The sequence below is a fragment of the Elephas maximus genome, chromosome 7 (genome assembly GCF_024166365.1).
Source record: "Elephas maximus indicus isolate mEleMax1 chromosome 7, mEleMax1 primary haplotype, whole genome shotgun sequence".
In the NCBI taxonomy this organism is placed as follows: Eukaryota; Metazoa; Chordata; class Mammalia; order Proboscidea; family Elephantidae; genus Elephas; species Elephas maximus.
The window spans coordinates 107,936,875-108,008,963 of record NC_064825.1 but is presented as its reverse complement, the minus strand read 5'-3'; the positions used below and the strand labels follow the sequence as shown (position 1 = coordinate 108,008,963).

The window sequence follows — 72,089 nt, the reverse complement described above, 5'->3', positions numbered from 1 at the left end:
GCAACAAAAAACGGCAACATCATGGAGATATAGGGAAGAGTGAAGAAGACTGATTAGTTAAAACTTACTTTTTGGTGATAATTTTTGAACATTTATTATGTCCTGAACACCACATTAATGACTTTATTGGCTCACTTAATGCATTCTGAATAAACTAGGTATTATTATAGTTCACATTTTACATGTGGAGCCAGGGGCATGAAAAAGTAAAATAACATGAACAATGTTGAGAAACTAGTACATAACCTAACTTACTTCAACTCAGCAGTATAATGTCAGTCCTATTCTTAACCAAAACTCAACAGGTTTTACAGATAATTCAATAGAAAATATTATTTTGTATTTGCTGCTCTAATAATAGTAATAAAACTTTAAGAAATATAAAACTCTTTATAACAATAAAGTGATTGCATGTCCCTTTTATATATCATTTACTATTATAAAAATTAAGACACTATCATTGGTACTGTTCGTACATTGCAAGTTCAAAAGACTCATTTCATAAATGAATCCAATTCCAGGAAACTAGTTTCCTTGAAGGCTTTTGATTTTTGAGATTAAAAAAACAAAACACTACAATAAAAGAAGCCAGAAAAAAAAAAAAAAAAATTACTGCTCACCTTTTCATATTGGGGAGGAATCGCCTTATCCTTTTTTTTTTTCCTCTAAAGAAAAGAGGCTTAAATAGTATAGCTCTTTGTGTTTAGATTATTCAAGTAAAAAAATTCATTTTCATTTTCCCCTGAAGCATATCCTTCACTTTTAAATCAGTCAGTGCCCTTTAGGTGGGAAAGAGCCCATTATTCATTGCGAGGCAGCTGTTTCCTATGCTATGTTGCACTTTTAAACTCAATGATCTGTCAGGTTATTTGCAAAAGAACCCATGCTGTCTCTGACCGGGTTATTGCAGCAGTGAAGTTTCTCTGTGGAATACAGTCTGAGGAGTACTAACCTCGGGGCCACGCTTCTCATTTTTTCACACCTGTTCCATCTTTAGAGAGTAAAATAATTAATGGAAAAAACTGCATAAGACATTCCCAATCTTAGAGTGAATTTATGAAATAGAGTCAAGTGGTAGTCAAACGGTATTTATGTGAATACTAAATCTGAGGATGCTAAATTTGAAATGATCAGAAAGCCTTCTTATACCCTGTAGTTTAGTCACAATGTCTGCCTGGAAAGCTCTTGTTCATCTTTTAGAATCATCTAGAATGTCACCTCCTATGAAAAATCAAACAAAAAACCCATTGCCACCAAAGCGATTCTGACTTGTAGTGACCCTATAGGACAGAGTAGAACTGTCCCATAGAGCTTCCAAGGAGCACATGGTGTATTTGAACTGCTGACCTTTTGGTTAGCACTGGTAGCTCTTAACCACTATACCACCAGGGTTTCCCTCCTGTGAAAAGTAACCCTTTATTCTCCCCAAATCAAAAGCCAAGTCAATGCCATAGTGTCCATTCCAACTCATTGCTGCCCTATAGGACAAACTAGAACTACCCTACAGGATTTCCAAAGCTGTAATCTTTATGGAAGAAGACTGATACATCTTTTTACGGCTTTATTCTCCCCAAACCAAAACAAACAAACAAACAAACCCACTGGTTCGAGTTGATTCTGACTCATAGCAACCCTACAGGACAGAGTAGAACTGCCCCATAGAGTTTACAAGGAGCACCTGCTGGATCCAAATGGTGACCTTTTGGTTAGCAGCCATGGCTCTCAACCACTATGCCACCAGGGTTTTCTTTATTCTCCCAGGCAGACACAAATATTTCTATAACCCTCCAATGTAGCTTCTCTTTTGACCCTTAATTCTATTTATTGTAGCTTGTCATTAAGAGACTTGCCGAATGGTCATGTGACATCGATCTTGTCAGTGAGATAGGAGAGAGAGTGATGTGTGAAGGTTTAACCTCACTTGCTTGAGAGGACATCTTCTCCTGGACTTCCACTTCTTCCCAGTTGGGATGGCTGACACAGTGATGACCAACAATCATGGAAATTAAGAGGGAAATGGCAAAGTGACCTCTCCCTGAATAATTCCTTAAAGTGGAGCTTCACACTAAAACTGGAATTCATGTCCGTGATTATTCGCCTTTAAAATTTCCAAACCTTGGAATATTATGACTTTCCTGTTCCTCAGTTTGGCTTAATATAATCACTAGGGATACATTACTTTTTCTACTTAACTGCTACATGCACTATCTAAGAATTTTTCTTTACTCACTTCTACTTTGCAGATAACCCATTACATTCAAGTCCATTCCAACTCATAGCAACCCTATAGAACAGAGAACAGCTGCTCCATAGGGTTTCCAAGGAGCAGCTGGTAGGTTTGAACTGCTGGCCTTTTGGTTAGCAGCCATAGTTCTTAACCACTTACCCACTAGGTCTCCATTTTGCACATAGTCCCTATATAATACGTGTCTGCTTACACCTGGCCAGAGGTGATTAGTATGGCAATACCCAACATGGTCCAGTCAGAGCACTTCCCTGTGGCTGTTTGAATAAGTACTAAGATTGTAGTTATAATTTTTTAGGCTTGGGAATTATTGGCCGTGTCTCCCCCTGTATTACCTATGGTAGAACTTTAGGGGCATAGAGGATAATTAAAAAGATGTACATTAAATAGCAGAGATGAGACAAGGAGATAGAATCCTATGTTGTATATGAGTCCTTGCTTCAAGTTGTTCCCTGAATCCAGCTACTGGGTTAGACCCTGTTATTCATGCAGTGTATCCCAGTATCTTGATTAGTTGGGTTTAATTAAGGATTCTGAGTTTGTCATGAGAAATCTAGCTATCGTAATGTCTCTCCAATGCCTACCCTCCCTGAAGACAGACATAAAACTAGACACTGAGCATTTGAAATGATTCATCTCTGGTCTCTGAAGTGCAGCAAAAATTTGAAGATGTAGCCATTCTCCTGCACAGAAAGGTGATACCTTTGACAATGACATTGATATTTGTATTCAGGGAAGATATCACAAAATAGTAGCAGAGAAATGGTATGAGGAGGCTGGAGGAGAAAGAATGCATATGGGATAGTTCATGGATATGTATGACTTCGACCACCTGCCCAGTTCCTCTTTTGCTCTTTATCTTGTGCATCGCCTCCTTTTGGAACACTTAAAAGCCTAAGTAGGTGCCATTTCTCATCCTCAACTGAATCAAGTATCATCGCCTTATTGTAGTTGCATGGGATAAAATAAAATGTATAATTTTAAAAACCTTATCATATATCTGATTTTCTCCTATGATTTTTTTTTTCTTTCTGCTTTTCATATAGTTTCTTGTTCTTAACTTCTTAATTATGTAAGGCAAATTTGGATGATATTTATTCCAATGTCTGTTAATATTAAAAGCATATAAACTTCTTTCAAGGCTTAGTAATAGACTGGGGTAGAGTATGGTGTATCTCAGGAGAAATCTCTTTAAATCATTTCAAAAAGACATTTTGGAGGAGTGCTATCAATTCCATACAGTTGCGAGCTTGAGATTCAATATCTGTAGTCAAAGCTGTTGCCTTATAAGCTCATGCTAATTTTCCTGAAGAACCAGCTCTATCAACTACATTGATCCATGGTATGAGCTGATCAGCAACATTGCTCAAAACTCCAAAGTACAAATCAGATCTCCACGTACACTGCTTGGCCTGGGAAGGAGATCACCTACTCGCGAAGAGGTGCAGGAGTCTGTGAACTTGCATGAGAATTTTAGAGTGTTAGAAAAAGTAACACACTTCTAAGTAGGGTCATGCACAGTAGAGATCTTGTTCCTGATCTTTGTGGACATGTCTATAGGTTTCCCTCTATTCAGTAAGACACCGGTTTTAAATCTACAAAAATAAATAAAGATGATGATGATGATAGATGACAGATAGTGACTTAGTTTTCTAGTGCTGCTATAACAAAAATACCACAAAGGGATGGCTTTAACAAAGAAAAATTTATTCTCTCACAGTGTAGTAGGCTAGATGTCTGAATTCAGGGTGTCAGCTCTGGGGGAAGACTTTCTCTCTATTGACTATGGGGAATGGTCCTTGTCATCAATCTTCCCTTGGTCTAGGAGCTTCTCTGCACTGGAACCCCAGTGCTGTTTTCTTGGTTGTATGAGATTGGCTGTCTCTCTGCTTGCTTCTTTCTTTTATATCTCAGAAGGGATTGACTTAAGACACAATCTAGTCTTGTAGATTGAGTTCTACCTCATGAACATAACTGCCGCTCATCCCACCTTATTAACGTTATTGAGTTAGGATTTACAACATATAGGAAAATCACATCAGATGACAAAATGGTGGACAATCACACAATACTGGGAATCATGGCCTAGCCAAATTGATACACATTTTGGGGGGACATAATTCAATCCATAACAGATAGATAGGTAGGTAGGTAATTAGGTAGAGACATACACAAAGAGATAGAAAAAAGATTTTAGATAGATGAAATCATGCCACAATATCCATCAAATTCTATTTTTAGGTAAACCTGTATTATAAGGTAAACTTGTTAAATTATGTAAAAATGTTATTCACGATCTACAGAACTATGTTTTGCACCGTTGCTACAATGTGTGCAATTCAAAGGGAAAAGAATAGTCACTATGGGTGTTTACTTGCAAATCAAATTTAAATTTAAATCTTGAATTTATAATCCTATAACTGGATTACATATCTAGTTTTTTTTTTTCTGCAACTTTTTGAGGTATAAATCATATAGAATAAAATTTACTCATTAAAACAGGTTTATGAAACCTTCACTATGGTCTAATTTAAAATATCTCATCACCCTGAAAAGGAACCTCAAACTCATTTGGAGCTACAACTCATCCTTTCTACCACCATCCCCTTCTCAGCTCTAGGTAATCTACTTTCTGTCTTTTTAGATTAGCCTACTCCAGACAGTTCATAAAAATGGAATCACAAATGTTTTGTGTGTGTGTACGTGTGTGTGAATGGTTTCTTTGACTTAGTATTTTTTTTTAGGTTCATCCATTTTGTAGCATTTTTCAGTATTTCATCCCTTTTTATTGCTGGTGGAAGGACACAACCCTGACTCACACCTTTCCTGACTTTAAACCCCTTGTTCTGTCTGAACAACTGCCTCTTGATCTATGTACGTGTTCCTCATGAGCACAATGAAGTGTTCTGGAATTCCCATTCTTCACAGTGTTATCCATAATTTGTTATGATCCACACAGTCGAATGCCTTTGCACAGTCAATAGAATACAGGTAAACATCTTTCTGGTATTCTCTGTGTTCAGCCAGGTTCCATCTGACATCAGCAATGATATCCCTGGTTCCACATCCTCTTCTGAATCCGGCTTGAATTTCTGGCAGTTCCCTGTAGATATACTACTACAGCCGCTTTTGAATGATCTTCAGCAAAATTTTACGTGTGTGTGATATTAATGAACTTCGGTGATTTTCACATTTGATTGGATCACTTTTTTTTAGGGAATAGGTGTAAATATGAATCTCTTCCAGTCAGTTGGCCAGGTAGCTGTCTTCCAAATTTCTCGACATAGAGAAGTGAGCATTCCAGTGCTGTATCCGTTTATTGAAACATCTCATTTGGTGTTCTGTCAACTCCTGAAGCCTTGTTTTTCTCCAATGCCTTCAATTTAGCTTCAGCTTCTTCCTTCAGTACCATCGGTTTGTGATTACAAGCTACCTCCTGAAATGTTTGAACGTGGACCAATTCTTTTAGGTACAGTGACTCTGTGTATTCCTTGCATCTTCTTTTGATGCTTTCTGCATCATTTGATATTTTCCCCATAGAACTCTTCGGTATTACAACTGAAGGCTTGAGTTTTTTCTTCAGTTCTTTCAGCTTGAGAAATGCTAAGTGCATTCTTCCATTTTGGTTTTCTATCTCCAGGTCTTTGCACATACTTTACTTTGTCTTCTCAAGTGTATTAATGTCTTTAAAATTCTGTGGTTTCTTTTTTTTTTTCACATCAAATGTATTACGTTGGTCTAGGCAAATCGACATTAAATAGACACTGCATATGAGTGTTACACGAAGCTATCAGCCTATGCCCAAGGGAAAAATATACATTATTACTGTAGGAAAAAAAAATCAAAACTATGAAATAGAAAATCACTGGCTATGGTCTATTTAAAAAGAGAACTTGTTTGTTGCTCTGTTTCTGATCTTTGACGACCTCATTTTAATAGTCCAAGGTTAGCTGGAAAACTACTATCAGGGAATGAAGCTATGCCATTACAATTAGCCATAGGTATATCTGTATCATTTGATCTTTAAATGTGTTGTTTGTTCCTTCTGACTAATGCTCACATTATCTAGATCTCAAATGATTTTGATACAGAATCATCTCCTGAAACACCTGATTTGGGCATGATGATTACATGATTTGTGAAATGAAGCTTCAATTTTTCTTTTATCTTTTTCACCCTACTTATGTAAGCATTGTGTTTCCCAGGAAAATAAGAATTCTATTTCAATACTCCCTCCGAATTGGCACTTTTTTTTCTACCTTGCTTCTTCTCTTATATTAACAAAATCTTACATTCCTCAACACAAACTCAAGTAATAAATTGCATTCTATTTATTTTCTTTTATTTGTTTGTTTTATAACACACACAGTTAAAATGTTCGTACAAGTTCTAGGGGTTGAGAGCTTCTAACTTTGTAAGAAGCTCAGAGAAGTTTTTGACAAAAATCTTAATTATGTTGATGGTTTTCTAGAAAAATTTTGAAATTCTGTGGTCAGTATTCATCGCTTTATATGTTAGTAACAAAACTGGGTGTAGTAGTTCTTGCCAACATGCCCAGCTCTTCTAACATGATGAATATATGTATAGTTTTCACAAAAGCAGCAAAATATAATCATTTAAAGATAATCTTGAAGGTAGTATGTACAAACTTCCCAGACAGAGCAGTAAATCATGTCTAAATTAAGCAACAAGTGACCGTACTTCTGCTTCTAGATGCCAAACATTCTATTTGATATGCATTCTATATTTACCCAAAAACCAAACCCAGTGCCGTCGAGCCGATTCTGACTCATAGCGACCCTATAGGACAAAGTAGAACTGCCCCATAGAGTTTCCAAGGAGCACCTGGTGGATTCAAGCTGCCGACCCTTTGGTTAGCAGCGGTAGCACTTAACCACTACGCCACCAGGGTTTCCCATTCTATATTTACATTACAGCTATTAAGTCCTTTGTGTATTCCTCTTTTATAGGTTATGTATTTTCACAACAGCTCAACTATACTACATTTGATTTCTTGTTCCAAACATGTGGCCATTTTGGGGACTATCTCTTTGATTTAGTAGTGTGTACTTCTGCCCCCTAAATATGCTGACTATAAATGAATGCACTATCTTTGGTTTTATTTGAGCAGCGTGAATTTAAATGGGATTATTACTTCACTTAACGGGGACACTGGCCTTATCTTACAACTGTTAATGGAAAACATGACTTCTCATATTTATTAGAGCCAGATAAAGTATGTTATGCATGTTAGTTGACATCTCACAAACCAAATGCAAAATTATTTTTATGCATTAACATGCATTTTAAAAAATTAATAATTTATTTCCTGCCTAAACATGGAGCTCTATCTCTTAATATCATTGTTTTTGGTTTATTATTTGGGTTCATGTGATTCTCGAATCTTGATTCCTTTATTTCTTCAATTTGTTTGCTTATTTTTTCCAGATTTGCTACGTTTACGTGCTTTGTAAATAAGTCTTTATTTGGTCTTATCTAATCAGTGAGGAATATGTTGCTCAGAACAAAACCTAGTGGCAAGTATTTTAAACTTTCTTCATTCATTTTAATGTATGAGTTACTCAAAAAACATTGAGCAAAGGCAAAATTATTTGACAACTGGACATATTTTAGGAATTGGGTAACATCAAACATCCAAACTAAAGGAAAGACTGGGAAAATTAAAAAAATAAAAATAAAAACAGGAAACAATAGAGATACCATAGCAAAGAGACAAAAGGAACATTACATATCATAAAGGAGGGTTTAACAATATTAAATACTAAGCAAAGAAAGCGGTAAGAAAATAACATTTGCTATAATAATTAGCAGTGTCTCATTACTTCTAATAGCTAAATTTCTTTGGAACTAGAGTAAATTTAAAAAAGCCCAGGATTTGGAGTTTTTTCTTTTTTCCCCCACATAAATGCATTAAACAATAACCAAGAAAGTGGGAGAATAAAAAAAAAAAAAATACTGTACTACTCGTAATTATGAGCCCTTTCGGCCCAACATTTTAGCACGTAGCTGCAAACTGAAAGGTTGGTGATAAGAATCAACCCAGCAGCTCTGCAAGATAAAGACCCGGCAATCTGCTCCCGGAAAGATTACAGTCAAGAAAACCCTATGGGGCAGTTCTGCTCTGTCCAAGGTGGTTGCTGTTTCAAAAATCAACTCAATGACACCTGACACCAACTATGTGGACTTAGAGAAAGAATCAAAACTTACATAAAAGGCATACATTCAATGAATTAAAAATGAACCAACATCATTAAGTGGTAATAGCTCCTAAAGTTTGAAATATTTGTAGATTTTGTAAATGAGATAAAGTAGATTGAGGAAAGCTGAATTAGCGAGCAGAAGACATAGATCAAAAGAGGACGTGTCTAAAATTCCAAATATCAGAAAATTAGATTTTATCTCCAAATTGTTTCAATTCCTAAGTTTTATATTAGAAGGAAGATAATTAGCATTTGATTTTGCGATGTTTTGAACACATATTTGATTCCCTTAAAACACACATTACAAATGCACCTTTTATGTTACTTCTATACTAATAGTGCTTAGTGTTTATATCGAGATGAATTTCAGTTTTACTGATAATTGAGGGAAAAATTCTATGAAAAGAAAATCATGGAAGCCTTTTCTCAAGCCTGATGACTAGTGTAGGTCAACTGGTGGTTTACATAATTTTTGTGACAGTGTATTCACTAACAAAATGGGAAGTAATAAAAAACCAAAACAGATGAGCTTTTCCTGAGGAATGATGGGGGTAGGGGAGTAATGGTTTACATACCAAGGCAGATTCCTTATAGGCTACCCTATTGAAAACCCACAGGGGAAGTAGCTACAGCTTAGTGCTAAGGCAGTCTATACTGGTAATCAATGTTGCAATGATGACTCAAGTCACAAGCTCTGACATGCCATAAAGCACTGCATCAGCTGCCATCTGACCTCTGATAAAGATGAAGAAGAAGACGGTGTTGCCTTAACCATGAAGGCTGAGGGGGAAGATCATGTCCCTGCTCTGATTAATCATATATTTGCATCTGTAAGTCTTGGACCAGAGGTTCTTAATCTTGCTCAGGCCACAGAACAAGCTGTTATTTCCCAAGTGATAAATGTTGAGGAGACAAAATTGTGATTTAGATAAGCTTCTGCCACATCATACTTCTACTGTATTCCATTCCAGTTTCCAGTAGGATAGGTACTTGTGCCTCTACCATCATGTGACATAAAAACCCACAACCAAAGGACCAAGGTCCTTCTCTTGGATAATAACGTCCAGCTATGCCAAGTTACTGATCATATCACAGGGAATCAAAACCTGTTGTCTTAAAATCCAACAGTAATATAATAATGGTAATATATATATGTGTATATATATATACATATACACACACTGGAAACCCTGGTGGCGTAGTGGTTAAGTGCTACGGCTGCCAACCAAAGGTCAGCAGTTCGAATCCCCTTAGCGCTCCTTGGAAACTCCATGGGGTAGTTCTACTCTGTCCTCTAGGGTCGCAATGAGTTGGAATCGACTCTATGGCACTGGGTTTGGATGGGTATATATATATATTGTGTGCCAGGCACTGTTCTGAGAGCTTTACAAATATTCCAGGAAAATGTATATGTATTAGCTCATTTAATCCTCAAATCATACATATATTAGTAGCTTTCCATATAGTAATTTATTTCTCAAAATGATATTATCCTGTATGTCGTATCTTATTGTCTCCACTTACAGAATAGGACACTGAGACACTCAAAAAAGACATAATATTTCAATTTCATTCCAAATTCATTTGGTTAAATTTTTATGTTAAATTGGCAATAGAATACATTCAGTATAACTAATGCAGTTATCTAAAGTGCTGCAAAATACAGTATTATACATTCATATGTATAAAATTTATGGTTTTAACTCTTTCAATATAAAACTAGAAGTAAACAGAGACTGAAGAATCAAAAGTAACTACAGAAAATATCTGATAACATAATGATCACAAATGATCCAAGAAAAAAGGTTGTTTACACTTCAATTAGTTTTCATTGCCAATTTCCACAAGAAAATTATCACAGCAACTATTCACCTGCTCTTGAAGATATTACCTCAAAGGCCATTTCAGCAATATATGTAGAAATAATAAGCAATTTATGGAATTTATAATCTTGATGATCTTCAAAACCTTGTTTGATTTTCACAAATATCTACAGTCAGTGGAAGATTCCACAATCTCTTGCAGGAATAAATCTCACCCAAAGAGTGCAAAACATCATTATGATCTAATATTGAAGAGGCTATTGCTATATGCCTTCTGTTTGATTTCCTGAGAACCAATGAACCCCACCTTCCAGACACAACTACCATCTATCATTGGCAACACCATTTCTCCCTGATGATAAATGCTATGTAACTGTAGGATATACACTCCCTCTCCCAAAAACAAACTGAGAGATTTATCCATCTACTTACCCATCCTATCAGCCATCTATCATTCACCCACCGAGCCATAAACACACATGTAATGAAGATATGCAATGCACTAGGCTCTAGATAGATGTTAGAAAAATAAACCCATAATACATGTTCCCTGCAACCAACGACCTTCTAGTGTGGATAGGTTAACAGATATGTCAACATATACCTTCAATACAGCAAGATAAAGAATTTAGTGAATCAACATATAAAGTATTTTGGGAACTGTCATTGGAGAGCTGTTTAGCTTTCTTTTTAGAATTCAGAAATATTTCACACAGTAGAAGCATTAGAGACAGAAAATTTCTGGAAGAAAGGCGGAGTATTAGAAGACATTGAGGTTGAAAAGGTCTTTTTATTTTTAGCAAATGGTGATACATTTAAAATGGTTGAATCATAAGCTGTGCATGGGGTAATTGAAGATGGTAAGATTGGGAGGGGATATTGGTCCTCAAATATTCTTAAATGAAATAAGAATATTTTTATTTCTTATTTGTTTGAAAGCCCAGTATCTTTCTAATAGTTTTTTTGAGAGCATTTTTCACATCTTTGTTTCTGAAGCTATAGATTATTGGGTTAAACATAGGCAATACAACTGAATAAAAAACTGCAACAACCTTATCAGTGTCTATAGAATAGCTGGTGGTAGGATGTAAGTACATACACAAGAGTGTCCCATAGAGTAAGGTGACTGCTATGAGATGGGAAGCACAGGTAGAAAACGTCTTGCTTCTGCCTCCTGAGGACTTGATGCTCAAAACAGTAATAAGGATACAGAATTAAGAGAAAAATATGACCACAAAAGTGCTGGTCTGGATGAAGCCACACAAGGCAAAGAGCAGAAGCTCATTGATATGGGTATCTGCACATGATAAAGCCAGGAGAGGGGGGATATCACAAAAAAAATGGTTGACAACATTGGAGACACAAAATGGCAGCCTGAATGTGAGGCACACATGCACCAGTGAAGTCATGCTTCCACTGAAGTAGGCCAACATAATGAAACAGATGCAGACTCTCTTAGACATAAGTGTAGAATAGAGCAGCGGGTTACAGATGGCTGCGTAGCAGTCGTATGCCATTGCTGCCAGGATGAGGCACTCAGCATCAGCAAAACAAGCAAAGAAAAACATTTGTAGTGCACAGCCATAGGTAGAGATGCTCTTCCTAGATGCTAAGAAATTTACCAGCATTTTAGGAGCAACTGCTGTAGAATAACTGATGTCTAAGAAAGACAAGTTGCTCAGAAAATAATACATGGGGGTTTGAAGGCTTGAATTGACATTAACTAAGATTATTAAGCCCATATTTCCTACCACAGTTAATGCGTATACTATGAAAAATACCAGGAATAGCGTGACTCTAAGAGGTAGATAATCTGTGAATCCAACAAAAATGAACTCACTTGGCCTGGTATAATTATTCTCCAACATCTTCTTGATTTTTGTGTTTTTCTCATTCGAGATAGATGGTATCAACAGATGTGAGTTGACTTGAGTGATGAATGAAGCACAGATGTCTTGTTTCTCTCTTCTAAGGAAGACAAATAGAAGATTAATAAAATAATGGTGTGGCATTTTCTCTCACAAATTATTTTTGTTTTCTATTAAAGGATATAATTAGAAGTCATTCTTAATAGCAGAAGATATTACTCAGAAGGTGACATTTCTTGATGCAATAACTCATTTAAGGCTATGTACATTATAATAGATTTATGAAAGTTGGCAAATTATAGAGGCAAAGATCAATGTTTTCCACCCTAAAATCACTTTTTTTCTTTGTAAATAAAAGTAGAGTTGAGAAAAATTCTGGGGAAAAGAAATGCTCACAGATAGACTAGATAGTTCCACAGAAGAAAACTTGTGATCCGGGGAGGTAGCCTAACACAATAGTGAAGAGCACAACCGCTAGGCAAGAGGTGATGGAGTTCAAACCTTACTTCTGAACTTTAATGATTGTGTAGTCTAGGTTTTGTGTCTAAACCCGTGTGACGATTAGATAATTAATTAAATATTTGTAAATCATTTATGTGACTGTCACATAAGCTCTCTGAGTATTTATCAAATACAATATATTAAACATAGATAAATTGACCTTTGTTTTCTATTTTTCTTGCTTTAATGGCTTCACATATCCAGATGATCGTCTTGAAGCTGATCTTGTCCTTGACATAGTGGATAAGTCCTTGACCATGACCTGGGCTCTCTTACAAAGGTAAGCCTTCTCCTGTGTGTATGTGTGTGTATGTGTTCTATACAAATGCAATGTCCGGGCAGCACCACATCTTTTACCCATGCCCTGTAAGGTTTGCGTTCCTCTCCCAAGGTTCATGTCTTTCTTTTTCCTGGGATTTGGCAATGTTTGGTGTAAACTCACATAACCAGTAATGAATTTTCAAGAACAGCTGTATCTCTGCACTTACGGAGTTCTAAACGAAAGCAACATGTGAAAAATTAGATGGTCAGAAGGCAAGATAATAATAATAACAATAATAAGAGGATGGGTGCAAATAAGCTAGAATGGGAATGGAGTATTCAGCAGGAGCTTAGAGAACTGAAATTCTGCAGGTGGCTAAAGTAAAAGCTTGGCTGCTTATGAAAAAGTTAGCTGTTCGAATCCACCAGCTGGTCCTTGGAAACCCTACGGGGGAGTTTTACTCCATTCTATAGATACGATAGTTATTTAATTATAGAATATTAGTGCTGGAAGGAACCTCAGCAATGACCTAATAGATGCCTTTAAGCTATGTTCACAAAATCATCCAGTGAGTAACATGTCCACTAATCTTTTTAACACGTGTAAATCTGATATCCATAAACAGGTGACAAATTTCTTGAGATCAAAGTCCAGTTTTCCTTCCTTGAGTTCCCATGGCACCTAGAAGACTGAGTAGTTCAATTGATTGAATCTCCCAGAACATCTTCACCTTTCTTGAAGGATTCATCTCACACTACTTTCAACTCAGATTAACTTCCTAAAACAAGTTTGGCCCCACTGGTTCTCATGGAAATCTTGCCTGACAAGACTGCTATTTCTAAAAGGTTCCCATGTATTATTTTTTGTTTGCGATTCTGTTTGAAGGATTTATGCAGAGGAGAAAACAAAATTAGAAATTACCACAATAAATTCACTTATCTCCCTTTCAAATGATATTGTGTTGTGGTGATCAAAAACACAGGAGTTAGGCAGACTGAGTTTAAATTTAGGCCTGACTCTTAATCCACAAGCCACTGAACTTCTCTATATTTCAATTTCTGTTTAATAAGCATATTAATATATCATAAGGTTAAAATCAAGATTAAAATGAATAACTTTTTATAGCACTTTTTACAGGCGCATTGTCTTATAGATACAGAGAATGTATCCAATATTTACTATAAAACCAGAAAAACTAAACCTGTTGCCGTTGAGTCAATCCCTACTCATAGTGACCCTATAGGACAGAGTAGAACTGCCCCATAGAGTTTCCAAGGACTGCCTGGTGGATTCGAACTGCCGACCTTTTGGTTAGTAGCCGTAGCACTTAACCACTATGCCACCAGGATTTCCAGTATTTACTATACATGACTATTATCATTGCTATTACTATTACACTGTTATTGTTACAGTGCCAGGTCCAGTAGATATCAACTAAGAGCAGCCCTAACGGACAAAGTAGAACTGCTCCATAGGGTTTCCAAAGGCTGAAATCTTTAAGGGAGCAGATTGCCAGGTCTTTCCTCCCACAGAGCCTCTGGTGGTTCCAACTGTCAGTTTTTCAGTTAGCAACCCAATGCTTAAGCATTGCACAGCCATTACATATTGAATTATTAAATGATAATAATGGTTATTGCACTAATGTCATTATTACTATTTAATAATTCAATATCTGACTTTAAAACTGTAAGCCTCTTAATTGATATAAGAACAAACACAAAATAATCAATCATATTGTGAGTGTGTCTGTATTACGTGCTCATAAAATCTGAGGCTAGGTTTTCTGATGCAGAGAATTATTAGACCACTCCATTCCCCCAGATTCAAAAATTAACCCAGTCGTCTTCCCTTTTATGGCAATAAGGTACACAAGAAATTGGACAGAGATATTCTGAAAATGCCATGGACATGTTGGAGCTCAGAGCTATGTCACCATTACTCTGACCCCCTCAGACTCAGAAACACACACAAATACACTGAGACTCAGAAAAACCCACAGAGAGTCAACAGAGATACTTTTTTTTCTTTGGTTGGTCCATTATCATTGCTACACTCACAACAGATAATTTGCTGATGCTTTAGAATGTCAACTACCTTATCACCATCTAGAATTTTGAAATGTAGAATTTATTTTGTGTAAGATGTTGGCAGCATTTCTCTCCAGGTTTTAGAGATAGTCTTGTAAGGAATCAGTATTTATCTTCCTGTCTGTGACAAAGGAGACATTATCCCAGGATACTCCCCAATCCCAGGAGGACTTTGGGTAGACAATTATTCTCTTTCCAGTGGTGTGGCTGCTTTATTTTAAATGAAAAAGATGAAGAAAGGTAACACATTTTGCTATGATGAAACCACTTAGAACATATGTCGGCATTATTGGAAGATCTTTGATTAAATAATAATAATAATAACTATAGTTACACCAATCAATAGAAAAAAAGAAAAAGATTTCTCTTTCAAATTCCGTAATTTCTTTCAGCATCCACTATCAATTCAGGTACTTAAAGACACTGTAGTATTTAACGTTGTGAGGAAATGCCAAGGTACAGGCTCAATACTTGAGAAGAATGTCAAGCGCCACATTTTCATTTCTCAGTTGTAAGAGTTGCTGGAAGGAAATATGGCTTAAATGATAAGAGCTTAATACTCAGCCAACATAGGCTTGCCTCTTTTTTTCCACTTCACAACAGTGAGCCTTGACCTACTTATTTAGTCATTTTTTAAATTTACAAATTATGAATAGCTTTCCACTTTATCAGATTCTTGAGGATTAAGGAAGATAACACAAGTAAGGACTTAGTATCCTGTTCAGTAGATTGTTTTCCTTTAATGACTGTTAGCTTTCCATCACAATTACAACAGTGTTTACAGCAGTATTTCTTAATAGTTTCAAACACAGTTCTAGATTTTAACTTTCTTTAGGTTACTGGCCCTGGAGTCTTCTCATACCTTAAGACACTTAAGGTACACAGAATGGAGAATGGATAAATGCACGGTGCTAGGCTTAATGCAAACAATTGGCTCTGTTCCTGGTAAGAAATTTAAATTTTTTTTTTTTTTTTTTAGCTATGAAGGGGGGTTCTTTTCTAGTAGGTTAAAAATCAGTATATTTAGAAAGAAAAAAAAATTCCCTTAACCAAAACAGCAATGCGTATGAAGAATTAAAAGGTGAAAAATATTGCAGAGTTAAAGGAAGTGCCACAATTATTTCTTTCTTCCTTACTTCCTTTTTCTTCCTTCCTTTTATCCTTCCTTCCTTTCATCCTTCCTTCCTTTCTTCTTTTTTTCCTTACCCTGTCCTCCCGTCCTCCAATTCTTCCCTTTCATCCTTTCTTTCTTCTTCCCTTTTTCACTCACTCCTTTCTTTCCTTCCTTCCTTCTTTTTTCCAGTCCTTCCATTCTTCCTTCCATACTTTGTCTTTTTTTCAATCCATTTTCCTTTCTTCCTTCTCCTTTAATAAATCTACAAATCTGGCAAATAATAGTAAACATTTTCCTAGTTTTACTTTTTTTAATTTAATTGTAAAGGAATTTTTTTCTTTGTGCATGTAGAGTGGAAATTATTGAAATACAATGATTACCCTTAACTATAGGGTAATAAAGTGTTTCAAAAATAGGGATGCTGCCTGCAGATAGCCAAAAGTCATCTAAACAGCTTTCTTCACTTTAAAAACAACAGAAATTTGCTGAAAGGATATTGGATAAGTCACAGAACTCACAAAGAAGTTGAGGAAACTGGCAAGACCCAAAGGAAACACAACAGAGTGAATATCTCCCCATAGGAAGAGCCTACTTCATATATGGCAATGCCAACGCCACTACTGGCATAGTGGTTAAGTGTTACGGCTGCTACCCAAAGGGTCAGCAGTTTGAATCCCCTAGGCGCTCCTTGGAAATTCTATGGGGCAGTTCTACTCTGTCCTAGAGGGTCGCCATGAGTTGGAATCGACTCGACGGCACTGGGTTTGGTTTTTGGAACATTACTACTAGATTTGCTGCCTGAGCATCATCGTCCCTAGTAACTTATGGACGTGATGCTGGGCCATGTTTTCCCGGAATAGCCTCCAGTGTACTGCTGGATTGACTCTGATGCAGTGGCTATGAATAATCTCTCATTTTTTATCACTTTCTAAAGACTCAAAATTCAGGGCTGGAAAACCAAGCCTAATTTGCTAAGGAGCCAGAAGAGGGAACATCTGTCTCTTTCGACTGTCCTTGTGGGAAACTGAAAAGGCTCTGTGGCATTCTCAGGTTCCAATTCAGTGAAAAGGCTATCTACTGCTGTGTTCCTTAGAGGAAACAGTCCCTCCTGAATATAAAAGCCTCTCCAGCAGCTGGCCGTCACATCAGTAGGGTAAACATTTTTCTTAGTTGAACTCTCAGTCCATATTGGGCAGTCCATCCACATAGACCTTCCTTGAACCTCCTGTTTGCTATCAATAGTATTCCTTCAGATTCCTGATTGCCTGGGCCAACCAAAACAGATCTCTCCTACCAAGGAATGTAGACAAAAATGTTTATATTTGGAAATCCACTTCTTGGGTACAGTCTCTAATATCGCTCAATATTGTTTAGGATTTCCTAGATCTGGGTTTATAATACAACAGAAATCCACTCCTTGCAGAAACTATCTTCTCTTGGAGAGCCAGCTACCAGTCGGGCTCAGGTTTTCATTAACTCCTATTTTAACTCGTCATAAAGAGCTCCCCCTAAAACCTTAGGTTAGATTAAAGGAGGTGCCACACTGTGAAAGGAAAATAAATGAGGTTCTCCTAAAATTACTTGGGCCTTAGGCCCAGCTGCTCACCTACAAATTCCATGAGATAATAAAATTCTTAGGGAAGTCTTGCCTTTGTCGCTAATGGAATATTTAGGACAAATAATAACTGATTGAGCCTTGGTCAGGTACTCAGTTTCAGCCACCACCCATTAGTAAGTCTATGCTTATTTCTCAATATGAGGAAGGTAAATTTGCTGAAGGAAATATTCATTATATTTAAAATCTCTGAAGGTTTCTGCTACTCCATATAACACCTCAGTATGCTACCATCAACTTAGAGACAACTGTATCAAAAGGACTGAAGTATAGAACTCTTTGTATTACAGTCTGGGGAGCCCTTTCTTGCTGTGGATCCTCCACAAACTTGCTTACTTTTAAGAGAATTCACTCAATGGGACAAAAGTGAACTCACTTATATGGGCTACGTAGTCTCCAAAAGTGCAAGGAGATTACCAATTTGTTCCTTTTTTTTTTGGTGGGAAATGCAAATTTGAGCAAAGTGTGCCTCTGTTTGGGGAGGATGCCACAACATGATCAAGATGATTGGACTCAGAGAAAATCCCCCATGGAGAAGCGGTGGTAGTGATGCTTGGCACATTCGTGTGTTTTTATTTTCTCATACTTGCATTATTTAGTAAGGCATCTAGATTGTGGGGGGAAAAAAGAGAGAATAATTTTGGAAGTACGTTTGTCTTTTGTGCGGTGTGGAAGTAATAAAGCATTATCCATAACAAAAACTAAATTTAGGGTACCATGCTGTATTGAAAGGGGACAACATATGAAACAGCAATGAAACATTGAAATATTCAGCTTAGTAAATTCATAGAAAATTACTCATTGTTATCCTGAAAATTCATTCATCTTCCATGCTGACAAAACTGAAGAGTTAAATTACAGTTGAATAAGAATCACCAGTGCTAAGGTTTTGATGTTGGTACTGTGCAATAAAGAGTTAACTTGGTAGGCCTTGACTGCCCAAAGCCCATACTTTCCAAAGGTCTTCAGGACTGGCCTTTGACTATCTCCTGGGAAGTAAGCTCTGAGCACTTAAATATTCTCCTGGATAAGGGTGTCTTTGTATACTGGGGTCTTGGGCCAAGTCAGATAGTTTATGTTAACAATGTGATTAACCCTGAATGCATGTTTTTTTTGTTTGTTTGTTGTATGCCTGTCTTTGGCCAAGCCTATCAGTTTGACCTCTAGGGCGGTAGAGGTTAAAGACTGAATAGCTAAGGTCAGTCACACAGGTGCTCCATACTACATGATTGAGCCTGAATAAACAGAAGCAGCGCTCAGGTGAGCTTCCCTGTTTGGCAATATATTGTGTGTGTTGTTAAAAACATTGCTAGGAGAATTAAGCAGGCTGTGTTTGATTTCACCGAAAGAGGATAACTAGAAGTTCAATCCTGATTTCTTCTGGACTCCGCCCTATATGTCTTTTCCTTTGCCAATTTTAATCTGTATTCTTTGGTTTTTCTTCGATCTTAGTAAACCTTAATGATGAGTATAACGACTTTACTGAGATCTGTGGGACTCATTAAACCTGAAAGGTCTTGTGAAGGTCCAACATGGGTATGAAATTCTGAAAATGTCTTCAAGTGTTTTAGTCTTTTTTTTAAATTCAGATTTCAGTTTTCTTTATTTTATATTATGCAAAATATAAAAAAATAGTTTGTTCTGAAAATTTGTAATAAATATGTAAATTAAGAGACAAAATAAATGAACACACATAAACTTACCATCCAAATGAAAAAAAGTGGGGGATATTGCCAAACTTTGAAGTGCTCTGTAATTATCTTTTAGTGTTTCTTCAAAGTGACAAACACTGTTCTGTATATTTCATTAGTCCATAAAAAAAAAAAAGAATTTTTAAATAAATTCATCTATATCACTAAAACTGTACTTTGAACAAATCATCTTTATTTTTGAACATTATAAATTTGGTGTTATAAAATTTGTTTTCATATAACACTTTTTTTCAATAGTATGTCTCTAATACTCCTCCATGTACATATATTTTGTGGCGTAAGCGCTGAAGTGAGGAACCCTGATGGCATGGAGCTGTGGTGGTGCAGTGGTTAGGACGTAAGGCTGCTAACCAATGGGTAGCAGTTTGAGTTCACCTGCTACTCCTTGGAAATCTTATGGGGCAATTCTACTCTGCCCTATAGGGTCAATATGAGTTGGAATTGACTTGATGGCACTTTTTTGTTTTATTTTGTTGGTCGCACAAAGCACTGGGCTGTTAACTAAAAGGTTAGCACTTCGAACCCACCAGCCGCTCCTAGGGCGAAAGATGTGGCAATCTGCTTCTGCAAAGATTACAGCTTTGGAAATCCTATGGGGGAGGGGGGAAAAGCAGTTCTACTCTGTCCTATAGGGTTGCTATGCATAGGAACCAACTTGACAGCAAAGATTTTATTATTATTATTTAAACCCTGAAATATTCAATCATATGTGCTGCCTTGACACCTGAAACCCGGGGGGTCTTGAATGGCTGAATCTGAAGCTTCCCTCTCCCTTCCACTCTAGCAGATAAGATCCCCTGACCAAAGAACATGTCTTACCATGGGAACCAGACAAAGCACCTGGTTATCCCTGAATAGTGGGATTTAGTTCCCAGGGAGCTTGCAGAATTACACGAATAAACAAGTCACATCCTCTTGTTACTACAAAGCCTGTTTCCATAACTGCTGCTTGTTCAGTCTGTTCCCCAGCGCAAGCCTTGTGTGCTCCTGAGTAGTGGTGTCCTCCTCCCCTGAACTGTGAGTTCATGTGAGTAATCAGCTGCTGTCAGTCTCATCTGTCAGTGTCAGGTGTCCTGTGTTTCACCATCATCATACCCATAACGTTGGAAATTCCTTCCTTACCAGCAGTATAAATAGGAGGTGAATGAAACACATATTCCTGCATTAATTAATTTCATGATATTACAGAGTCCCATTTCTTGAATATGTCACAATTAAATTTCCTATTACAGCAGGAAATTGATAAAAGGTTTTTCATAACGAAATAGGAAATTGAGAGAAGGTATATCATGACAAAAACTGCTATGAACATGTGTCTTTCAGTGCACATATGCAGGAGTTTGTCTCAGTACAGCCCTGTTTGTGATATTGATGGACACAGTGTATATACGTGTTCAGCTTTCTAAATGTCTTATTCCTATTTACACTCTCATTAGCAGTGCATGATACATCAGATGCCATATCCTTGCTAACTTTTATTATAGTCATTTTAAATTTTTTGCCAATTAATATGAATATAGAGATTAGAGTTTAATGGTAGTTACCAGGCATGGAGGGATGGGGCTAGGAAGGAGTTATTGTGTAGGTAACATTGCATTTTTGTTTATGGGGATGGAAAAATTGCAACTGAAATTAATATTAATTACACATGATTGATTCAATGGGTTTTATTATATGGTGCACATAAAAAACAATGAATTGGTGAATGCTTTGTTCTTTATACTTATACAAGAATAAAAATAAATGAAATTCAAATTTAAATACACTTAATTCTTTAACATATCCAGAATAAATTTTCCTGTATTGTATGATGTTGGATTTTTAAAAATTTTTTGAAACTACAAATTTGCAGTACTAATGATGCCATCTTATGAGGCCTATTATCAATTCACAGTGAATGCCCAATGAGTCTCATTATCAAGAATTTTTGGGACACTTTTTAGCTTAAATTCAAAGACTACACACAGCAACAGCAATGATTAGCCTGAGAGTAAATTGATGGATATATGGTAAAGAAATTAGGATTTCCCCCACTGTTCCTTTCTGTTCTTTTTTCCCTTTTTAATATAATGAATCCCTTTGAAAATTGTGAAAACTATAGGTATAGGCACCAGCGTGTTCCTTAATTACGTTAGTTTTTATTTAAATCTCAAGAGAAATCAGTAGGCATTACAGTTATTTAATGATTTAATATAATTTAATTCTTCTGTGTAAAAAAATAGAACTTATCACCTACATGTATTTCAGCAACAGAAATGGCTACAAAAGTCCTATTTTCTCCTATACTTTAGCTATAAAATTTATTACATGAATTTGCCTTATTAATACAAATAAATATTTATTAGAGTAAAATAGCATCCTGAGATGAACTCTTATATGAATAATATACATAAAAGTATTCTCAGTCCAAGGGAGTTTTATAAAACTGAATAAGGAGAATTGGTTATGCAAATGTTAAGCTGTGAACAAAATGACTGGTGGTTTGAACCTACTCAGTGGCTCCTGGGCAGAAGGACCTGGAAATCTGCTTCCCTAAAGATATTGTTGTTGTCAAGGAAACACTATGGGACATTTCTACTCTGTCCCATGGTGTTCCTATGAGTCAAAAATGATTCCACAGCTCCCAAAAACAGCAGCATAAAACTGAATGAATTAAGGGATTTTCAAATTTGTATTTTAAAATATAAACTAATCAATTCATTTATTTATTCATTATTATATCTAAAAGTATTTATTGAATACCTACTATATGACAGACACTTTTATCATCCTGGGCAATAATTCTAAAAGTATATGTGTGCTGAGGAACCTTATTAGAAAAGTAAAAAAGGAGAAAAAATAAGCTGATGACTGACAGTGATAAACACTGCTATCAATATGCCCTATTAATACAATTTAAAAGGTTTTTATAATTAAGGGCTTCATTACACATTTGATATTTAAGTTTGTTTTCTAAAATATTTAATCATAGAGAATATGACAATCATTTAATAAAATCAAGTCATATGGAAATCTGAATCAAGAAAAAATTAGTATCAACTTTGTTATGTCAACCAATGGTTAAGATATTTAGATCATTTAAAACTATCTTTTCAAACTACTTTTATATAGTTTTGTTTTTTTTTTTTTTTACTTGAGTAAATGGACATGTGAAAACATGGAACTTACCCTACAACTCATAAACCTCCATTTGGTGAGTACCCAGTTCATACTGAGTAAAGAGACTACAATTGCCAGAACGCCTTCAGTATAAGATAGTACCTGCTTACCTCATGAGACATAAGAGAATCAGAACAAAAATGCATATAAATAAACATAAATACAGAGAAGGAAGTTTGAACAGATGTGCAAAATTCTTCAGAGACTTCAATGAATTAATAAACAAAAGAAGTCCACTGGATTTAGCAAATAACAGGTTACTGACGCCATTCAAAAGAAAGTTATTTGTGGTAAAGACACACTACAGAATGTTGTTTTTGTTAGTTGCCATCAAGTCGACTCTGACTTGTGGTAATCTTATGTATAACAGAACAAAATCTTGCCTGGGCCTGAGGCATCTTCATAATCATTGGGTTCTCAAATATATAGTGGTTTCTACCCAAAAATCTGTATCCAATTACTTCCCTCTATAGAAAATAATTCTAATAAGCTCATTTTAGCTCTTAAAATATTTATTTTATATAACACAAATGCATGTCTTATACAAGAACCACCAAGAACAACTGTTGTCCTTAAGTCAATTTTGCCTGTCAGCTTTCTAGTCCTCCCTGGTCCGTTAAAAAAAAAAAAAAATTCTACTACTTTAGCAGCCTATGTTGTTTGTTTATATTTATCAAATTATCACCAGAGGAGAACTAGATGACAGAACAGTGATGTTTGTACCTGTGAACTTTATACCCTTCTTACTAAAACAATCAATTAAGATGTCCCTCCTAGTCTGAAAAAGTCTTATACATTCTGCAGCTTCAAGTAGTTATTGTGGAGAAGGTGAAGGTCAATGCCACATCGCATATTTATGGTTAAGGGTCAGGATTTGGAGAAAGCTTATAAACTAAAGGTCAAGACACCCACCCTACCCCGACACCCTCATTGTTCCATAGCAACATGGGAAAACTACTAGACATATAAACCAAAACCAAACCTACTGCTATCGAGTCAATTCTGACTCATAATGACTCTGTCGGAGAGAGTAGAGATGCCCCGTATGGTTTCCAAGGTTGTAAATCTTTACAGAAGCAGACTACCGCATATTTTTCCCTTGGATAGGCTGGTGGGTTTGAAATTTGACCTTTTGGTTAGCAGCTGAGCACTTTAACCACTGTGCCATGAGGGCCCCTAGGCATATAGTGGATGTGTATCCCATAAGATGATCTTTCCCCCATTGTTTTCTCAATTTATGGGTTCAGTGTGTGTGGTCTTTAAATGAATGATAAATATTATGAACTTTGATGCCAAAGTTTGGATTTAGGTATCAGCTGTGTATAGGAGTGCTAAGAAATGCCAGGTGCTCATTACCTGAAGATCTTAGATTCCAGGGGGAGGTTCAACCTCTCTGGTTGAGAAAGTTAGGGTGAAGTAGCAAGCCGGTGATTTCCTAGGCAAACTTGAAAGAGCTCCTGGGGTACTAGAAAATGATGCCTGCTTATAGTTATTGTATTTGTAAAAGTTGAATGATTCTCTTTTGGATTGAATTGTATCCTCCCAAAATGTGTGTCAATTTGGCTAGGCCATAATTCTTAGTATTTTGTGGTTGTCTACCATTTTGTCATCTGATATGATCTTTCTATGTGTTGTAAATCCTTCCTCTATGATGTTAATGAGGCAGGGTTACAGACAGTTATGTTAATGAGGCAGGAAACAGTCTACAAGATTAGATTGTGTCTTGAGTCAATCTCTTTTGAGATATCAAAGAGAGAAGTGAGTAGAGAGGCAGAGTGACCTCCCACCAAGAAGAATGAAGACCTAGGAGAGGAGCATGTCCTTTGGACTCAGGATCTCTGCACTGACGAGCTGTCAGACTAGGGGAAGATCCATGACAAGGCCCTTCCCCCAGAGCCAACAAAGAAAGAATGGATTCCCTTGGAGCTGGCGTCCTGAATTTGGACTCCTGGCCTCCTAAATTGTGAGAGAATAAATTTGCATTTGTTAAAGGCATTCACTTGTTATAACAGCACTAGATAACTCAGACAGAATCTGGTACCAGAAGAGTGGTGTGCTGATTTAACGGATACATAAAATGTGGAAGTGGTTTTGAAAATGTGAATGGGTAGAGGCTGGAAGAGTTTTAAAGTGCCTAGTTTTAGTAGTAAAAGCCTAGATTGTCTTGAAGAGACTGTTGGTGGAATTATGGACATCAAAGGCAATTCTGGTGAGGGCTCAGAAGAAAGTGAACAGAGCTATAATACTGGAGACTGCACAGATGGTGAGAAGCAACATCAGGGACATGGCAGCAGCAGAACCAGAAGACCCTCAAGAAACAGTGCTGGAACTGACTCACATAGCAAGAGAGATGAGTGCCTTCAGGCAGAAGACTTTCTGGTGGAGTAAGGTGCCTCTGGGCACTTATTGGTGGAGTTACAGAGCTTTGGAACACTTGCCCCCAGCAGGGCAGAGATGGGCTGTGAGGTCCAACCAAGGGGCTGAGAGGCCAAGAAACCAGGAAACAGAAGCTGATGAGACAAGGAACACATGAAGCAGAGCTGCCTCAGTCTCAATGGGTAGGACAATGACCTCTGAAGTCTCAAACAGTGGAGCCATGACCTGTGAGGTTTCAATGGGTTGGGCCACAGCCTCCTAGGTTTCAAAGTCAGATCTTCAACAACTCTGTTCCCGAGTGTGGTGCTGCCTTTCAAGAGTGCCAGGGGAATGGGGCCATATCTACTGCTCAAACCTGAGGGGGTGAGGCTGCCATGCCCAAGGGGCAGAAGAATGGGGACTGCCAGGGATGATAGGGTGCAGTTGCCACTCAGATGGACTAGGAGAATGGAGCTTCCCACATCTGAGGTACAGAGGTGCCATTCCAGTGGGCCTGGAAGGTGGATCTGAAACCCACCTTCTCCCAGAATCCAGAGAGTGTGGCCAACACCCAGAGTCTGAATAGCAGGGCCATTGCCTAAACTGTCCCAGAGAATGGAGGATTGTTTTACAGCCTCGAGAATTAATGTAATGTGTTCTGCTGACTTACTAGGTGCCTGTTATCCCTTCTTTCCCTCCAAGTTCTCCAATTTGTAATGGAAATGTCTAGCTTGTGCCTGTTCCATCATTGTACTTGGAGGCAGATTATATTTTAGATATCACAGATGAAGAATTTCGGAATTTTGGACTTTGAGTTGATTTAAAACTTTTGCTATGATATGAGGGGGTGAATGTGTTTAACAAGTGACAAGAACATGAAATTTTGAGTGCCAAATGGTGGAATACTATGGATTGCATTGTGTTTCCCAAAAATATGTGTCAACTTGGCTAGGCCCTGATTCTCAGTATTGTGTGATTGCCCACCATTTTGTCATCTGATATGATTTTCCTATGTGTTGTAAATTTCATCTCTATGATGTTAGTGAGGCAGGATTTGAGGCAGTTTTGTTAATGAGGCAGGACACAATCTACAAGATTAAGTTAAAGAGAGAAGCAAGCTGATAGATAAAGAGACCTCCTACCACGAAGAATGAAGAATCAGGAGGGGAGCAAGTCCTTTGGACCTGAGGTCTCTGCTCTGAGAAGTTATTAGACCAGAGGAAGATTAATGACAAGGACCTTTCCCCAGAGCTGACAGAGAAAGAAAGCCTTTCCTTGAAGCTGGTGTACTGACTTTGGACTTCTCGCCTCCTACACTTTGAAAGAATAAGTTCCTCTTTGTTAAAGCCATTCACTTGTGGTATTTCTCTTCTAGCTCCACTAGTTAACTAAGACTGATTCTGAAATATACAATAATATAGGTTTCTGTTGAGTCCAAAAGCATTAAAGATAAATGGAAAATTCATTTATGTGTTTAAGATCCCCATCTCTTTCATAGCCTTTATCATTTGATAGAAGTTAAAGTTACACATTTGAGTATGCTGTCAGATTTTAAGATCATACACATATTTTAAAGATAAATTCAGTGCAAAACTCTCCAAAAACTTCCTTAGAAAATAGACCCAAACTAAACCAAGCCCAGTGCCGTCAAGTCAATGCCAACTCATAGTGACCCTATAGGACAGAGTACAACTGCCCCGTAGAGTTTCCAAGGAGCACCTGGCAGATATGAACTGCCAACCCTTTGGTTAGTAGCTGTAGCACTTCACCACTATGTCACCAGGGTTTCCAAGAAGGTTAATTAATGTATATAATTATAATGCAGACTTCGGTCAAGAAAAATTGAGATAAAGCTGCTTTTAAGTTTTCTGGTTGAAAGTAGCTTTATCTGTCTGGTATGGCAATATTGTTCTTTATGAGTACATAGACTTTAACGTTTGTAAGATGGAAATTTAAGAAGCCCTAGTGGTGCAATGGTTAAGCACTCACGTGCCAACCCAATGTTAGGCAGTGTGAACCCACCAGCTGCTCCACAGAAGAAAAGAGCTGGTAATATGATCCTATAAAGATTACAGCCTACTGAACCTATGTGGCAGTTCTAGTATGTCAGAATCAACTTACCACACAACAACAATAACAACAAGATAAACTTAAGCTTTAAAATATATTTAAAAAACCATGACCATACTACTAATGTGAGGCCTGTGTTAATAATCAGTGCATATTTAGTATTATTTGTACTTGTAGAATTTAATATCAGTTAGTGTATTATAGCAGTAGCCTTATTGTTCCTCTTTGTATATGTGATAAATTAATTTAGAACTACAAATTTAAGTTGAAGTCTAAGTTATTACTATTGCAGTATTTAAGAAATCTTAAGATTAACTCTACTTAAAAGTTATTTTATTAAATTTATATGAATTATATGTTTCTAATTGTTAATTCAGTGAGTTGATGACAAAGTGAAATAAAATGTTTAATTTCAATTTAAATATTTGAAAGCTTTTAATTAAGTAACTTTTTGAATGAGACCGATTTTTATGCAAAGACCCCTAAGAAGTGACTGCTAAAATCTAGATACACAAAAAGAAAATAAGCTTTGTATTATTAACATGTCTTGGAAGAAGTACAGCCAGAGTGCTCTTGGAAATGAGGATGGTGAGACTTTATCTCACATACTTTGGACATGTTTTCAGGAGGAACCAGGCCCTAGAGAAGGAGGATATCACATTTGGTAAAGTAGAGGGTAATTGAAAAAGAGGAAGACCCTTGAAGAGATGTGGTGATGGTTAAGGTTGTGTGTCAACTTGGCTGGGCATGATTCTCAGTGGTTTGGCAGTTATGATGTAGGTTGGCAGTCATATAATGTTGTGATCATTTCCATGATCAGATCTGATATAATATGATCACCTCCATGATGGGATTTACTGTGAGTAGCCAATTAGTTGAAAGGGAGTTTCACTGGGCATGTGACCTATATCTAATATAGGTGGACATTCTGGCAAGGCTCAGGGCTTTTGCTGGCTCTGGATCCTGTAGCTGGCTCCTGTTCGTCTGATCTCTGGTTCTTGGGACTTAAGCTAGCAGCTTACCTGCAGTCTTTTCTTTGTAGCCTGTGAGCAAGAGCCCTGCTCTCTGACCTGTCAATCTTGGGTTCGTTAGCTCCTGTTGCTACGGGAATTAGGAGAAGCCTGAATCTGTCTCTCAGACTTAGGAAGTTCCAGCCCCTACAACCAAACGAGCCATTTCCTTCATATAAATCTCTCTCTATATATTCGTACACTTTTTTTAATTTTTTTCCTAGTTTTGCTTCTCTAGAGAACACAGCCTAAGAAGGATGGATTGACACACTGGCTGAAACCACAGGCTCAAACATAGCAACCACTGTGCAGGTGGCAAAGGACCAGGCCATGTTTCATTCTGTTGTACATTGGGTCATTCTGAGTTGGACCCTTCTCAAAGGCACCTAACAGCAACAAAAACTTTATTAACAGTTTTAAGGTTTAAAAATATGTGGCCTTAATAATGGAATAAATATTGAATAGCAATTGGGATTGCCTGTTTATGGACTATGTGACAGATATAAATGAGATAAATATACAAGGCTTCATATTAGATGGTCAGACTAGAATATACTTGTGTAAAGAGAGGATATCAGTCTTACTTCAACAAATGATGTGTTTCTTATATACTGTAAACTGACCTTTGTTTTTTCAGAAAAATGGAAGATCTTCTTAACCAGCTGTTGAAGGAATGGGGTGACTTTTGGGTAAAACATACAGGAAAAAATGAACAAAAACAATAATTTATCAGGAAGGTAATTCTGAATCTTAATTTTCTTGACCCTCCTCATAAATCAGGGAGAAAGTAACGCAAATCTCCCCTTCTTGTGTATCCTTTGAGTATTTCTGCCATGAAGGGTAAGATATGGAATTAAGGTTATCATCTGGGATGCCATATATAAAATCTTAGGAATTCAGTATACCAAAGATAATATGAATACTTTTTAAAGTACTTTTGATTTACTTTATTAAATAAAACTTTCAACCATTCAAAAACACATTGAATAAGGGTAGTTTTGTATCAATACACCCTAGAAGAAACGGACACAAAATGTATTTAAAAAAAATAAATAAATTTTGCCTTTGAGTCGATTCCTACTCATAACAACAAAATGTAATAGTCAATAGAAATTCACTGAAGAGAGTTTAATAATTCTTGAGTATATCTACTTCCAAACATGTCCCAAGTATTAATCACTCATTCACATCAAGGAAGAATTTGAGTCTACTGTTAACTAGAAAAATCTAACTTTATGATGATGGGAGTAGAACTTGCCTCCTATTTTATATGTGAGAATGACTCCCCACAATTACCTTGTCTTGTATACAGTTAGATAGGTCCTTACACTCAAAGCAAAAATTGTAGACGCATAGGTAAAAAAAAAAAAAAAAAAGGAACAATACATCACTCCAGTTAAGATGGACCTTATGATATACTTAGGGAAAAAAAAAGTTGCTAAAATTTTCTTAAGACAATTTCATTAAAAATAACAATAATAATAAAAACTTGTAAAGTATAACTTTAGAGAAATAGATATTAGGATTTTTCTGATTTATTCGATAAAATATATATTTAAACACAATACACATGACTTGTGAGCACATAGTTGAAGCTGTATTTAGAAAAAATTAATTTAGAAATAAAAAAAGAAATTTAAATCAATAATTTGAGCTTCCCAAAGCAGAGGAAGAGAAGAAAAAAAAAAAAAAAAAAACACCAGAGCAGAAATCAATGAAATTGATAATAGAGTATAATACAGCAAAGCAAACCAAAAACAGTTCCTTCAAAAACGTTAAATTGTTAAACTACTAGGCACACTATCCAAGAAAAAAAAGAATATCAAGTCATCAAGAATGAAAAAGGGGACATCATCATCTGATGCTAAAAGAATAATAATGGAATATTACCAAAAATTTCATGTGACTAAATGACTAAGTGACTAAGGTTGAGTTAAAATGGAACTGGTTAAGAATTTATTAATTCTATTTATATATTCAGGATTGTATTCAAGTCAATCCCTCTACTTCTTGGCAGTGTGTCTACTGTGAAGTCATTTAACAGATTAAACCCTTGCTTTCCTCATCAGAAACATGGAAATAATAATAATGTCAAACCCAAGGACTAGTGTAGGGGATTAATTGGGAATTTAATCTGAAGAAGTTTAGTACAGTATTGGATTCACTTTGAGATTCTCCTTGAGTATGGACACTCAATGAGATTTATTTCATCTTTTTTCACCTGTAAATTTAGTCCAGAAATGCTGTTCTAGACACCCATTATAGACTGATAGTAACAGACAGTAATTCCAAATACCCAAGGAAAAAAAAAAAAGTTGAACTCATAAAAGGAAACTTGTTTTGGTTATCTATTTTCTTATTTGCTCTGGCAAGAGTATTTCTAGAATACTAGGCAGTTTCTCATTAACTTCCCTTGGAGCTGAATTGTAGGTTAAATTTACTCAGATACACATGGATGAAGGGAAAGACCAAATTTGGTAGTCTTCTATGTATTCCTTTGGAATAAGCTAAAAATACCAAGAGAGAAGCAATGTAGATAGTCAATTAAAAATTCTTTACTCTGACTTTGGTGAAGGACTTTAAAAGAACATGGAGAGCAGAAACCACATTATGATGTAAGCTCCACATGTCAGATTCCATCAGCTTTGAAATATATGTGTATACATTTAGTGTCATATTTTTTTCTTTTGAGACTGAACTTCCTGTCTTTAGAGAATTGACTACACATTTAATACCTATATCTAATCCCCATAGTTCCCCAATCCTCTTGAAGGAAAACTAAATAAAACACCTCAGCATGTATTTGCTCAGAAGTTCTCTTAGATTTAACAAACAGGTAATTCAACTTTACACTGCATTTTTAAAAAAGATGAAATTTTTCTTTTTATTTTTTTAACGCCCAAGTGAACCCACTGCCATCGAGTCAACTCCAACTCACAGCACCCCAAATGAGAAACCCTAATATTAAAGAAAATGATAGACTACACAGGTAAGATACTCTCTGGGAAGGGCATTCTAAGGATTTGGTACTGTTATTCACTGGGGTGGAGAAATACCATATCTGCTATTAAATGGCATTAATTTGATATGTGTGCCATTCTTGTAACAAGAACAACCATTTGGTTCACGTTAGAAAATTATAAAATTCTTAAGTTTATAATGGATGTCAAAGTATTGTTTAGCTGTAATTGTCAAAATTTTTCCTACTTAGGGTTACATTTCACAAAAGCTATCTATGATGGTAACTATGCATTTTGGAGAGATGACTGTGCAGAGTGATTTTAAGGGAGAGAAAATAATATCCTTGAGATAAATCCACATGATTCTACAGAGAATCTGAGAGACTTCGGCAAGAATATTTCTGTCCTTTACTTTTGATTGTGGGCTGGCATACAAAGAAGGGAACAACCAACGTTATATTTGCAGAAGCTGAACTGTAAGCCTGTGGACTTAGGTGCTTTAAAAGCCCTCCAACCCAGCTTCGATACAATCGCTTGTTAAAACAAAATATACTTTCCAGTAGTACTCTAATTTTCCTCTTTTCTTCAGTCATTTCATTTACTATTCTATGTTATCCTAGGTTTTTATTTTTTTTTTTTCCATGTATAAATATCCTCATTGACATTTCACCTTCTTCCTGTAAAGTTTTGGAGAGGGAAACATTTACACTTGATCCAAAGTTTAAACAAAACATATTTGTAACAAATGACCAGAAAAAACTGTACCTCACTGACTGAGTTCATCCTGCTGGGATTAGCAGACACCCTGGAGCTACAGATCACCCTCTTTTTGCTCTTTTTTTGTGATTTACACACACACAGTCCTGGGGAATGTGGGGATGATCCTGCTAATCAGGGTGGACTCTCGACTTCACACACCCATGCATTTCTTCCTGGCTAACTTGTCCTTTGTGGATGTTTGCTACTCATCCACCATCACCCCAAAGATGCTGGTAGATCTGTTGTCTGAGAAGAAAACCATCTCCTTTGCTGGCTGCTTCCTGCAGATGTATTTCTTTATCGCCCTGGCAACAATTGAATGCATCCTCTTTGGGTTAATGGCCTATGACCACTATGTGGCCATATGTAACCCACTCCTTTACTCCTTAATCATGTCCAGGACAGTCTTCCTTAAAATGGCGGCTGGGGCCTTTACAGCAGGATTGCTGAACTCCATGGTTAACACAAGTTATGTAAGCAGCTTACCATTGTGTGGTTCCAATATCATACATCACTTCTTCTGTGACAGCCCCCCTCTTTTTAAGCTCTCTTGTTCTGACACACGCCTGAATGAAAGCATTTTTTCCACTTTTGCTGGTGTGAATATGGTCAGTGCTCTGCTGGTCATCCTTACTTCCTACTCCTATATTCTCTTCACCATCTTTCGTATGCATTCAGGGGAGGGGAGGCGCAAAGCATTCTCAACTTCTGCCTCCCACTTGACTGCTATAATTTTGTTCTATGCAACCTCCATCTATACTTATCTGAGACCCAGTTCTAGCTACTCTCTGAGTCAGGATGAAGTGGCTTCCGTGTTCTACACAGTGGTGATCCCCATGCTGAACCCTCTGATCTACAGCCTCAGGAATAAGGAAGTAAAGAAGGCTTTATGGAATGTGATTACCAGGAAAAGAATTCCTTCATTTATGTGATTGCATGGGCAATTTTCCAAAATAAGTGGAGTATTTAACTAACCTTCAAAGCCTAGTTCAAGCATATTGGTGTTCATTAAAGTATTTTCAAAGTAAATACATTCTGTAAATACTCAAGTATCTATATCCAATCTTGGGTGATATAGATTCAAATACTAACACAGGACTACAGGACCTTCATCTTATAATTGTGCAACTTCACTGGGTCCTTACCAATACAGTTTATTCATAATGAAATCTTGGCCATGGAAATTAAGGGATTAAGTGTTTAGAAATAAAAGTCACAGTGTTAAAAGACCTACCAGGTAGAATATTTTGGACTATCCATTCATTGTTTCCCTTAAGTATTTATTTTCACCACTTTTAAAATAATTGTTTTCCATATGTCATATATTTAAAAAATGCTTTTATATTATAATGGATTTTCTTTTTTAATTTATTGATATTCCTCATGGAGAGAGTTGCTTAAATCAAATTTCAGAGCTATAGTTTTATTAAAATGCTAAACTGCCAAACATTTATTTCTCTTTTCCCACCTATGTTTACATGTACATTAATTAAAGAATACATATGAGTTTGTTTAAAGATATGCCATCAAGAAAACTGCTGACTGATTAAAATTCATCAATTATAGTACTCTTTCCATCTTACCCTTCTCCTCAAAAAATTCTAAGACTTTTTCTCCCTTTCTCTATCTTGGATTCAAACATACACAAAATCACACACAAAAGCACCCAAGTACTACAAAGAGTTCAGTGGGGCATAGTTCCAAAGGACGTAGATAAATATTCAGTGGATGACTATGACCCTAATTCTTTAGAACTGGCTTTTAATTTTTCTTTTCATAGAATTCTTTCCTCAATTATCAAAAAAACTTGAAATTAATCTCAATAGTAATGCTAAGCATTATTAATATGAAGGTAGGCATGTATTAAGGGAATCAAATATGTGATTAAAATATTGCACAAACAAATGGTAATTTTCGTGTATTGAATTGTGCCCCCCCAAAATATGTGTCCACTTGGTTAGGCCATGATTTCCAGTATTGTGTGGTTCTCCTCTATTTCGTGACTGTAATTTTATGTTAAAGAGGATTAGGGTAGGATTGTAACACCCTTACCCAGGTTGCATCCCTGATCCAATATAAAGGCAGTTTCCCTGGGGTGTGGCCTGTACCACCTTTTATCTTACAAGACAAAAAAAGGAAAGGGAAGTAAGCAGAGAGGGGAAACTCATACCACCAAGAAAGCAGTGCCAGGATCCTTTGGACATAGGGTCCCTCTGCAAAGAAGTCCCTAGTCCGGGGGAAGATTGATGAGAAGGCCGACGGATAGAGAAAACCTTCCCCTGGAACCAACACCCTGAATTTGGGCTTTTAGCCTATTTTACTGTGAGGAAATAAACTTCCTTTTATTAAAGACATCCACTTGCGATATTCCTGTTATCGCAGCACTAGATGACTAAGACACTAATATTATGTTCCTTCTGATGTAACATTTAGGAATAGGAACAATTTGGAGATGAAATTCAGTTATTCTAATACTTAGGGCTTTAGATACATTTTGTTTTGATTTATGCTCATCAAAAGACTTCACCAAAAGAGTAAAAAGAGAATCTACAGACTGAGAAAAAAAAAATTGGCTATTTCAAAGCAGACAAAGGTCTAATGTCTAAAATCTACAGGAAAATCCAACACCTCTACAACAGAAAGACAAATAATCCAATTAAAAAAATGGGCAAAGGAAATGAACAGACACCTCACCAAAGAAGACATTCATGTGGTCAACAGATACATGAGGAAATGCTCATGATCACTAGCCATTAAAGAAATGCAAATGAAAACCACAGTGAGAAACCATCTCACCCCAGTATTACTAGCATGAATCCAAAAAATAGGAAATAACGAATATTGGAGAGGCTACAGGGATATCAGAACTCTTATGCAGTGCTGGTGGGAATGCAAAACGATAAAACCATTTTGAAAAAGTATATGGTGCTTCCTTAGAAAGCTAGAAACTGAAATACCATATGATCCAGCAATTCTACTTCTAGGAATGTATCCTAGAGAAATAAGAGTTGTCACAAGAATAGACAGATGCACACTCATGCTCATTGCAACATTGTTCAAAATAACAAAAAGATGGAAACAAACTAGATGCCATTATTAGATTAATGGGTTAACAAACTACTGTACCTGCACACAATGTAGTATTAGGAAAAGATAAAGAACAATGACAAATCTGCAAAGCATCTCCTTACATGGATAAATCTGGAGGGCATTATGCTGAGTGAAATAAGTGAAAAACAAAAGGACAAATATTGTACGAGACCACTACTGTAAAAACTCATGAAAACGTTTACACACAAAAAAGAAACGATCTTTGGTGGTTAGGAGGAAGGGGAAGATGTGGGGATGAAAAACACTAAATAGACAGTAGATAAGTAATAACTTTGGTGAAGGGTAAGACAATATGTAATACTGGGGAAGCCAGCACAACTTGTACAAGGCAAGATCATGGAAGCTCCCTAGACACATACTAACTCCCAGAAGGATCAAATTGCTGGGCTGATGGCTATGGGGACCATGGCCTTGGGGAACATCTAGCTCATTGGCATAACATAGTTTATAAAGAAAATGTTCTGCATTCTACTTTGGTACTCAGTGTCTGGGGTCTTAAAAGCCTGCGAGCAAGGGAGAATGAAGAAAACTAAAAATACAAGGGAAAGATTAGTCCAAAGGACTAATGGTCTGCAACTACCATGGCCTCTACCAAAATGAATCTAGTACAATTAGATGGTGCCCAGCGACCACCACTGACTGCTCTGACAGGGATCACAATAGAGGGCTCTGGACTGAGCAGGAGAAAAATGTAGAACAAATTTGTAACTCATAAAAAAAAAAAACAAAAAAAAACAGACTTACTGGTCTGACAGAGACTGGAGAAACCCCAAAATATGGCCCCGGACACCATATTAGCTCAGTAATGAAGTCACTCCCAAGGTTCACCCCTCAGCCAAAGCTTAGAGAGTCTCACAAAAAAAAAAAAAAGAGACTAAAAGGGCACACCAGCCCCAGTGCAAGGACTAGAAGTCAGGAGGGAACAGGAAAGCTGGTAACAGGGAACCCAAGTTCAAGAAGGGGGTGTTAACATCTTGTGGGGTTGTTAACCAATGTCTTAAAAAATATGTGTCCTAACTGTTTAATGAGAAACTAGTTTGTTCTGTAAAACCTTAATCTAAAGTATAGTAAAAAAAATATTCTGAAAAAAAGGAGAAAATGATGAACATTGTCGACAGAAATTGAAGATTTTTGAAGAAAATGATAGACATGGTTAAGATTTATCTCAAAAACTCTTCTGCGTTTCTGAATCAGGCTACAAGCCCTCGACCTCAGAATTAGTACCAATATTTTTAACTGCATGAGTTGTTAAATGAACAAATAAACAAAAGAAAATAAATAAAATGCAATTTATTAACTGAGTTTGTGTTGAGAAATGTCAAAATTTATTAATATAATTATAGGAGAAGCAGTAAGGTTAAAAAAAAAAAAAAAAAGACAAATTCAGAGGGAGTAATAGAAGGTTTATTTTCCGGGGAAACAGAATGCTTATATAAGTACTGTGAAAAAAGTAAAAGAAAATTTAAAGTTTCATTTCACAAATCATAAAATTATTATGCCCAAATCATGTGTTACAGAAGATGATGGACTATCAGAATCATTTGAGACCTAGATCTGGTGAGCATTATCTGAAGACAAAAAAGAAAAAATTAAGGAAAAAATGTTACAGATATAAACCAAAAAACCAAACCCAGTGCTGTCGAGTCAATTCCGACTCATAGCGACCCTAGAGGACAGTAAAACTGCCCCATAGAGCTTCCAAGGAGTGCCTGGCGGATTTGAACTGCCGTCCATTTGGTTAGCAGCCTTAGCACTTAACCACTATACTACCAGGGTTTCCGGTACAGATATAATAGCAGATATACCTATGGTTAATTGCAATGGCATAGTTTTATTCCCCAATTGTAATTTTCTAGCTCACCGTGGACTCTTAAAATGTCATCAAAGATCAGAAAAAGAGCGACAAAGAAGTTTCTATTTTTTAAATGGACCATTGCTAGTGATTTTCTATTTTTTAATTTTGATTTTTTTCCTACAACAATAATACATATTAGATTTTCCCTTAGGCGTAGGCTGATAGCTTCATATAAGACTCATAAGAAGTATCTATTTAATATTGATTTTCCTAACCCTAAATAATAAATTTGATGTGAAAGAACACATAGGATTTTAAAGACACCAACATGCTTCTGTAAACACGGGTGGTGTAGTGGTTAAGAGCTGTAGCTGCTAACCAACAGGTCGGCAGTTTGAGTCCACCAGACACTCCTTGGAAATTCTATGGGGCAGTGCTACTCTGTACCATAGGGTCGCTGTGAGTCGGAATCCACTCGATGGCAATGGATTTGGTTTTGTTTTGATTTTAATTAACATCCCTTGATATCAATGTCTGAACCACTAAGAGCAGACTTTCTCCAAAGGTTGTGCCAGGACACATTTCACAAATGCTCTGTGATACATTATTTCCCAATTTTACTTTTCTTATCAAAGATGTCATTTTAATTCTGTCATCTGTATCCTATTTCAGAAATCAGCATTTTTCATATCAGGGATGTTGATTGTTTAACTGAATCCATTCCTGGTCTGGGTTCAATGTTTTTTTTTTCTGATGTTGCATCCTTGGGCTTGTGAGTGGAGTAAGGAATAAAATAACAGCACTAGTAACAATGTTATCTTACTTTTTTTTTTCTGTTTTGCATTTTGCTACTTAATTTTGAGAACTGCACTTTTACAAAAAAAAAATTTTAAAAGAAAATCTGCATTAATTAACATCTAAGTATATTTGGCTTAATTAACCATTACGCACGATACGACATCCTTATAAATGCTACTTCACAAATTATCTGGGATCCAAAAACTATCACTATTTATAAATTGCTTGATGGGGGAAAAAAATAAATAAATAACATGTTTGGTGTATGTGTGTGTGTTCTGTCTACTTAAAAACTCAAAAGTAAATGTGTTTCAGGTTATTCTTTAATTACGTCATTAATGACTTTTTAAACTTCCATTATATACACCTTTGGAGAGAAATGGTTAAAAGCCATTAATGATCTTTAACACTGCTTTTGTAACTGCTAAAGGTGTTCATACAACCTACAATCACTTTCATCCTTCCATTTCTACCACTGGTCAACTTTTTCTATTAGTTTCTATACCCTTAAATGCTCCACCTGCAACAAACTCTGTTTATCCCATGACATGCATATTTTCCTGATGACTGAGGCTCAAAGATGACTAAAGTGAATATGAGAACAGGGTAGAAGTAAAGAAAGTTGGTTTTGAAGTCCAATATATATCAGATTCAGTAGGAATACGTTCAGCCATAAACACTGGGTAGTCTGGTTTACTAGGCTTGGAATGGCCTCTCTTAATGTTGTTAGATGCTGTGGAGTTAGTTTTTGTATCATAGTGACGCCATGTGACAATGTAGAACTGCCTTTTAGAGTGTTCTAGACTGTAATCTTTACAGAAACAGAGCTCCAGGACTTTTCTGAGGAGTAGGTGGATGAGTTTGAACTGCCAACCTTCTGATTAGCAACCTTTGGGTTAGCAGCTGAACACTAAACTGTTGCGACTCCAAGCCTCCTTAGAATGGCCTCCAGGAGGATTCATATGGAATTCTTACAGGTGTTTCTGCAGCAGGTCTTACAGGGACAATGCTCTAAAATACTGATATAACTCTCAGTTCATGGATTATATGTCATACTTATTTTTTTTCTCACCTTCATTAGCTAAATTTAACCTCTTTATATAGAAAAAAGCAAAATGTCCTTTTTAAAACTTTACCACCACATTGTCGTACGGTAAATCAAATATCCAAATGACAAATTTTACAACATTTCCACTAATAGGATATCCACTAAAATCATTTGGAATGATTCGATGTGAATGATTTACATCTTCTTCCCAATTTATTTAGTAATTCAATAATTTGTTTATGTAAGTATGTACTTACAGATATTTATTTTATACTTTGGGTTATAATCCAGTACTACTTCAGTTATTTTGTCTCTCAGGTTGTTTCAGTTTGTCCATTGGGAGCTCTTTAAGTTGACTCCTGTGCACCTTTGACATACCTGCCTCAATGTTCATTGCTTTTTTGTTTGTTATTTCATTGGATTTTTAAGCTTTTCTTCTTTTTCACAATAAAATGTGCTCCAGATTCATCTTGCATATTTCCTGCCCTAGACCTAGAGTCAGCCATTTCTCCAAAGAAATCTTGTTCCTTAAATTGGAAACCGAAATTAGAAACCAAGATCTGGGAACTAGTTGTGCACATGGCTCCTGGAATATCATTAGTTCTGTTGTTGTTGTTGTTAGGTGCCGTTGAGTCAGTTCCAACTCATAGCAACCCTGTGCACAGCAGAACGAAACACTGCCAGGTCCTGAGCCATCCTTACAATCGTTGTTATGCTTGAGCACATTGTTGCAGCCACTGTGTCAATCCACCTCATTGAGGATCTCCCTCTTTTCCGCTGACTCTGTACTCTGCTAAGCATGATGTCCTTCTCCAGGGACTGATCCCTCCTGAAAACATCAGGAAGAAGGACCCGGCAGTCTGCTTCTGAAAAGCATTAGCCAGTGAAAACCTTATGATCATTAGTTCTAGGCCCTCTCAAATGACAGAGCAAGAAAATATCTGCGTGCATATTGTGTGTATATGTGAGTGTGTGTGTGCGTGTATGTATTATTTCCATTTGTAACCATCAATATCCATATTAAGCTAAACATTAGTCCATACTGTCTAACTCTATTACCACATATATCACAGCAGTATTTTTCATAATAAAGACAGAAAACAACTCAGATGTTTACCAATTGTGAACATAAACAAAATAAGGTTTATCTGTATAATGAAATATTGTTCAGCAATAAAAAGGAATGAAGTAAAGATAAATGCTGCAACTGTAAATTAAAAAACAGAAACAAAAAACTATGCTACGTAAAGGATGGCACTTGCAAACACATACACACAAAACATATTTATGATTCGATTTATATGAAATGTCCAGAGGGGACAGAAAATAGATTACCAAGGGCTTAGGAAGGGAAGGAGGTAGAAAGGATGAGGCATGACTACAAACGGGTATTGATGAAGTGTTTTAAAATTAGATCATAGTGATGGTTTCACGACTCCATTTTAATAGGTACATTTTATGTGATTTATATCTTGAAAAGTTGTAAAACACAAAAAGACATTAGATATGTAATCCAGTTGTGGGGGTAGAAATTCAAGCTGTTTAAATTTTGATTTACAAGTAAATGTGCACAGTAATTATCCTTTTCCATTTGAATTGGACCCATTGTAGCAATGATGCAATGCCTAGTCCCATAAATGCTGAACAACTTTTTCACATTTTTTCACAGGTTTACCTTACAATAGAAGTTTATGTGAAAATACAGTCCCATGGATATTTTCTTAATATTCCTATCTATCTATCTGTCATCTGTCTGTCTGTCTATTTTCCTGTCTAACATCTATCATCGTCTTCATGTATTTCTTTTAGATTTAAGGCCAGTATCTTGCTGAATAGCTGGAAACCTAGAGTCGTGTCCACTAAGTCAGGAACAAGTTAAAGATCTCTACCATTCATGACCTTATTCTGAAAGGTCTTTCTTTTTCTAATGCACTAGAATTCCCATAAAAGTTCACAGACTCCTGCACGTTTTCCCAGGTAGACTATCTCCTTGCTAGACCAAGGGTTATATTTGGTGATCTGATATGTACTATGGAGATACGAGCAAAGTTATTGATTGACTCATGTTATGAACCAATGCAGGCTGACGGGAATGGTTCTTGAGGAAAATTTGCATGAATTTGTGATGCAACGGCTTTCAGGACAGATATTTAATGAGAAATTCACAAATGTGTGGAATTGACAGCATGCCCCAATTTTTTTTTCTGGAATGAGTTGGAAAGATTTCTCCTGAGATATGCCGTCTTCTACCCCAGTCTATTATTAAGCCTTAAAAGAGATTTCAATATTTTATTTTTTAATAGATGTTAGAATAAATGGCATACAAATTTGCTTTAAATAATTAAGGTAGGAGCAAGAAGGTATATGAAAAGCAGTAATAATAATAATAGAAAACCAGAAATATCAATGGGGTTTTTAAATTGTGTATTTTATTTTATTCCACACAACTATGATACGGTGGTGGTACTTGATTCAACTGAGGATTACAAAGGGCAACTAAACAGGTTTTTAAACATTCCAAAAAAATGTGATGAACCAGATTCATGAACTAATTCATATGCATTCTTTCTGCTTCAGCCTTCTCACACCATTTCTCTGCTACTGTTGTGTGATGGAGCCCTGGTGACACAGTGGTTAATAGCTTGGCTGCTAACCAAAGTTCAGCAGATCAAATCCACTCATTGCTCCTTGGAAACCCTATGGGATAGTTCTACTATGTCTTGTAGGGTTGCTGTGAGTTGGAATCAGCTTGATGGCAACAAGTTGGTATTGTGGGATATGCTCTCAGTAAAAATGCCAATGTCATTGTCAGAGGTATTGCCTTTCTGTGCAGGAGAATGGCTGTATCCTTAAATCCCTGCTGCACTTCAGAGACAAATCATCTCATATATAATGTGAATATTAGCATCTAGTTTTTTTTTGTCTGTCTTCAGTGAGAGTAGGCATGGGAGAGACATTATAATAGCTAGATTTCTCATTACAACCTCAGAATCCTTAATCAAACCCACCTAATCAAGACAGTGGGATATATTGCATGAAAAACAGGGTCTAACCCAGCAGCTGGATTCAGGGAACAACTTGAAGCAAGCACTCCTATACAACATAGGACACTATCTCCTTGTCTCATTTCTCCTATTTAATGCACATCTCTTTAATTCTCCCCTATGTTCTTGAAGTTCTACCATAGTTAATATGGGAGGAGACATGGCCAACAACTCCCAAGCTTAAAAAATTATAGCTACAGTCTTAGTTCTTATTCAAATAGTCACGGGGAAGTTCTCTGACTGGACCATGTTGGGTATCCCTTGCATTGCCAAACTGATCAACTATGACCAGGTATAAGCAGTCATGTATTATATAATGACTATGTGCAAAGTGGAGCCCTGGTAGCACAGTGGTTAAGAGTTTAGCTGCTAACCCTAAAGGCCAGCAATTCAAATCCACCAACTTCTCCTTGGAAACGCTATGGGTAGTTTTACTGGTCCTACAGGGTTACTCTCCCACTTGTTTGTCAGTTTTTCGTAATGTGGGGGCTTGAATGTTGCTGTGACACTGGAAGCTGTGCCACCGGTATTCACATACCACCAGGGTTACCCAGGGAGGACAGGTTTCAGCTGAGCTTTCAGACTAAGGCAGACTGGGAAGAAGGACCTGGCAGTCTATATCTGAAAAGAATTAGCCACTGAAAACCTTATGAATAACAGTGGAACATTGTCTAATACCGTGCAAGAAGATGAGCCCCCCAGGTTGGAAGGCATTCAAAAAGCTACTGAGGAAGAGCCGCCTCCTCAAAATGGTGTAAATCTTAATTATGTGGGTGGAGTAAAGCTTTTGAGACCTGCATTTGCTGATGTGGCACAACTGAAAATGAGAAGAAACAGCTGAAAACCCATTAAAAATCAGAACAAGTAATATACGACGTATAAATCTAGAAAAATTGGAAATCATCAAAAATGAAATGGAACCCATACACATTGATATCCTAGGCATTAGTAAGCAAAAATGGAATGGTATGTGCCATTATGAATGGGACAATCATATAGTCTACTATGCTGGGAATGACAACTTGAAGAGGAATGATATGACATTCATTGTCAAAAAGAACATTTCAAGATCTATCCTGAAGTACAACACTGTCAGTGATATGATAATATCCGTACACCTACAAGGAAGACCAGTTAATATGACTATTATTCAAATTTATGCACCAACCACTAAGACCAAAGATGAGGAAATAGAAGATTTTTACCATTTCTGCAATTTGAAATTGATCTAACATACATTCAGGATGCATTGATAATTACTGGTGACTAGAAGGCAAAAGGTGGAAACAAAGAAGAAGGATTGTTAGTTGGAAAATATGGCCTTGGTGATAGAAACAATGCTGGAGATTGAATGATAGAATTTTGAAAGACCAATGACTTCTTCATTGCAAATACCTTCTTTCACCAACATAAACGGCAGCTATACACATGGACCTTACCATATGGAACACACAGAAATCAAACTGACTACATCTGTGGAAAGAGATGGTGGAAAAGCTCAGTATCATCAGTCAGAACAATGCCAGGCACCGACTGTGGAACAGACCATCAATTGCTCATATGCAACTTCAAGCTAAAACTGAAGAAAATCAGAGCAAGTCCACGAGAGCCAAAATACTACCTTGAGTAAATCCCACCTGAATTTAGACACCATCTCAAGAATAGATTTGACGTGTTAAAAATTAATGACCTCAGACCGACAAGTTGTGGAACGACATGAAAGACATCATATATGAAGAAAGCAAGAGGTCATTGAAAAGACAGGAAAAAAAGAAAAGACCAAGACGGATGTCAGAGGAGACTCTGAAACTTGCTCTCAAATGTCAAGCAGCTAAAACATAGGAAGAAATGATGAAGAAAGAGAACTGAATGGAAGATTTCAAAGGGCAGTTCGAGAAGAAAAAGTAAAGTATTATAATGACATGTGCAAAGAGCTGGAGATAGAAAACCAAAAGGGAAGAACACTCTCGGTGTTTCTCAAGCTGAAAGAGCTGAAGAAAAAATTCAAGCCTCGAGTTGCAAAGGTGAAGGGATCTGCGGAGAAAATATTAAACAATGCAGGAACCATCAAAAGAAGATGGAAGGAAAACACAGAGTAGTTATACCAAAAAGAATTAGTCAACATTCAACCATTTCAAGAGGTAGCATATGATCAGGAACCAATGGTACTGAAGCAAGAAGTCCAAGCTGCCTTGAAGGCATTGGCTAAAAAACAAAGCTTCAGGAATTGACGGAATATCAATTGAGATGTTTCAATATATGGTTGCTGTATTCGAAGTGCTCACTTGTCTAAGCCAAAAAATTTGGAAGACAGTTATCTGGCCAACTGACTGGAAGAGATTCATATTTATGCCTATTCCCAAGAAAGGTGATCCAACAGAATGCAGAATTTATAGAACAGCATTATTAATTTCACAGGCAAGCAAAATTTTGCTGAAGATCATTCAAAGGCAGATGCAGCAATGTATCTACAGGAGCTGCCAGAAATTCAGGCTGGATTCAGAAAAGGATGTGGAACCAGGGATACCATAGCTGATATCAGATGGATCCTGGATGAAAGCAGAGAATACCAGAAAGATGTTTACCTGTGTTTTATTGACTATGTAAATACAATTGACTGTGTGGATCATAAAAAATTAAGGATAAAACTATGAAGAAAGAGAATTCCAGAACACTTAATTGTGCTAATGACAAAACTGGACATAGATTAAAAGGGAGTTGTTTGAAAAGAACAAAGGAATACTGCAAAGTTTAAAGTCAGGAAAGGTGTGCTTCAAGAGTGTCTCCTTTCACCACACCTATTCAATCTAAATGCTGAGCAAATAATCCGAGAAGCTGAACTATACGAAGAACAGGGCATCAGGACTGGAAGATTATGCTATTAATTACAACTGTTTGAAAAAAAATCAAGACTCTATCTTCAGGGTCTTTTCAGAATTTCATAATTCTTCCCTCTAATCTCAATCAAAGTGAAGTATTTTGTCCTGCCTAAAAGTAATCTAAGACAGTTAAGTGGTCTCTGTTGGTTCCTGGGTCACACAAACAGTTTGCTCTTAGCTACTAACTGAAAGGCTGGTATTTCGAATCCACCCATTGGCATCGTAGAAGACAGTCTTGGCCATCTACTTCCATAAGATCACAGCCATTGAAAACCCTGTGAGTTTATAGTTCTGCTCTGAAATACATGGAGCTGCCATGAGTCACAATTGACTTGATGGCAATAGGTATCCTAAAACAAAGGAAAAGCTGCTTAAAGGGAAATTTTAGATGTTCAGATGACACACATTTGAAGTTCTGCAATTATAGATTGGAAAAAAAGTATATCAATATTGGAAATGTAGATCTCAGAAAAAAGATGACCAAACTTATACATGTGGGAGAGGTCTTGCAATGAGGAAATTTGTATCAGAGGTATGAGGACGAAAAATTAGAAACCCCAGGAAAGCACACTCTCAGCAGGAAGTAGAAAGCAGATCAGAGTTTCCCCCAGTGTACTATAACGCGCCTATATTTTTCACATGTCTCGGTGTGAAGTGGTATGGAGCTGTCATGAATAAGGAATGCATGAGTAGCCCCCATGGAGTGGTGGGGCATCCTCAGCATTGTGGTAAACAATGTAACATTGGTGCTTCTGGACCCCAGGATGATAGTCCTCCATGTAAGGACAATTGTCGCTGCTTCTACTCCTCTACACACAGGTTCTGTCTAGAGACACCTCTTGCCTGAAGTCTTTCCTCTTCAAAATCTGTCCCTAAATTTGCATTTCTACATTTAAGCTGGAAGCTAGGATGACAAACATCATGACCCCTGGCATTTTTCTATGCTTTAGAAAAGAAGCACAACCTAAAGAAAAAAAAAAAAAAAAAAGATGCTTCATTCTTTCTCCACGTCTTAGAGTAATAAACTCTCCCTTGCTTCCCATATTTCTCTACCTTAGACCAAAAGAAAAATCCCCAGGAGTTCACACTCTGTTCCAAGGTCCTGTGAAGTATAGCTTATAGTGGGCCCAACCAAGTACTCCCATATGCATCTGTTGGTTGAAACATCTCAAATGGTATTTCATCAATTCCCGGATCCTTGTTTTTCACTAATGCCTTCAGTGCAACTTGAACTTCTTCCCTCACTACCATTGGTTTTTGATCATATGCTACTTCCTGAAATGGTTGAACATCAACCAATTCTTTTTGGTACTGTGACTTTGTACATTCCTTTCATCTTCTTTTGATGCTTCCTGCATCATTCAAAATTTTTTCCTATAGAATCCTTCAAAATTGCAACTTAATGTTTGATTTTTTTTTTTTTTCTTCAGCTCTTTCAGCTTAAGAAATGCCAGGTATGTTCTTCCTCTTTGGTTTTCTAACTCCAGGTCTTTGGACATTTCATTATACTACTTTGTTTTCATGAGCCACCCTTTCAAATCTTCTGTTCAGCTCTTTCTCTTCATCATTTCTTCCTTTTAACTACTCAACTTTCAAGAGCAAGTTTCAGAGTCGAGTCTCTTCTGAAATCTATTTTGGTGTTTCCTTTCTTTCTTGTCTTTTTAATAGCCTTTTACTTTTCTTCATGTATGACATCTTTGACGTCATTCCAGAATTTGTCTGGTGTTTGGTCATTAGCGTTGAATTTTCAAATCTATTCTTGAGATGGTCTCTAAATTCAGGTGGTATATACTCAAGGTCTTACTTTGGCTTGTTTCAATTTTTTGAAATTCAACTTGAATTTGCATATGATCAATTGATGATCTGTTCCACAGTCAGCCCCTGGCCTTGTTAACTGATCGATGTTATTGAGCCTTTCCATCATCTTTTAACACAGATGTAGTCTATTGAATTCCTGTATGTTCAGTCTGGTGAGGTCCATGTGTATAGTCACCGTCTATGTTGTTGAAAAAAGGTATCGTCAAAAAAAGTCATTGGTCTTGAAAAATTCTAAATCATGTGATCTCTGGAGTAATCTCTATCACCAAGTACATATTTTCCAAATACCGATCCTTCTTTTTTTTTCCAAATTTGCATCTCCATTACCAGTAATTATCAATGCATCTTGATTACAGGTTCGATCAGTTTCACAAAGCAGAAGTTGGTAAAAATCTTCAATTTCTTCATCTTTAGCCTTAGTAGTTAGTACGTAAATTTGTGTAACAGTCGTATTAACTCATCTTCCTTGTAGGTTCGTGGATATTATCCTATCATTGACAGTGTTATGCTTCAGAAGGGTTCTTGAAATTTTCTTCTTGACAATGAATATGATGCCATTCATCTTCAATTTGGCATTCCCAACATAGTAGACCTTATGATTGATTCACAATGGCCAATACCTGTCAATTTCGGCTCATTAATGCCTACAATATCGATTTTAATTTGTTCCATATCATTTTTGATGATTTCGAATTTTCCTATGTTTATACTTCATATATTCCACGTTCCAATTAGTAGTGGATGCTTGCACCTGTTTCTTCTCATTTTGAGTCATGTCACATCAACAAATGAAGGTCCTCAAAGCTTTACTCCATCCACATCATTAAGGTTGATTTTACTTTGAAAAGGCAGCTCTTCCCCAGTTGTGTTTTTAGTCTCTTCCAACCTGAGGGGCTCCCATTCTGATGTATATCAGACAGTGGCCTGCAACTGTTCATAAGATTTTTAATGGCAATTTTTTTTCAAAAGAAGACCACCAGATTCTTCTTCCTAATCTGTCTTAGTTTGGAATGTCAGCTGAAACCTGTCCACCATGGGTGATCCTGCTGGTATTTGAAATACTGGCGACATAACTTCCAGCATCACTGCAACAGCAAGCCACCACAGTATGACAAACTGACAGATGAGTGATGAATAGTCATAGAACCCCAAAGCAGGAAGAAACAAATTAAATTACAAATAGAAGATTTTTAGTTTATGATTTCAAGGCCTATTCACATCAATATTCAAGGGTCTGAAATGCAATCACTAGAAAGACTAACTTCTTTCATAAAATAATAATGCTAGAGCATGAGTGGTATTACTCCTCTATGCGTTCTCTCCATGTCTGGGAAAGCAAGTTTGCTTGGAATTTATGCCAAGAAGGGGTTGCAGAAAAGTCAGATCTATTCAGAGAAAATCATTTTGAAAAAAAAAAAGCAGAGTTACTGCCAAATAGAAGCATTCTACTTGAAATTAAGTAAATACCCAAGAGAGATTTCCCCCAGGGACTGTGCAACTCTTTGCTATTTAAGAGCACTTTGAGTTTGAAAGCAAGCAAAGACTATTGTGGAATCACTGTGACATTTGGTGGAGGGGGGAGTATAAATTAAAAAAAAAAGTATATGGTATCAAAACACCTAGACTCTCCTAGACAGCTTTATGCAATCTTTAAAGGTAAGTTGTTATTATATTGATAGGTTATTTTATGTAAGGATAGTTCTAAATTTGAAGATGAAGATACAACTAATAAAAAAGAAAAAAACATGAAATTCTGGGAAAAACTGTATTTGAAAATGAATTTACTTAAGATAACACATGCAGCCCTCTAATTTTCCTAATTATAAATTAAATAAAATTAGATATGTGGCAAATGATCATAATAACAGTGTTTATTATTTATAGTAAAAACACTTACTCTTTACTTACGGACATGTTTAGTTTGCAAAGACCTGGTCATTATGCAAAAATTGGCATTATATGAAAATGGAGGATTTTTTTTGTTTGTTTTCGAACCATCTCAATTTGTTATTTTTTTTTTTTTAGTTAGAAAATGTGATCATAGAAATACTAACAGCTAGGATTTACTTATGTGCTCATCACTGTGACAAGTCCAATTATGGATTATGCCTCTGTGGAGAAGGATGTTTGGAGGAGACAAAGCTGGATGAAGCTGGGCTGGGGCTGTGTGACTGAGGGGCCCACAGGTTAACCAATTCACTTTCCTCCTGTGTTGCATCAGAGCTCCATGGAGCTGTTCCTAAGGCTCCACTCCCAACCTGCAAGCCCTGCTTTGAGGATCCAGGAGGCTCCTTTTCCTTTGAGGCCTGGTGAGCCATGAATGCTAGGGCTTCCTATAAGTTAGCTGGGAGACTGGCCTCCGCACAGGCCCCAACAAGGTAGTCTTCAGGTCCAGATTGGCTCACTTTGAGATTTCATTGAACAAACGCATATTTCTTCCAAACACCTTCTCTGTTGCCTCTTTCTTTCTTCCCTTCACACCCAACAGCAGTTTTGAGCTGCAAGGCCTCAGGCTGAAAAAGAGCTCAGAAACCAGAACAGGCACACTCTGACTCCTTGCTGCCTGCTTGTCTGCACAGAGACCTTGGCCATGAAGGAGGCAGGTCCATGGCAACTGGATCTGGCACTTCCACTGGCAAGAGGGAGCGGATGGCTGGGGTAGCACAGCCCAGCTTCCTGGAAGTTGTCCAGAGACCCTCCTCAAGGGAGGGGATGCTCCACAGCTGCTGGGACAATGTCAGACTGACTTTTTAGTGCAAAAAGTCAGATCATAGATTTTTTACTATTGTGCATGCTGAATATCACATAATGAAACAGTCAATAACTGAGGAGTAGGTGTAATTCATTTAAAGTCATTTTGATAATAGTACTAATAGGGTTGGAGGAAGACTCATTACCAACTTGCTTCATCCAGATGACACAACTTTGCTTGCTGAAAGTAAAGAGCACTTGAAGCACTTGATGAAGGTCAAAGACTACAGCCATCAGTATGGCTTACACCTCAACTTAAAGTAAACAAAAATCCTCGCAACTGGACCAATAAGCAACATCATGAGAAATGGAGAAAAGGTTGCAATTGTCAAGGATTTCATTTTACTTGGCTCCACAATCAGCACCCTTGGAAGCAACGGTCAAGAAATCAAAAGATGTTGGTCTCCAGGCTTTCTGTTAGCCCAAGACTGGAACCATTCCCAAAGCTAACTCTTCAGACAAGAATTGAAATGGATTATAAGATATAAAATCATACTGGTGAGGAGTGAGCTTCTTGGCTCAAGTAGACACATGAGACTATGTGGGCAGCTTCTGTCTGGAGGAGAGATGAGAAGGCAGAGGGGGACAGAAGCTGGATGAATGGACCCAGGAATAGAGGGTGGAGAGAAGTAGGGCACGGTCTCATTATAGAGAGAACAACTAGGAGCTTATAGCAAGGTGTATATAAATTTTTGCATGAGAGACCGACTTGATTTTTACACTTTCACTTAAAGAACAATTGAAAAAAAAATAAAAGAAAGAAATCAAAAGCTGTACTGCAGGGGGCAAATCTGCTGCAAAAGACCTCTTTGAAGTGTTAAAAAGCAAAGATACCATTTTAAGGACTAAGGTGTGCCTGGTCCAAGCCATCCAGTTTTCAGTCATCACCTCCTATGCACGTGAAAGTTGGATGGGGAATAAAGAATAAGAATTGACGCTTTGAATTATGTTGTTGGCAAAGTATGTTGAATATACCTTGGACTGCCAAAGAAGAACCAAATCTGTCTTGGAAGAAGTACAGCCAGAATGGTCCTTAGAAGCAAAGATGACGAGGCTGTATCTCACGTACTTTTGACATGTTAACAGGAGGAATCAGTCCCTGGAGGAGGACATCATGCTTGGAAAAGTAGAGGGTCAGCAAAAAAGAGGAAGACCCTCAATGAGATGTATTCACACTGTGGCTACAAGAATGGGCTCAAGCATAACAAGTATTGTGAGAATGGCACAGGACCGGGCAGTGTTTTGTTCTGTTGTACATACGGTTGCTTTGAGTCAGAACTGACTTGACCACACCTAACAACAACAACAAAAGTACTAATAGAAATAAGGGAATATGGAGTAATGTTTGTCTGATCACCTTCACACTGAAAGTTATTATGTCAAAATCATCAGTTGTTTGCACTAGAAGGTAGAGTATAGGGTAATAGATTTGAGAGAAGGAAATAACATGAATAATTGGAAAAGTTGGAAAGTTAATATTAAACAAGTGCTATCTGAAGTGTCAGATAGTGTCCAGTGACTGCTTGATATCTGAGGATGTTAATAGAAAGTAAAGCAAGACAGTTGTGTTTTTCTCAGGCCTTACTCACATCCTCTGTCCTCATGTAGGACCAGAGTAAATAATAAGTTTGTCTAATCAAAGTTATGCTTTTACAAATGAAAATTATTCTAAATGGGGGGGAGAGAATGTTAGATTTGGTAGCAAGGAAATTAGATGACAATGGAGCTTAGGATCTTAGGTGGGTACAGAGTGAAAAACATATTGTGAGGAGTGGGTCATATTTCTTGATTGAATTAAAGGTTAATTAACATTTATCACAAACTGAATAGGATGTCGAAAGGCAATGTTATTGAAAAGGATGTTGAGCTTAATGTTTTTTATATTTTTTTTTATAAGCAATGGAAGGGATACAGATAATAGAAAACTAATAATACACACATTTATTCTCTCAGTAACAAAGGAGTGGCTTAAGAAAACCAAGTCTTATAAAGGGAAAGTCTTCAAACTAACTTTAAATGAAGAATTAAGTAAAAAAAAAATTTGACTTGAGAAAATTCAAGCAGGGTTGTCTATACAGAACAAATCCAAGAATTGAGACTAAACAATAAAGATACACTCTTATTGGGGTAAAATAATCAGATCTCTTTCCTACAAAATAAGCTGTAACTAACAGTGTACACTTCTCAATATCTCTATTATCGTTACAATCCAAGCTTAATAAAATATAAAAGAACTTTTTTGTTCAATTGATTTTAATAGTATATCAGTTCATAGCTGAAGTTTCAAATGTCATTCTCTAGAAATGGAACATGGTGATGGAGGAATTAATTAATTAATTATGTAGGTTTATACAAATACCTATCCAGTTAACAGAAGTTAATATGCTTTTCAAAATAGCAAATAAATTAACCATCTTGAATTCATCATATCCACAGATGGAAACCAAATTAAAAGCAGAAGAATCAAAAAATACTACAATTATGGAGTTTGTTCTCGTGGGGTTTTCTGATGAACCCAATTTACAGTGGATACTCTTTGGGACATTTTTCATCATGTATCTGTTTATTTTGTTGGGCAATAGCATCATAATACTGATAACAAGAATTGACCCTACTCTCCGGAACCCCATGTATTTTTTCCTTGGCAATTTTTCCTTCTTGGAAATATGTTATGTAACAGTCACTATCCCAAGAATGCTCACGGACATTTGGACCCAGAAAGGAAATATTTCCTTTTGGGGCTGTGCTATGCAAATGTGTTTTTTTCTTATATTTGGAGGCACAGAGTGTTTGCTCCTGACAGTGATGGCCTATGACCGCTATGTGGCCATTTGTAACCCTCTGCATTATCCTGTAGCCATGAACCACAGGGTCTGTGTCCAGTTAGTGGCTGGCTCCTGGATCAGTGGAATTCCAGTTGAAATTGGGCAAACGTGCCAGATTTTCTCTCTGTCCTTTTGTGGGTCTAACACAATTAATCATTTCTTTTGTGACATCCCCCCAGTAATCAAGCTTGCATGCGGGGACATATTAGTAAATCAGATGGCGGTCTATATGTTAGCTATGATGTTTTTGATGTTACCATTTCTGTGGATCGTTGTTTCCTATGGCAAAATTATCTCCAATATTCTGAAATTGTCCTCAGCCAAAGGAAGGGCCAAAGCCTTCTCCACCTGTTCTTCTCACCTGACAGTTGTAATCTTATTCTATGGAACAGCTGCTATCAATTATTTACTGCCCAAATCAAATCAATCTGAAGGACTGGGGAAACTGGTCTGTCTTTTCTATATCATTTTGACACCAGTGATGAATCCTGTTATACATAGTCTGAGGAATAAAGATGTCATGATGGCATTGAAGAGGCTGCTACCTAATTATTAACATGATGCAATGACTTGAAATTACAGAAACTATATGCTTATGTTTTTGCCATGTAGATACAATGGGAAAATCTTCTAGTTTTCTTTCTACATTCTTAGAGATAATTTTACAGTGTGCCAACAGTCTCACATTATGTCAAGGTACTTTCGTTTCATAGAATTAACTACTTCTGTGTAATCAAACCACAAATTAACTTAAGTGCAAAAATAAAATCTTGAAGATCAATCTTTTCTCTGACTGAACAAGTGAGGTAAGAGATTTTCTGAATAACACAGTGAAAGACAATTGAGTGTGTTGTATAATTCTGAATTAGGGCCATAATCTGTGATAATTTTTTCTTATATTTCCCATTTCTCCAGATGTATTTTCTGCCTTTCTCTGCCCGTCTTGTTGGATTTAGCCAGTGAGAAACACCAGCATTAGTTGAGATGGTGGAAGCTGGGGAGAACTTGGCTTTTCTGCACAGTTTTTTCTCTGCTCCTATACCTTGTCTCTGCCCACATCTCTGAAAGCTACATGTGCTTCAGAGTGTACCCACATCTATGGTCCCATCTCTTGCCGTTCTCTGGTAACATTATATCCTCCACTTTTAGCTTCAGGTCTTGGTTTTGTATTATCTGGTATTTTCCCCCATAATCCAATCATACCCATCTAAATAGCCTTTACACTAAAGTACTTTAATTGGAATTATCTTGAATGAATTCTATTTCTTGCAGGCTCCCACTAGTTCTTCATTCTTCCATTCTATTCTTGCATACCTTTTGGACAGTGATTTAGCATTTTTTTCTTTGTGAAAGAAAAACAAAAAACTAACCCTTTTAATCTCTAAACTGATTTAAGGAAAACCCATTTTATGCAAATAACAATACTTATATGAAAGCGATTATTACAAATACTCATTTGTTGAGGAATATTTAACCAAAAAAGAATATAGTGAAAAAACAAAATTGGAAGTGAATGGAATTAGGGATTATATTAAGATGCTGGAGTACGTCTATACCATAAAATTATACAGCCCATTAAGAAGATTTTAGAATAGCCATGGTGAAGAAACTTGAAGATGTCTTGACGTGTAAAAGAATTAAAATCTGTTTCTAAAACACCATCCCATTTTTGTAAAACAATGAAATAGAAACCTCTAAAAACAAACCCATTGCCAATGAATTGATTCTGACTAATAGTGAACCTATATGACGAGTAGAGCTGTCACAGAGGGCTTCCTAGGCTGTAATTTTTACTGGAGCAAACTTTCTTCTCATATGGAGCTCCAGATGGGTTGAACCACCATCGTCTCAGGTAGCAGCCAAGCACTTAACCACTGCACCATCAGTGCTCCCTATAATGAAACATGGCACCTCATAACTCCATTCAATTATTTACATCTGCATGTCAGTAGTGGGTATGTATGGATATGTACATGAGCATTTTTTGAGTGGGTGTGGATTAGAAGGGATTATTGGCTTTCTCACAGTGGCAAGATTTCAGATGATTCCTGCTTTATTTTTCATATTTTTCTGTGTAGCTTCAATTTACTGTAATGAGAGTGCAATTGGTATATCACAGGAAATAGTAATCAATATTCACTCTGAAAATAACATAAGAAAATATTTGCATTTCTTCCTTTCTTCTTGCTACTAAATGTCTTAAGAGTCTAGCATGTAGAAGAGAGATTTCAATAGGAGCCAAGGTGTCTTCGATTTGTAAAAGAAACAGAAGTGCATGTGTGTGTTTATTACTTAAAAGGAATCAAAATATATAATATCTATGGTTATTTCTTGAAAAATATCTCAAAGGCATGTAACAATAGAACCAGAGATGGATAAATTTATGATCACAGGAATGAACATATTTAAAAATAAATACTTGTCAGTGAGCTTGAATGACAAAAAACAATCTTTAAAATAAAAAAGGAAAGAGAAATGTCAACCAATATTGAATTAATGAAGAACTTATCAGTAGCCAGCAAATAAAAAAAGACAAATATATAAACTGATAATTTATAACACTACGGACTAATATGGTTTTTCAGTTCTTAACAAATCAAGAATGTAAATATAATAAATAATAACAACAACATGCTACTGGGAGACTTAAACCAAAGACTGTGTCACCTAGAAAAGATTGTGCCCAAAAGTTGTTGCCAGGACACATTTCACAAATGGTCTGTGATTCATATCTTTCCCAAATATACTTTTGTTATCAAAGTTACCCTCTTAATTCTGTTCTCTTTATCCTATGTTGTCAGCATCAGCATCGTTCATATCAAGGACATTATTGATAGCTTAATTGAATCCACTTGATGTTTGGATTCACATTTTTTTCTGAGGTTGTATCCTCAGGTTTGTGAATGGAGTAAAGAAAAAAATAACAACACTAGGGACAATGTTATTTTACTATTTTTTTGTATTTGTGTCATGGACTGAATTATACCTCCCCCCCAAATGTGTGTATCGATTTGGCTGGGCCATGATTTCCCATATTGTGTGGTAGTCCTCCATTTTGTGATTGTAATTTTATGTTAAAGAGGATTAGCAGGGGATTGTAACACCTCCCCCACCCAGGTCACATCCCTGATCCAATGTAAAGGGAGTTTCCCTGGGGTGTGGCCTGCACCACCTTTTATCTTACAAGAGATAAAAGGAAAGGAAACAAGCAGAGAGCTGGGGACCTCATACCACTAAGAAAGAAGCACCTGGAGCAGAGTTTGTCCTTTAGACCCAGGGCTTCTGCTCAGAGAAGCTCCTAGAAGATTAACAAAAAGACTTTGCTCCACAGCCAACAGAAAGACTTCCCCTGGAGCTGACACCTTGAATGTGGACTTTTAGCTACTTTACTGTGAGAAAATCAACTTCTCTTCGTTAGAGGCATCCACTTGCGGTACTTCTGTTATACGAGCATTAGATAACTAAGACAGTTTGTTTGCCATTTTACTACCTAATTTTGAGAGCTGCAATTTTTAAAAATATTTTAAGAGAAATTCTGCATTAATTAACATCTAGCTACATTTGGCTTAAGCATTAAGCAAGACACAACACTCTTATAAATAATACTTCACTAATTATTTGGAATCTAAAAATAATCAACTTATGCAAATGAGTTGATGAAGCAAAAATGAAAAAAAACGTTTGTGTGTGTGTGTATTATGTGTTCTTAATAAACTCAAAAGTCAATGTGTTTTGGGTTATTCTATACTTAAATCATCAATTTTTTTTTTTTTTTAAATTCCATCAAACACACATTTGTGGTGAAATAGTTAAAAGGGCAATTGCTTTTCTTTAACACTACTTTTGTAACTGCTAAAGGTGCTCCTATAACTTACAATCATATTTATCGCTTCCATTTCCAGCACTGGTCGATCTTTTCTATCACTTTCTGTATCCCTAAATGTTCCACCCACAACAAACTCAGCTTATTTCACCGCACATACATGTTCATAGTGATCGAAGCTCAAAGATGACCTAAGTGTGTATGGAACAGGAATTGAGTTAAGAAAATTGGTTTTAAAGTTTTATATATATATTCAAATGGTAAAATGGTCAGCTATTAACATCACATAGTCTGATTTAGTAGGTCTGGAATGGTCTCTGTTAATGTTGTTAGATGCAGTTGAGTTTATTTTTGCCTAATACTGACCCCACGTGATAGTGTAGAAATGCCCTATAGGATTTTCTAAGCTGTAATCTATAGGGTTGCTATGAGTCGGAATCAACTGGACAGCAACAGGTTTTGTTTTTTTTTTTAATTTTTGGAATCTTTAGGGGCGCCCATGCACCTGTCAGTTTGTCATGCTGTGGGGGCTTGCCTGTTGCTGTGATGCTGGAAGCTACGCCACCAGTATTCAAATACAAGCAGGGTTACCCATGGTGGACAGGTTTCGGCTGAGCTTCCACACTAAGACTAGGAACAAGGACCTGGCTGTCTACTTCTGAAAAAAAAATACCCAGTTAAAACCTTAAGAATAGTGGTGGAGCATTGTCAAATACAGTGCCAGAAGCTGAGCCAGCCCCTCAGGAAGAAAGGCGCTTGAAAGATGACTGGGGAAGAGCTGCCGCCTCAAAGTGGAATCAACATTAATGATGTGGTTGGCGTCAAGCTTTTGGAACCTTCATTTGCTGACGTGGCACAACTCAAAATGAGAAGAAATAGCTGCAAACATCCATTAATAATCAAAATGTGGATTACATGAAGTATGAATGTAAGAAAATTGGAAATCATTAAAAATGGAATGCATAAACATAGATACACTAGGCATTAGTGAGCTGAAATAAACTGGTATTGGTCGTTTTGAGTCGAACAACCATATATGGTCTGCTATGCTGGGAATGACAAATTGAAGATGAAAGGTATCATGTTCATCGTCAAAAAGAACATTTCAAGATCTATCCTGAAGTATAATGCTGTCAATGTTAGGATAATATCCATATGCCTACTAGGAAGACCAATTAGTACAGCAATTATTCAAACTTATGCCACAACCACTGAGGTCAAAGATGAAGAAATTGAAGATTTTTACCAACTCTGCAGTCTAAAATTGATCGAACATGCAATCAAGATGCATTGATAATTACTGGTGATTGGAAGGTGAAAGGTGGAAACAAAGAAGAGGGATTGCTACTTGGAAAACATGGCATTGGTGAACAATATTGGAGGTCACATGATAGATTTTTGCAAGACCAGTGACTTCTTCATTGCAAATACCTTTTTTCAACAACATAAACAGCAACTCTACATGTGGACCTTTCAGATGGAATACACAAGAATCAAAATGACTACATCTGTGGAAAAAGAGGATGGAAAAGCTCAATATCATCAATCAGAACAAGACCAAGGGCCAAGTGTGCAACATACCATCAATTATTCATACGCAAGTTCAAGCTGAAGCTAAAGAAAATTAGAAGTCCACAAGAGCCAAAATACAACCTTGAGTATATCCCATCTGAATTTAGAGACTATCTCAAGACTAAATTTGAAACATTGAACACTAATGACCAGATACCAAAGGGATTGTGGAATGACATCAAGGACTTTATACATGAAGCAAGAAGTCATTAAAAAGACAGGAAAGAAAGAAAAGACCAAAATGAGTGTCAGGAGAGACTCTCAAATTTGCTCTTGAAAGTAGAGTAGCTAAAGAGAAAGAAGAAATTATGAAGTAAAAGAGCTGACCAGAAGACTTCAAAGGGCAGCTCTAGAAGATAAAGTATTATAATGAAATGTGCAAAGACCTGGAGATAGAAAACCAAAAGAGGTGAATATGCTCCTTATTTCTCTAACTGAAAGAATTTTATAAAAAATTCAATACTTGAGTTGCAATATTGAAGGATTCAATGGGGAAAATACTAAAAGATGCAGGGAAAATCAAAATAAGATGGAAGTAATGAACAGAGTCACTGTACCAAAAAGAATTGGTCAACATTCAAACATTTCAGAAGGTAGCATATGATCAAGAAATGATGGTACTGAAGGAAGAGGCTCAAGATGCCCTGAAAGCATTGGCAAAAAACAAGCCTTCAGTAACTGACAGAACACTAACTGAGATGTTTCAACAAACAGATGTAGAGGTGGAAGTGCTCACTCATTTATGCCAAGAAATTTGGAAGAGAGCTACTTGGCCAACTGACTGGAAGAGATGCATATTTTTATTCATTTCAAAGAAAGTACAACACAATGCAGAATTATTGAACAATATCACTAATATCGCACACCAGTAAAATTTTGTTGAAGATGGTTCAAAAGTGGCTGTAGCAGTACATCAAAAGGGAACTGCCAGGAATTCAAGCGAAATTATGAAGAGGGTGTGAAAAAAGGGATATTATTGCTCATGTCAGATGTACTCTGGCTGAAAACACAGAATATCAGAAAGATGTTTGCCTGTGTATTGACTATGCAAAGGAATTGCACTCTGTGGATCATAGAAAATCATGGCTAATATTTCAAAGAATGGGATTCCAGAACACTTAATTATGCTCATGAGGAATCTGTACTTAGACCAAGAGGCAATCATTGGAACAGAACAAGGAGACACTGTGTGATTTAAAGTAAAGAATGGTGTGTATCAGGGTTGTACTTTTCACCATATTTTTAAAATCTGTATGCTGAGAAAATAACCTGAGAAGCTGTACTATATGCAGAAAAATGGGAAATCAGTTTTGGAGGAAGACTCATTAACAACATGCGATAAGCAGATAACACAACCTTGCTTGCTGAAAGTGAAAAGGTCTTGAAGCACTTACTGATGAAGAACAAAGACCACAGCCTTCAGTATGGATTACGCCTCAATATAAAGAAAAGAAAAATCCTCACAACTGTACCAATAAGCAACATCATGATCAATGGAGAAAACAGTGAAGTTGTTAAGGTTTTCATGTCACTCGAGTCCACAATCAACACCCATGGAAGGAGCAATCAGGAAATCATTTGACACATTGCATTGCAAAGATCTCACTTTAAGGACTAAGTAGCACCTGAAGCACCTGGTTGAAACACCTGGTATTTTCAATCACTTCTTATGCATGTGAAAGCTGGGCAATGAGTAAGGAAGACTGAAGAGGAATTGATGCCTTTGAATTATGAAACTGTGTGAAGCGTATCAAATATACCATGGTCTGCCAAAGAACGAACAAATGGGTCTTAGAAGAAGTACAGCCAGAATGCTTATTAGAAGTGAGGATGGTGGACTTCATCTCACATACTTTTAACACCTTATCAGAAGGGGCCATGTCCTGGGGGAGGACATCATTCTTGGTAGATCAGAGGGTCAGTGAAAAAGAGGAAAACCCTCAACATGATGGATTGACACAGTGGCTTCAAGTATGGGCTCAAGAATAGCAATGATTGCGAGGATTCCGCAGAATTGGGCAGTGTTTCATCCTGCTGTGCATACGGTAATTATCAGTCGGAACTGACTTGACAGCACCTAACAACAACAACAATCTTTAAGGAAGAAGATTGCCAGGACTTTCTCCTGGGGAGAGCTGGGTGGGTTTGAACTACCAACCTTCCTGTTAGTAACCTTTTGGTTAGCAGCTGTGCTCTTAAACGTTGTCACTGCAGGCTTTGTTGGAATGACCTTTAGGAAAATTCATACATCATTTAGGCTCTTATGGGTTGAATTGTGCCTGCCAAAAACATGAATCAACTTGGCCATAATTTCCACCGTTATGTAATTGACCACAATTTTGCCATCTGATGTGATTTTTCTGTGCATTGTAAATCCTACCACTATGATGTTAATGAGGCAGGATTAGAGGCAATTATGTTAATGAGTCAGGACTCAATCTACAAGATTGCATTTTAAGTCAATTTCTTTTGAGATATAAAAGACAGAAGCTAGCAGAGAGACAGGGGCATCTTCTCCCATACAGTCAGAATTATTGGATTTGGAACTCAAAAAGTGGAACTAGAACAGTCACTATTAAAACTAGATTTAACATAATATTGTGTTTTTTAATTTACTTCCTCCTCCTGTGACTCTAGGCTCACTGCATTATTACTGAATTACTAGTATTCAAGAGAAGAATGGTTCCACTGAGTAAAAAGTCAAGTTTCAACTAAATGAAAGTTGTGATTGCCCTCACATTCAGCCTTTTGGAGCTCCTTGTAGCAATTTAGGAATAGGAAGGGGAGAAGGTCATTATCTCGAGTAGGATGATTATTAAATATTCAATATTACCCAGGAAGGAAAATGTGTTTCTGCTGCATGACGGAAGTAAAAAAGAGCATGCCTGGAACCAGAGATTTTACTGGGTTAACTATTAGTACCCCATGTCCAAAAGCGCTGAAGAATGGAAAACTAAAACCACCACACTTACAAAGGCCATTAATACTTAAATTCTATTAGAATGAAGCTTTGAATCAGCACACACACACCCACACACATAAACACCAAATTAAAAAAAAACAAAACAACAATGGAAAAGAAAACTGACCAACCTAAAATCCGGCAAAGAGTAACGGGGAATGTTAAACTGGCCTCAACAGCTAAAATGCATTTATATTGTTTTGCTAATTATATATATGTATATACTTTTTTTCTGTTTGCACTGACTGCCTTATACGAAGAGGACTGGTGTTGGCTATGTTTTCTATTTAAGATCCAAATGAAAGGAATACTGAATTTACATCACCTGATTCGATATGGTAGCAATGGAACTTTTGTGTTCCCCCTGTCTTTTTTTCCCTCCGTGAAGATAAAAGACAAGAGTGGATGCTGAAAGGCAAAAGAAATAAACCATGCTAGTCAATGTTTTTTTAGACAATGTTTTTTTAGACAGTGTTTTGCTGGCCCACTTCCATTTCCCACCCAACTCTGCTTTCATTTACATCCTGTGTCACTAAACTCTGGTTTTGATCGCTCAGGTTTCTTTGAACTTGGTTTCTGATTGGGTTTGGCCAACGGAAGACAGTCCATGGGTGATGCAAATGGTTAGTGCATGCAGCTGTTAACTGAAAGTTTGGAGATTAGATCCATCAAGACGTGCATAGAAGAAAGGCCTGGTAATAAACTTCTGAAAATTCAACCATTTAAAACCATTTGAAGCAAGTTCTTCTCTGATATTCAGGGGATTGCCATGAGGTGGAACTGATAGCAACTTTTTTTTTTTTTTTTTTGCCAGTGGAGATGAAAGAGATGAACATTTGAGAAGAAAAAGAGTAATGCACTTTTTCCTTTGTTCCTTCTCAGTTGTGCTGAAGATCTGTGGTGGCGTTTTTTCCTGTTTAAAGGCCGTATATCTTATCACAGGAAACGCTGGTGGCGTAGTGGTTAAGTCCTACAGCTGCTAACCAAGAGGTCAGCAGTTCAAATCCACCAGGCGCTCCTTGGAAACTCTGTGGGGCAGTTCTACTCTGTCCAATAGGGTCGCTATGAGTCAAAATCAATTTAACGGCAGTGGGTTTGGTTTGGTTTATCTTATCACAGAACTCATCCTCCTTGGCTGCAGTCCTCTCCAAGTTCCTGAATAGGTTCTTCCTCTAGCTTCTTTGGTCAACAGGTGATACCTTCCCAGCTCCCGTTGATTTCACTATTCCTGTTCACATTTTCTGAACAATCCCTTCATTAGACTCCCTTTAATTGAGTCTAAGTGTGCCACACTGGCTTAAACAAACTCTTTCTGACATGAATATTTCAAAATCTTTCTTGCTATTCTGTAGTTTCTGATGTCCCAAACTCCTATTCTATTCCTCTAGCTACCTCACATTTATGTTAAAAGAAGAAATAGAAGGTATCAGATAGGAACATCCTCAAATGCCTGGTAATAAATATGAAAATCTACCTGCATCTACAAAAACATACCTTCATCTTTCCATTCTTATTCTGTCCTTCTGATTACAACAGAGGAACTTGCACTATTTCTGCATATGTTCAAATTTTTAGCTTTCCATTCAGAGATTTGAATCCCATCAACTGGATTTCTCTGGATACTTACAGATCTTTTATACTTTACCTTTTTGGTTTGGTCAATTGTTACTTTTTTCAGCACTTTATGAGAAAGACAAAGTAGACAATCACGATGCAAACACCATTGCTTTACTTTCAATCTACTTGTGTCCTTGAATCTAAAATTTGTCACCTTCAGTAGCATATAGTAAGATCTTCAATTTTTTTTTTTTTTTCCTAGTCTGACAACCTCTGACTTTTGACTGGATTATTTTGACTGGATTGTGTTTATACTTGAAGCCATTTTACCTTTTGTTTTGTATGTAGCTCTTTTTTTTCTCTCTCCATTCCTCCTTTAATCTTTTCCTTTGCAAAGTGAATATTTTCTAGTGTAAGTTTTAATAATATTTTTACTATTTCTTGTGTTATTTCTTAGTGTTTATTCTAGGCCTTACAATATAGACCAAAACTTAACAGTGATTCCTTCAGATTTGCACTAATGTAATTCTAATGATAAGAATATGTTACTTCTATGTAGCTCTATTCTTTCTTTCCCCTTTTTGGCTATTACTCTTATACTTTTTGTATCTCTGTGTGTTATAAACTCCAAAATAAATTATTTTAATTCTTACATTGTTTTTTGTTGTTGTTAGGTGCAACTGAGTTAGTTCTGACTCATAGTAATCCCTTGTACAACAGGACAAAACGTTGCCCGTCACTTCTCCATCTTCACAATCATTGCTATGTTTGAGCCCATTACTTTATGTAGATTTATGCAATAAAAGATAATGAGAAAAGAGGGAAAAAAAAGTATGTATTTGTAATGTTTACTGCATTAACCTTCTTATTTACCATTTCTGGTCCTCTTCATTTGTTCCTCTGGACTGGCAGGACCTTCAGGTGTTGTTTCCTTACTCCTACACAGCTTCCTTCCCACATGCCTGTGTGCTGTTATTGTCAGATATATTTTATTTCTACATTTCATAGGCCCAAACAGAAATCATATACATATTGTTTTATACAATTGCTTTTTAAAATCAGTTAAGAGAAGAAATGAAAAGGAATATGCATTATACAGTCTTTTACAGTGGTTCAGTGGTAGAATTTTCACCTTTATGAAAGGGACTCAAGTTTGATTCCTGGGCAATGAAACTCATACACAGCCACCGCCCATCTGTCACTGGAGGCTTGTGTGTTGCTTTGATATGAACAGGATTCACTGGACCTTCCAGACTAAGGTCTAGTAGAAAGAAAGGTGATCTGCTTCTAAAAAACCCTATGAGTCACAATGGTCTGCTCCACAATAAATAATGCGGATGGTGCTGGACCAAGCAGCATTTTGTTCTGTCTACATGGTGTTGTCGTGAGTCCTGGATCAACTTAAAGGCAGGTAACAATAAGACACTTCTGAATCGAAGCTATCAGCCTATGCCCAGGGGAAAAAATGTAATGTGTATTATTATTATTGGAAAAATCAAGATTAAGAAATTAGAAACAAAAAAATCATTGACAATGGCCCATTTAAAAATACAACTTGTTACTTGTTGCTCTGCTTCTGACGTCATTATATGAGCCCACGGTTAGCTGGTAAACTACTACAGGGAATACAGCTATGGCATTACAATCAGCCATAGTTATATCTTTACCATTTGCTCTTTAGCTGTGTTGCTTGTTCCTTCTAACTAATGCTCGCCAAATCTACCATTTCTAGTGGTTCTGATACACAGTCTTCTTTGTTAACACATGATTTCAACATGATGATTTTATGATGCATGAAATAAAACCAACTTTTCTTTCACTTTTTTTATGTTATTTATGTAAGCATTCTGATTCCCATAAAACAAAATTTCTATTCCCCTAAAAAGCAAAACAAAAACCTGTTGCCGTCAAGTCGACTTCCACTCACAGAGACCTTACAGGACAGGGTAGAACTGCTCCACAGGGTTTCCAAGGAGCGCCTGCTGGATTCGTACTGCCGACATTTTGGTTAGCAGCCATAGGACTTAACCATTACACCACCAGGATTTCCTCTATTCCCCTACTCCCTCGAAATCACATTTTTTTTTCACCTTGTTTCTTCTCCTGCTAGTATATTAATAAATCTGACATGTCCTCAACAAAATCTCAGTGAAATAAAACTATGTTTTATTTATTTTATGTGTTTATTCATTTGACAATACAGAGTTAAAATTATCGTACAAATTCTGGAGGTTGAGGGCTTGCAGCCCAATTCAGACAAATTTTTGACATAGATCTTAATCAGGTCGATCCCTGGCTTGCAAAGCTTCGAAATTCCGTGGTCACTATTTATCACCTCCCACATTAGTAACAAAGCTGGGGGCAATAATTTTTGGTAAGTTACCCAACACAAACACCTCTAATGTGACGGATGTGGGCAACGTCTTCACAGAAGCATTAAAATACCAAAATTGAAAAAAAATCTCATTGATAGTATGTACAAAGTTCCCAGCCAAAGCAGTAAATTGTATTTAAGTTTAGCTACAGTGACTACATTTCTACTTTCTGATGTCACAGGTTTTGTTTGACATACATTCTATACTTGACACATTCTATTTGACATATATCCCATATTTTCAATACAGCTATTAAGTCATTCTGTATTCCTGTTTTACAGATTAAATATTCTCACATCAACTTGACCACTTTTTGACTTTTTTTTTCTAGACACCTGGACAATTTGGGTACTACTACCTCCTTAGCATAATAGTGTTTATTTGTCTCCTCTGAGTCATGTTGACTATAAATTAATATACTGTCATTGGTTTTATTGGACCAGTGTGAATTGAAATGGAATTATTTCTTCAATTAACTAGGGCATTAGTCTTATTTTATAACTAGAAGCATGACTTCCCTTAGCTAATAGAGCTATGTAAAGTATGGTATACATGTTAGTTGACATTTAAGTGAATTCAAAAATTTCTATACATTAATATTAAACCATTTGTACACATTTGTTTTCTGTCTATATATGGGACTCTGTCTCTTAGTAATATAACATTAATGTTTTTGGTTTATTATTTGAATCCATATGATTCTTGAAGTCCATTATTTCTTCCAAATTAATTGTTTACTTTTTCAACTTTGTAATGTTCACATTTTGTAAACCAAGTCTCTATTTGGCCTCACCTAGGAAACCCTGGTGGTGTAGTGGTTAAGAGCTATGCCTGCTAACCAATAGGTTGGCAGTTCAAATACACCAGGTGCTTCTTGGAAATCCTAGGAGGCAGTTCTACTTTGTCCTGTAGGGTTGCTATGAGTTGGAATTGACTTGGTGGCAATGGATAATCACTACTGAACATGCCGTGCAGAACCAAACCTCGTGGCAATATCTCAAATTCCCTTAATTAACTTTAATAAATTCATTATCCAAAAAAAGATTGAACAAAGGTGAAGTATTAATTGATACCTGTCCACGTCTGGGAAGGGTGTAACATCAAATATTTAAGTGAAAACAAAAGAGATTGGGAAAGTAGAAAAATAAAAACATTTAGGATACTATAGCAAAGAGACAAAAAGAGCATTAACTTTATAAAGGAAGGTTTGATAAATATTGTCAAATGTTAAAGGAAGAGGTGAAGAAATCACATTATATGTAAAATTATGTTTTTCATTACTTTTTAAAGCAAAATTTCCTTTGAGTTAGAGAAAAGAAAAATTTTTGAAATTTTTTCTCATATAAATACATTGAACAATAAGCCAGGGAATTTGACAATTAAAAAAAAAAAGAGTTTTACTACAAGCAATTAGGGGTTAGAGAAAGTATCAAAATCCATGTAAAACACATATTCAGTGAATTAAAATGGAGCCAGCATCAGGAAGTGGTACTAGCTTCCAAAGACTTCATAAATGAGATTAATCAGATTGAGGACAGCTGAGTTAGAAAGCAGAGAACATGGCTCAAAATAAGACATGCTGAAAACCCCAAACATCGGAATGACTTTATTTCATCTCCGACACGTTGTTTCTTTCCCTAAGTTTTACAGCAGAAGCCACATAATATTACCGTTTCATTATGCAATGTTTTGATCAATACATAATTTCCTTAAAACACACATCGTAAGTAAACCTTTGATGGCAACCTCCGTATTAATTGTGCTTCCCATTTGTATTGAGGTAACTTTCAATTGCTCTCTGCTAACAATTGAAAGACTCCTATGAAGAAAATCAAGAACCTAACAAAGAATTTGTGTTAGATTCATCCATCAAACACTCATTTACCTACTTTAAAAGTCTGTCATCTATTGGAAGGAACCCTTTGTAATAGCTAAGTGGGTTGTATCTTTTTTTTTTTTTTTGACGTGTGTGTATGTGTGTGTGACGCCGGAAGATAGAAAGGGAAGAAGGGTTCAGAAAGTTTCAAGAAAAAGGGCAGGGAATGAAAGGAGTGCTGTCATTGGTTCATTCAAATCAGTCAGCAGTGTTCTTAAGAGCCAAGTTTTGCATGAAGGCACACTCATTCTTTAACAAACGTAAGTGCATATAGATAGGGAAAGAGAAATAGAAAGATAAAAGCTTGGAAGTGTAATAAAAGTTTAGTCCTGAAGTTTGATTTAAGCATCCCTTCCATGATATATATTACTAAACTAAAAAAAAAAAAAAATCCATTATAACTTTAAAGCTTTTATGAAATATGTTATAGATAGCTAACAGTCATCTTAACAAGTGGTAAAAAGGAATGCATATGGGAAAACATTGAATAGGTGTGCCAAAATATTCTATATGGCTAGTTCTATGTGATATTGTGACTTCTGTCTCTAAATACTTAATCTTCTTTTTTGTACAGCCGAGTGTGCATTACAAATAAGTTCTATTTTTAAAGACCCAGTGATCATATAGACTGATTATAACATGAACATCCATGCCCCTGTTATTATTTGTCTAATTTATCTTATCTCTAATTAGATACAGATATTTGAGTATTAAAAGAATGTGTTTACTTTCAAAATATTCTAATGAGAACCTGTATGTTTGAATTAGCCCTTGGAAGTTAATCAAAAACTTTATTTTGTTTGGGAAATTAATTACTCAATTTAGTTCAGAAAAATTAACCACACAGCATCAGAAATGAAGGGATTATTTTCCTGGTAGTCACATTCCATAAAGCCTTCTTTACTTCCTTATTCCTGAGGCTGTAGATCAGGGGATTCAACATAGGGATCAGTACTGTGTAGAACACGGAAGCCATTTCGTCCTGACTCAGGGAGTAGCTAGAACTGGGTCTCAGATAAGTATAGATGGCAGTTGCATAGAACAGAATTATAGCAGTCAAGTGGGAGGCACAAGCTGAGAATGCTTTGCGCCTCCCCTCCCCTGAATGCATACAAAAGATGGGGAAGAGAATGTAGGAGTAGGAAGTAAGGATGGCCAGCAGAGTTCCAACTATATTCACACAAGCAAAAGTGGAAATGGTGCTTTCATTCAGGTGTGTGTCAGAAGAAGAGAGCTTAAAAAGAGGGGAGCTGTCACAGAAGAAGTGATGGATGATATTGGAACCACAGAATGGTAAGCTGCTTACATAACTTGTGTTAACCATGGAGTTCAGCAATCCTGCTGTAAAGGCCCCAGCTGCCATTTTAAGGCAGACTGTCCTGGACATGATTAAGGAGTAAAGGAGTGGGTTACATATGGCCACATAGCAGTCATAGGCCATTAACCCAAAAAGGATGCATTCAGTTGTTGCCAGAGCGATAAAGAAATACATCGGCAAGAAGCAGCCAGCAAAGGCAATGCTTTTCTTCTCAGACAATAGATCTACCAGCATCTTTGGGGTGATGGTGGACGAGTAGCAAACATCCACAAAGGACAAGTTAGCCAGGAAGAAATACATGGGTGTGTGAAGTTAAGCGTCCACCCTGATTAGCAGGATCATCCCCACATTCCCCAGGACTGTGAGTGTGTAAATCACAACAAAGAGCAATAAGAGGGTGATCTGTAGCTCCAGGGTGTCTGCTAATCCCAGCAGGATGAACTCAGTCAGTGAGGTACTGTTTTTTCTGGTCATTTGTTACAAATAGATTTTGTTTAAATTTTGGATCAATCAAGTGTAAATATTTCCCTCTCCAAAACCTTACAGGAAGAAGTCAAAATGTCAATAAGGACATTTACACTTGGAAAAAAAAAATAAAAATAAAAACCTAGGATAACATGGAATAGTAAATGAAATGACTGAAGTAAGAGAAAATTAGAGTACTACTGGAAAATGTATTTTGTTTTAACAAAGGATTGTTTTGAAACTGGGTTGGAGGCCTTTTAAATCACTTATCTAAGTCCACAGACTCCAGTTCAGCTTCTGCAAATGTAACATTGGTTGTTCTCTTCTTTGTATGCCAGTGCACATTAAAATGTAAAGGATAGAAATATTCTTGCTGAAGTTTCTTTGGTTCTTTTTACGGTTATGTGGATTTAACTCAAAGATAATGTTTTCTCTCCCTTAAAACCACTATGATCATCTCTCCAAAATTCATAATCCCCCCCTAGAAATATCTTTTGTATAACCCTAAGTAGGAAAAATTTTGGCAATTAAATCTAAGAGATACTTTGACACCCATTATATATTTAAGAATAATTTTGTATAGTGAGGCAAATGGTTGTTCTTCTTACAAGGATGACACATATACCAAATTAATGTCATTTAATAGCACACAGGGTATTTCTGCACTCCAGTGAACAACAGTATGAAATCCTCTCCTTCCCAGAGAGTATCTTACCTGTGTAGTCTATCAATTTCATTAATATTAAGGTTCTCATTTCGAGGTTAAAAAAAGAAAAATTTCATTCTTTTTTAAATGCAATGTAAAGATGAATTACCTTCTTGTAAATTTTGAGATACCTTCTGAGTAAATACATGTTAAGGTACTTTTATTTTGTTTTCCTTCAAGAGGATTGAGGAGCTATGGGGATTAGATGTAGGTATTAATGTGAAGTCAATTCTCTAAAGACAGAAAGCTTAATCTCAAAAGGAAATACAATATGACACTGAGCACATGTATATGTGCTCCAAAGTTGATGGAATCAGACCTGTGGAGCTTGAGTCATGATGTGGTTTCTGCTCTCCGTGTTATATTAAAATTCTTCACCAAAGGCAGATTAATCAATTTTTAATTGACTGTTTACATTTCTTCTCTCTTGGTATTTTTAGCTTATTCCAAAGGAATAGATAGAGCACTACCAAATTCGTACTTTTCTTTAGTCTGTGTGTGTACGTCTGGGTAAATTTAACCTACAATTTAGCTCTGCTCCCCAGTGAAATTGAGAATGGGAAACTACCTAGTATTCTTTGTGACCATCTTCAAAGAAATACTCTTGCCTGAGCAGATAGGAAAATAGATAACCATACCAAATTTATTTTTATGATTTCAACCCTTTTTTTCTTGGTTGTTTGCAATTACTGTCAGTGACTATCATTCTATAAGGGGTGATACAATAGTGTTTCTAGACCAAATTCACAGGTGAAAAAAGATGTGATAAGCCTCATTGGATGTCCATATGTAAGGAAAATCTATTTACATAAAACTTTGTCAGACTTGGAGGAATATCTTTTTTATTATTATTATTACTATTATTTATTGTGCTTTAAGTGAAAGTTTACAAATCAAGTCAGTCTCATACAAAAACTTACACACACCTTGATATGTACTCCTAACTGCTTTCCCCCTAATAAGACAGCACACTCCTCTTGTCCACCCTGTGTTCCCCATGTCCTTTCAACCATCTTCTGTCCCCCTCTGCCTTCTCATCTCACCTGCAGAAAGAAGTTGCCCACATAGTCTCATGCGTCTACTTGAACCAAGAAGCTCAGTCCTCACCAGTATCATTTTCTGTCTTATAGTCTAGTCCAATCCCTGTCTGAAAAGCTGGTTTTGGGAATGGTTCCAATCTTGGGCTAACAAAGGGTCCAGAGACCATGACCTCTGGGATTCCTCTAGTCTCAGTCAGACCATTAAGTCTGGTCTTTTTATGAGAATTTAAAATCTACATCCCACTGTTCTCCTGCTCCATCAGGAATTCTCTGTGGTGTTCCCTGTCAGGGCAGTCATCTTTGGTAGTCGGGTACCATCTAGTTCTTCTAGTCTCAGGCTGATGTATTCTCTGGTTTACATGGCCCTTTCTGTCTCTTGTGCTCATCTTTCCCTTATGTCTTTGGTGTTCTTTATTCTTGGAGGACACCTTAAGGGATCATTTTACCAGCAAGGGTATAATGTTCACAGGTACAAACATTACTGTTCTGCTACCTATTTATTCTCTGATAAAGTTGGAAATATAGACAGACAACATAGACTACTACAGTAGTAGAAAATTTTTTAAAAAATGGACCAGAAAGGACTAGAAAGCTAGCTGGGAAAATTGGCTTGATGATAACAGATGTTCTTGGTATTTTTTGTAACAATATATGTGTTTGTGTATGTAAAAGTGAATATTTTAAGAGCTAAAATGTTGAGCTTATTAGAATTATTTTCTAAAGACAGGAGGAATGGGAAACAGATCTTTGAGTAAAGACCACCATAAATTTGAGAACCCAATGATCATGAAGATGTCACAGGGCCAGGCAATATTTTTTTCTGTTGCTCTGAGTCAGTTGACTAGGCAACAACTACCAACAATGAAGACCTTCTATAGTGTGTCTTCACCACAAATACCTTTGTTTTGAATGGTATCGGCTACCTGCTTTTTGCTAAATCCAAAGGACTTGTTTCACTTATTAATTCATTGAAGACTCTGAAGAATTTACACATCTATTCAACCTACCTTATCTGTATTTACATATTTATTATCTGTATTTTTATTCTTATTCTCTTTCATCTTATTAGGTAATTCAGACACTAGTTTACACTGAAGATGCTTAGAAGATATATTCTAGTATTCTGGCAATTGTAGTCTCTTGACTCAGTATAAACTGGGTACTCATCAAATGGAAGCTTATGAGTTGTAGAGTAAGTTCCATATTTTCACATGTTCAATCAACTATTAAAAAAAAAAAACTATGTAAAAAAGTAGTTTGAAAAGGTATATTGAAACGAGCTAAATTTTTTTCTTAATCATTGGTTTACATTAAAAAAAAGATGATACTCACTTTTTTCTTGTTGATTCAGAGTTCCATATATCTTGATTTTATTAAATGATTGTCATTTTCTCTATAATTAAAAAAATTTAAAAACTTACCTAAACTTCAAAGGTATCATGAAGCCATTAATTACAAAAACCTTTTTAATTGTATTCATAGCAGTATTTACCATTATCAGTTACCTGTTTATTTTTTTCCACTTTTTTACTTTCCTAATAAACTTTCTCAGAGCACAAACTTTTAGAATCACTATCCAGTAAAATAAAATAGTGCCTGCCATGCAGTAGATATTCAATAAATATATGTAGATGAAATAATGAATAAATAAATGAATTTGTTTATATTTTAAGGTATAAATTTAAAAATCCTTTAATTCACTCAGTTTTATGTTGTTGTTGTTGTTGGGTGCTGTCAAGTTGTGTCTGACTTACAACAATCCCATGTGACAGAGTAGGACTGTCCCATAAGGTTTTCTTGACAAGAGCAACAGCAATCTTTAGGGAAACAGATCACCAGTTTCTTCTTCCCAGGAGCTTATCCCCATTTGGTTCACAGCAGAGCACTTAACTGTTTGCACTGCCAGGGCTCCTTATTCCATTTATAAATGATTAGTTTTATATGTCATTGGTTCTTGGACTGAGAACATTTTTATGTGTGTCATTTATATAAGGATTATTCTCAGGATGCTAACATTTTACTCTAATAAGATTCTTAGTACTAATAAGGCAAATTCATGTAATACATCTTAAAGATGAGAGTGTAGGAAAAATAGGTCTTTTTGTAGCCATTTCTGTTGCTGAAATGCATGTAGATTTTAAGTTCGATTTTTTTATACAGCAGAATTAAGTTATGTTGAATCATTAAAATCTTAATTTAAAAAGAAGAACAAAATACATGAAGATATTTTCAGAATGTCATACCCAGGTCAAAGGTCACAAAGGCTACTCTCAGGTTTAATGATCTCACAGATCTCAGTAAAGTCATTATACTCATCATTATGGTTTACTACAGTGAAAGGATACATGCTGAAATTGGCAAGCAAAAAGACACACAAGGTGGAGCCCAGGAGAAACCAGGCTTGAACTTCCAGTTGTCTCCTTCCAGTGAAATACAACAGAGAGTGCTTAATTCTCTAAGCAATGTTTTGTGACAACATGTAAAAAATATTGCCAAACAGGGAAGCTCATCTGAGCACTGGCTTCCATTTATTCAGGATCAGTCATGTAGGTATGAAGCACAGGT

At 36.5% G+C, this 72,089-nt stretch overlaps 1 protein-coding gene and 3 pseudogenes across 1 annotated transcript; 2 read left to right on the top strand and 2 right to left on the bottom strand.

The window, feature by feature from the left end:
- Positions 1–11,206: 11,206 nt before the first annotated feature.
- LOC126080272 (olfactory receptor 5AS1-like) lies at positions 11,207–12,157 on the bottom strand (annotated as a pseudogene).
- Positions 12,158–31,747: 19,590 nt separating this feature from the next.
- On the top strand, positions 31,748–32,693 carry LOC126079494 (olfactory receptor 5F1-like; annotated as a pseudogene).
- An 18,763-nt stretch (positions 32,694–51,456) lies between these two features.
- Positions 51,457–55,482, top strand: LOC126080271 (olfactory receptor 10AG1-like). Its single transcript, XM_049891527.1, has 2 exons — positions 51,457–52,372; positions 55,433–55,482. The coding sequence occupies exons 1-2, from the start codon at positions 51,487–51,489 to the stop codon at positions 55,480–55,482; spliced, it is 936 nt and encodes a 311-aa protein (XP_049747484.1). The 5' UTR covers positions 51,457–51,486.
- An 11,348-nt stretch (positions 55,483–66,830) lies between these two features.
- Positions 66,831–67,787, bottom strand: LOC126080270 (olfactory receptor 5F1-like; annotated as a pseudogene).
- Between the last annotated feature and the right edge of the window lie 4,302 nt (positions 67,788–72,089).

Excerpts from the sequence above, each read along its gene's own strand:
- LOC126080271 (XM_049891527.1), top strand. The coding sequence starts at position 51,487 with ATGGAGTTTGTTCTCGTGGGGTTTTCTGATGAACCCAATTTACAGTGG. Across the intron at positions 52,373-55,432 it reads GATGGCATTGAAGAGGCTGC|ATACTTCACTAATTATTTGG; the intron begins TACCTAATTATT and ends CTCTTATAAATA.